The sequence below is a fragment of the Halichoeres trimaculatus genome, unplaced genomic scaffold (assembly GCF_033239565.1).
Source record: "Halichoeres trimaculatus isolate MK-OKI-2021-1 unplaced genomic scaffold, fHalTri1.1 fHalTri1_scaffold_4, whole genome shotgun sequence".
Taxonomy (NCBI): domain Eukaryota; kingdom Metazoa; phylum Chordata; class Actinopteri; order Labriformes; family Labridae; genus Halichoeres; species Halichoeres trimaculatus.
In genome coordinates, this window is record NW_027437182.1 from 8,083,534 (window position 1) to 8,155,622 (window position 72,089).

Sequence of the window (72,089 nt, forward strand, 5' to 3'; positions counted from 1 at the left end):
TAAGTATTGAAATCCGCCTTTAACAGTTACCTGAATTTAAACTTCGGAGCGTCTGTTCACCAGACTAGCCGCAATGTACTATAATACAGACCAGGACATCTTTTCACTGTTTTATTGGAATTTACAAGGCTGAATACAGCATTTTGGAAAAAGAAGGCACATAAAATTAGAGAAAAAAGCTCCAGGCAACATTTTGAGTTAATGTTTGTATTTTATTTGCCCACAGGGCCGAATGAATTTTAAATAATGACTAGTGAGTGTGCACATGAGACAAATCCCCCCAAAAGCTGTCACACAGTGGGCCTCGTTCACAAGCATCTTGAGATTTTTGAAAACAATGTTTTGAAGAAGTTTTCTGCATTTCTGTGTGCATTTCTGAGAGGAGTCCAAGGTAGATTGATGGACTCTGAACCGCTCATTCCCGTGCACTTGAGTTGGAATGCATTGTCCTCTTAAGTTTGAAGCCAGAGCTCGTTGTTCCTGGTCCCTGGAGAACAGGGACATTGGGAATGCACAAACTGAAAACTTGACCAATTGTGCTGTAACTTAAAAATACTACTACTTCTCCTACAATGAAGGCAGCCTTGTGCTGCTGGCAGTAAATAGGGCTCTAATGAACAGCCTGTAGTATTTAATTAGGGTATACTTTGTAGCATCTCAAGAAAAATGAACTACATTCAGTGATATTATCTTCAGGGGAGGCTGCCATAAAAGATGTTAATTTGAAAAACACACACATGAGGGGAATGGATCACTGTGCATGTTCCTTTTACATCTATTTTATATATTGGTTATAGATATGGGTCTGTGTATACATGTATGAGGTAATATGTATATGTGCAAGTGCAGTGTATGTATGAAGCCAGGTGCATATATAATGAAGCTACATTTACAAAATAATGTATTGTCATTTGCTCACAGATTAAAAAAAAGTCTTTTTGTTGTTTCTTTTTCTTTTTTCAAATGGGGATTGTTGATAAAAATATCACAGTACAATGTTTACACTTGTTTCAATGTCCTGTCGTCTTCAGTACCAGCAAGGCGTTTGTCCGATCAAAATCTCATGCATCTCTTGGATGCATGAATTTTTTTTGTTTTGTTTTGTTTTGTTTAGCAATTTTATCTATTTACTTATAATTTACTTATTATTTTTTCCTTCATGTCTTTATATATATATATATATATATATATATATATATATATATATATATATATATATATATATATATATATATATATATATATATATATATATGTGTGTGTGTGTGTGTGTGTGTGTGTGTGTGTGTGTGTGTGTGTGTGTGTGTGTGTGTGTGTGTGTGTGTGTGTGTGTGTGTGTGTATAGGTTTGTGTAGATAAATTTGCAAAACTAGGAACGCGCATGGGAAACATAAAGCCTCTAAAAATGTTGTTTCTAGTTTTTACAGTTTATTCTTTTTTTAACATTGCATGAGTCTATCATAAATTTAAGTGTAATAAAGATATATAATAAATGAATAAGTAAATAAATAAATACATGCAAATTTGTCTAATTTAAGATCAAACATTTTAGCTTGATATTCAACGTTTTGTGCTTGTAGGCCTCCATTTTTGGTCAGTACTACTGTTTTGCTTCCAGTTTTGATTTTTTTTGCGAACTCTCACCAAAATTGTGTAACTTATAGTCAGAGTTTAGCATTTTCTGGTTTAAACTAGCAGCAAATAATTAGAATAACAAAAGCATACATTAAAATTTGTGTTTGGTGTGAGCTGGTAGGATAAGATAAAATAAACCTGTGGGCGGGTTGCAAGAGCACAATTTCTCTGGAGACCTGTTGATATAAGAGGTCCTATGTCTGTAAAATAATAATAATAATACATTTTTGTTTGTTTCTTTTTTTAAGGAAAAAGGGGGGAAAAAAATCATTTTTTCTTCATTATCTCTTTGAAAAATTTAACCCTTAATATACAAATAGTATGTGATCATGAATTAGAAGTCCTGTTTTCTATGAAAGGTGCCAGTTCTTAAGATTAAAATTGTTCACTTGTAAACACATCATGGTATTATTTTTCTCTGAGGACTAAGAGCGCTGAGTTTCCTGATGAGTTAACTAATGTGGTTGCCTGGCTCATTGTATCTTAATGTATGATTCATAATGACCTGGAGTGACTTAAAACCTCGATCTTCTCTGACAGCTAAGAAGGCAGTAGCGGCGTATCCCAGGGTAAGACAACGACCCCAGTAACTCCAGCACAGATTGGCAGCACACACTTTCCAAGGTCGACAGAGCACTAGAGCAAGAGAAAAGGTTATTTCACTGCATTTAGCCACTGACGACATCACGTCTCACTCAAGCCCTTGGCTTCTTTCAACGAGCTGTCCTGCTGACTTCTTTTGAAACGTTTTCCAAGCACACAGTCTGACATTTGTTATTTTCTCTGCCAGTTTAATACTATTGCCTTTTTCATACCACATGTGTCTTGTGTAGATTAGGAGCAGCACAGGCTAACAAAACCTAAAAGCCACTCAAGACCAAAATGTAGGAGCAAATTCCCCATCACTTCAAACCATTGCGCTGTCACTTTGACAGGCCATAATACTTATTAAGCTGACAATGCCATGATGACTTGAGCCTTAAAGAGAAAAACGTTTCATGCCGGCCAGAGCTGAGGCTGTGGTCAGAGCAGTCATGGAGATAGCAAGAGTGAGCCTTTCCTGACCTTGTGAGGGGGGTGTTTATGAGAAGGAGAGGGGATAGTTTTTGTCAGCATAAAGTTATTGTGCTTGCTGCTGTAACAGGATGATATCCTGACTCTGCACTGTCTGGAATATACACCCTCCCCTGTTAAATTTCATCTCTTTATCCCTCAGAGTGGGAGCGCAGCCGCCCTGAACCCCACTCCCTGTGGGTGAAAGCAAGGAGGATTAGGAGCTCCCCATGCTCCCCAGCTGTATGCTTGGAAGTTGTTTTGTTAAATTGATACAGAGAGACAATTTGTCTGGAAGTATGACCTTATCCTTTTTAGCTCCTATCTTTCAAAGTACTGATGGAAAGATGGGTTCCACGACGTGCTTTGTGATGATGCCATTGGGTGACATTGAGTGAAAAAAAAAAGATTGCATTCTCTCTCTTCCATCACTCAAAAGCATTTGAAGCTTTTAAATTGTGTGGCAGTTCACCAAATTGGACTGACAACCACATGAAAATTGGTGTTTTCATGTTTTAAATGGATTAACAAGTGTTGGAGTAGCTCTCTCCTGACTAGCTTGGCCAAGGATTCACAGGTTTGACAGAGACCCCTTCAAAAAGTGTTAACCTTTTCTTTTCGAAAGGAAAAAAAAATCTCATTCATTACAACTTGAAGACTTATGTGTTTTGTGAATATGGTGTGAAAGTGCAAGTGCTGTGGACTGCATGCAGTCAGCTACCAGCAGTCATTTTGCTATTATAAAGCTGCAGTAGAAAGATGTGTACTGTTTGGTTGTTTAAATAAATGAGATAAATCATAACTAGGAAAGTTATTTTGTTAAATGTGGAGTAGATCTAAACATTCATTTCCAGTAATAAGCTATCCCCAAAGCTTTTAACCATGATCTCAGAAGACAATCATTTAGGTGTGTTTCAGGGATCCCTCCTCTTCCCATAGTTTTTTCTGCCTTTACTTCTTTTTAGTCAATTAAAGTTGGAAACAGTATAATGTTCATTTGCTTCCTTTGCAACAGACACAAGTCCACATCCAGGCTGGGTTATTGTATTTATTTTATCAAGCTGCAATAATAACTCTTTAACTGGTCCAGAGCATTGACTGTATATAGAGTGGACAGCATGGCTCCGACATTTATCATTGCAGCCAGATAATATCTTCAAATCACCACAACAATCGAACATGAGAAACATTTCTACGAGGTGTATTAATTTTTCAAAGTTTGACCACAGCCCATCTGGAGTGGCTGGGGAGATTGATTTTTTTTACCTATACTGCAGCCAGCCACCAGGGGGAGCAGTTTTTGTGTAGACCTCACTTTGGGCCGAGCAAGACGAAATACTTTTTTTTTTTTTACTGTGGCCTATTGTCCAGAGTGCTAAAGCTCGAGCACTGACTAAAAGAAAGTGCATCACTTCTGTGTGGGCTTCTTTGCACTGGATCCTTAACATTATCAAGAGAAATATAATTTAAAATCTATCTTCTAACCCCCCTCTTTTATCATTCTGGAAAATTATGCCTTCAGAAGCATAATGTGAAGACCTGCTCATTATATACAGTTTCTAAAAGTTGTATGGGAGGTGGAGCCTTCAGTTGCCTTCAGGCTTGTCTTTGGAATCATTTACCGGTCAGGGTCCAGGAGGCATACACCCTTTTTGCTTCTGAGAATCAGCTTACAAGGCTTTTGTTTATGTATTTAGTTATTTATTTATCTATTTTAATCAAAGCTTAGCGCTAAAGCTGGGTTAGGCTTGAACCAGCTCATAGTTATGCTGCTATAAGCTTCAGCTGACAATAGAATACACACAGAGTGCATTTTCTTCATCCACTTTTATCTGCTGCCATTGACTTGCCCAGCTCCAGCTGCTACAACTACAAGTATCAGACCCACCCCTATCATCTCTCTTATGAAGCTACATTTTATTTTAAATTTTACCCAATAGTGTATAGATAAAGTAAGATTTAAAAGACTTCTGCTGCAGTCATAACATATGTGAGGCTTATCGTGTTCAAAGCCAACACTAGACCCCATCACTGCTCTCAACATTGCAGAGACTGCTCTACAGACCCTCAGGTTTGTGGACTTAACAACCTCTCAGGATCTGGATTGGCCCCCAATTTAGACACCATCAGACAAAAGGCGCAGCAGCGAATGCACATCCATCAGTATTTGGTTTGGATCAGCCTCTGTAACAGGACGGGAAACAGACTACAAAAGGAAGCCCGTATGGCGGAGAGAATAATTGGAGCCAACCTGACTGACATTCAGGACAAACATCCAGAGTCTGGAGTCAGGAAACTGCATATCTGACTTCAAGAATCCTCCTTCTGCTGTACCCAACAGAGTGCTGAGAAGGAAGAGCCAGGCACGAGGCTGTCGCTCTAATGAACTATTCACATCAGTCAAATGGTGTCAGGAGCTCCACGCATGCAATAACCTCCTGGTATAAAAACACAGACTCTTAACTGTTATCTACATTATTTATCATTGGTGTTTAGATACTGCATGTGTCTAGCATGTGAATATTATTAATCTGTGCAGAGTGACTGTAAACACCTTCATATCCACCTTCTCTCTGCATATTAAGCAGCCTGCAACATGAGATACATCATGCTTGTTTCAACACCTGATGAGTTATTCACAAGGTTGTCTTGTTGACTACAGATTCTGTGCAGCTGTGCATGGTAGTTAAATATTTCATATTGTCTTTCAGGCTTGTTGTCCTTCTTATATATATATATATATATATATATATATATATATATATATATATATATATATATATATATATATATATATATATATATATATATATATATATATAAATTGTTCACATAGAGTAATGTGAAGCTGATGTTCATCTACATAATAAATAAATAAATAAATAAATAAATAAATAATAAGTAATTAAAAAAGTGCTATATGGCCTATCTCAGATTTTTCACAAAAAAATCATTAAAGTTTTTTTTTTAAAATTTGTACCTGCCTATTAAAGAAAACAATAGGTACAGAGAGAAAATTCAAAAACACTTTTGTTTTAATTTTATCAAAAACTCAATAACAGTCACTTCTATTTCACTCCTGAAATTGAAGTTTTAGTTGTTTTTCTGTTTAAACAACTTCACTTGGTAGTTTTAAAGGAGACAGAATTGTTTTCTTTAAATTGAAAGTTGCACCATTTTATATATTTTGATTTTATAAATACAGCTCCAAAAGCTTGTAAAGTACTTTTTTTCAGTACACCACAACACTGTATGTTCTACATATGTATGTTCTTTTATGCCTTTAATTGGGGCAGTGGATAGGGCAGGAAACAGGGCAAGAAGGGGAGTGACAAGGAGGAAAGACGCCACTTGTGCAAGGGGGAACCTCATGAAGCGCAACCTTAACCACTAGGCCATCTGGGCTCCTAATCCTGTAAATTTAATACAAACAAATTAGCAAAAATAAATGCTATTTATTTGAGTATGGGCCCACAAAATGAATGTCATGCATAAGTCAGTGCCCTGGTTGGGTCACCCCAGTCTAAAAAGTCTGAACCCGCCCCTGCTGTACAAAAGGTGTGCAAAAGCGATGGGAAAAAAATGAATTTTTCTTTTTTCAAATAATCCTTGAAGAAAAACTTGAATGAATCAATATAATCGATTCATTGCTCAGACCTAATTCTGAGTCTAACAAACATGTAGTCAGGCTTTTTAACCAATCAAACTTTTTATTTTATTGGCACATTTCATACAAATCAAGTGCAGTCCAAAGCCTTTTTCTGTTATATGACCTACACAATGCGCTAAAGTTTGGACACCACTTGATTTTGGTTTGAGCAGCAGCACTTTCTTTCAGTGTAAGAGTGGATATCAGGTTGTTACCTAAATTAGCCAGTGGTCTTATCTGTCTAATTTAATGTTAGTATGTTGTCTGCTACCTTCATCACACATTACAATTTGCCTTGTGATCTATCCGCAGGTGTCTTATGTGACCGTTAATTGAAGTAAATTTATCCTCCTCTCCTGTGTGGTGGGCTGTAAAGTGTCAGCACTGCTTCATTTTCTCTGACCCCCTCTGGACAGGATTAAAGGTCGTGTTCGTCCAGGTCGCATTCACCTACACCGCTCAGGTCCATTGCTTTCGTGGAGTGGACCTCTCATGTCAGCTGCCACAGCCCAAAGCCCTGCATGGAGCCTAAACACACAGAAAATCCATCCTCCTCTTTTCCTACTGCACTTCACTGTGGGCTACAAAATGAGATGCACACTTCTCGACACACCTGCCATTACTGACAACCGGTGTGGAATGAAACGAGCATATTTATCTTATGAGCTGAGTTTATCTCATGCATGTGCTATACTCAATTTTGATGTGTCTCTTTTCCTCTGGAGTGACAAATGAGATGAAAAATTCCCATGTCAAAAACAGGCTTTTTGAAAGCTCTCACAGCGCTATCCTCCACAGCGATGTCAGCGCTGAACAGCACAGTGTGGAGCGAGGAGGTTTGAGTCGTCAAAGAATGGTGACATTTTGTGTTGCACGTCATTATGATAATGAGCATTCATCCTCTACCGGCAGAACCTCTTGGGCAGTCTTCCCTTTAATGTACTTCTCTGAAGGTAACACTCTCTGACAGTCTTATGTATTGCATAGCATAGCTGGGTTATTTCTGGAACTCACTTAAAAAATTTGCTGCTGAGGAAATCTGTGAAAAGCTATATCAAAGCAGCTTTCCTCTATGTATCGCCGGGTGTTATGGAAAATAAACTCCATGCTGAAAGCAATCATTCCAACTGATGTCACCCTGCTTACGAGTGTTTGTTGGCCCTGCATATGCATGATTGCTTTTTGATTGACTGAGTAATGATAAATCTGAAAAATTAAAAGCACAAAAATGACGCTTCTTAAAATGAGCAGAACAGCCAGCTTAAATCTAGCATGAAATAAAGTATTCATTCTCTGATTGCATATCTGCTCATACATAGCATGATTGGGACACTAGTGCACCTTAACAACCCTTTAATGATCCAAAACCACTGCAATCTTTTGGCACTGATGCATGACAGTATTATCATTTAAAAAGCCTGTTGAGCCCCCGCGCGCTCGCTTTAGCACAAGAACAAATGATATCTTCTCTCATCTCTGGAGGTGTATTCAGTGAATTCACACTTAGAGATTTTTAACAAAGCTGCTCGCCATAGCAGAGCCCAGTGCAATTATGAATTCTTTCTGGGGAAATGATTAAATGACTTTCATTTACCACGGTTTTTAAAACTAAAGTGTATGCGTAAAGCTGCCCTCCACGGAGACCAGCTCAGTAAAAGCTTTCCTCTGCTGCTCTGGTTTTGCAAGCTGATCCCAAAACACATCTGCACCTGCAGACAAAAACATGGACACACACGCACACACACAAGCTCCATGCAGTCTGTGCTCTTAGTACCTGTCACTCACTTCCCTACTCCTGGGCTCCAGTTTGCCAAAGTTGCCATAGTAACACTTCCAAGAGACACAACTCATTATTATGCGTGTCTTGCCCTTGATTGATGGAGCCAGGGCCAATTTTAATTTCTAAAGCTTCAAACATCTTTACACAGACTTTAAAGAATAAAAACACTTTTTTTGATGAATAAGAGTGAGTCACATTTTTATACCTTTGGTTCAAAACATATCACTTTACCCTTTCGGTTTCTTCTTCACTGTTTCTAAAAACTTCCCTCTGATCTGGACCTGACTCAAGTCTAAGGCTGTACAGGAGAAAACAAAGAAACAAACAAACAAGAACATTTCTTATTTCTTTCTGCTTTTACATTTCTTCAAGTTAAGAGCATCAGTGTTGTTAAAGTGCAGCTGGGGCTGAAAAATGAGAGTCCTGAGAGAGGGTGTCAGAGGCTGCACCTGCCCACAGAGCCTGAATAATGCACCCAGACCTCAAGGACACCTGCTGTAGCTGGTACATCTGCAGCATCACATGCACACAGACACAAACACAGAGTAAGAAAAAAAAAAACTTCAAACCATGCATGCAAACACACACAGATCCACTGAGCCAAAATAAATGCTCTTAATTTGAGTGGGGAGGCAAAACTAGAAATCATCAGTCACACAGAGAGAGACACGGAGCTGTATTTTTCCCCAGCTTGTCTACCGTTTCTATGGATGCAGATGAGTGGAATCAGTGCTGGTATGAAACCCACACGGCTTGAAACACGCCTGCAATTCTCTCGAGAGCAAACAGTGTTATTTGATCGGTAAACACCCTCGATTCATGCTACAAGGTTGCACGCATCTAGTAATGCACATTGTCTTTACTGTGATGGTGTTGCATGGAAGTGGAATGGTTAAAAAATGTTGTTGTTTTGTTTTACCCATTTTTACTTCTGAGGGTGAAAACAGAAAAACAATCAAGTCATCTCAGCTGCCAAAAAAACAAACACCCCCAAAGCGATCGCAGCCTCAATTATTGATAACTCTCTCTGTCAAGCAGCCATCAGATGATGGTGGGGCTTAAAGCAGAGGTTGGCAGAGTGGAGGGAGCGAGGATTTTTCATGCTTACTGTGCTGACAATTTGAAAGCAATTACCTGAGCAGGAGGCTCACTGTGAAAAGGCTGCTTCCTGCGATCTGTTTCTTGGGAGGATACTTATGATTTTTCAAGGTTAGGAACAGAAGCGGGTTGGGAAAAGAAAGGTGGAGAAATAGAGAGGAGCGGACAGAGCAGATAGAAACATACCGTGTTGCCACTTTTGCATATTTCTTTACCTCAGTGTGCTGGCGTCTTGTACTGGAGCAGTGCAGAGCCCAGCTCATCAATACTGGATGAGTTATATCTCTGTACAGCAGGGAGCTGTCAGTAGGTGCTCAAACATGCCTCTGCTGCTAACACTCACCTCACTGTATCACCTGCATTTCAGTGGTCTGCCATTAACTCAATACCCTTCAGCAAAATCGAATGTGACGTGTCATGTGTTAGAGTGCAGGAAGTGAGAGTTCCGACCTCACCCAGTTACTCAGACAGGCATCTTAAGTATAAACAGCTCGATCATAAATAGTCTTCCTGTTGATTTAGATGCTGATGAAAGATAGAAAACACACCAATGTGCATCATTTAAGTTTAAAAGGAGCTTTAGACACATAAAAGGTATGTAACAAAAAAAAAAAAAAAGTTTGATATCCTTCTGCTTCTATTTGCGTCATAAATATAAGGCTTAACAATTCTAAAAGTCTGTTTCTGGCCTTAATCTCTTGGCTTCTAGCTAATTTAGACTGCTGCCTTCAACCAAAGCTGGTTGAAGCCATTTATAGTAAGTCAATTAATACTCATTTATCTGTTTTCATTTACTTTAAAGGTAGGGTGTGCTTAAATTTTCATTACTTGTTAGTACGCACAACATTCAAACTGGATCCCTCCTCCTTGGATCAGTGCCAGCAGCAGCACACACTCACTGCTTCAGACCACAGCTATGTGAACATGCTCACTAGTCCAGCAACCACCTTAAGCATCAAAGTGAGGTCGCCACAAAAACTGCTCCCCCTGGTGGCTAGCTGCAGTATAGGACAAAAAATCCATCTCCCAGCCATTCCAGATGGGCTGTGGTCAAACTTTAAAAATCCACCTTGTAGAAATGTTACTCACATCTGATTGTTATGGTGATTTGAAGATATTATTGGGCTGCCTTGTATTAAGGTCCTCCTTTTTTCTGAAAAGTTTCATTTTCATTCGTCATAAGAGGTTAAAAATGAGACATTGAGTCAGGTTTAACGCTGATTGTCAGCTGCTGTTCTTGTGCATTTTTTTTTCAGTGATTGTAAAATATGTCAGGAGGGAGAGCCAGAAGAGATTAGACTCTTGAGAGAAAAACCAAAACCAAAACAAAAACAACAACAAAAAAAAACATTATTTTTTTCTCCTGGCTCCACTCAGATTCTCTCATAGTCTCTACTGCGCAGGCTCTGGCTGCACAATGGTTACCAATGGCGGTGCCTGTGAGGGGGGTATTTTGGCTTCAAAACCGTACAATGGTAAATGGCAATGCCATGCTGTCCACTCGATACACAGTCTGTGCTTAGCACCAAGGGGAAACATCCAGTTTAGAAAAATGAAGCCTATGTGGTAGTGCTAAAAGTTGCTGCTCATTGAGAATGAGCTTGAGGCTGGCTGCTGGAAGACTGCAGGTCAAGTACACACCCAGCCAAAAAAACACACTTTTACAGCATTAAAAAGCACATTTACAGCCTGATTCATAAAACGGCTTGGGTCTGGAATGCTGATTTCGCCATCAGCACACACTGAACAGTGAGTGAATTTTGAGTGGCGGTTTAGAAGCTATTGTGGTCATTTGATTATCCAATCGGAAACACAGCTTAGGTCACATGAATGATTGGCGCCTTCGCAGCCATTCAAGAGGAAGCTCACTGCCAGCACCATAACCAATGTGGCTGCATCTGCGGATTGGCCTCATTTCACGGCATCAGGAACAGAGGGTTGCCGTCATGGAGACTATGTCCATGTTTTATACCAGCTATGGTTCTATGATTATTTGACACATACCCGCTTATAAGAAAGCCAATTTGCGTCACTTTTGGTCCTTAGATGCTCTCCACGAGCTCAAAATCAAGTGAGAGTCAAGCCAAGCTTCAGCCTGTGTTCACTTTGGTTATGTTTTTCATGATATATGTTACGTCCACTATTGAAGCCACTCAGGGTAGCTTCTTCTAGTCTTTAATCAACATGCAACCATCTGCGCACTATGGGCCTTGAAATTGGCTGAGATAACCATGCCTACTGTCCACCCAGAAACGTCTCAATACAACCTAAACCTTAACATCCAGGCAGAGGAGAGGGTTGAGGCAGACACTGACACACATAAAGGCCCAGACGTGATGATTGAGCAGGATTATTCCTGTAAAAATTGACTTTTCATTTTAAGGAAAATCCTTAAGACTCTACTTTTAACTGGTTACCCTCATTTTCAGGTCTTTCAGTTAAACTAACAAAGCCAACAAGGTGCTTGCTGAAACCACATGCACTCAGCCCACTGACGTGACTAGTATTTTTCTTGTCAGTTTCTCTTGATTTGGAGAAGATAATGCTGTTTCTGGGAACGTCTCTTAGACAAAACACAAACAATGAATAAATAAATCTGTGTGCAGACTCCTTTGGCCTTCTCTCAGGCAATTTGTTCCATTTCTGCTTCTGCTGTATTTAATTTCATCCCATGCTGAGTGTACAAGGCCACAAGATGAATAAATGAATAAAGCCAATCCACCAAGGGGGGCAGAGGTCCCATCATGCACTGCTGTCATATGAAGATGCCATACTGGTTGGTTGACCTGACGGCTTTCACACCAACACCTTGTTCTCCTGCGGGTCAGCCGCCCTGGGAAGGCAAGTGTCTCTCCTTCGGCGGGGGCCACACAGCGTGAGCAGGTGTGGGACATAGGAATCATGTGTGTTGTACATATATGTATTGGCCTGTAAGTGTGTGTACATGCCTCTAGCCACGGGAGGAGATTTTGAACACAACCCAGGAAATTTGTGCAACACCTGGAGCCAGGCTTCCTCGACCTCATTTGTGGAGCTTCGTATCTGATTGGCTGATCAGAAAGGTGTGTTTTTACCCAGACAGCTGGTGCATTTTACAAAGACAGCTGCAGCTTCCTTCATCTTCTTTTCTTATAATTTTTCTACATTAGATCAAATTGATTTCTATTGCTGTACTGAAAAGAGAAATGAGAGAGTGTGTGTGTTTGAATCAAAGAAAAACGTGGACAAGGCTTGACAGAAAGGGGACACGTGTAGGTTTGCAGAGGAATGATGGAGATATCTTTGGAAGAAAAAGAGACAGAAGAGTCCCTTTGCTGTTATCTCTCTCAGAGCATGGGACAAGCTGATGTTTGAGTGAACACGGGCCAAAACCAACATGGCAACACACAATTAAAGCTCTAATAAATTAGGACACAGTTAACAGCGGCAGCATGACAACACGGCCCAGAGTGGGGGCTGCGAGCGACATATCGAGGATACCGTCGCTACATGTTGGAAACTGACTAATGGGAAGCGATTTGGGGTTGGCCCAAGATATAATTACCGTCCCCACCTCTCCTGTTCAATGAGGCCTGAGGCCTCCTGGGAGAGGCCTATTTCAGTCAGGTAATGGAGAGCCCATGCCCACGGGTGGATGATCAAATTGTCTGCAGCAATCTGCTTTTTTGCTCTCCTGATTGTCCCCAAAGACACAAAGAGCTGACCCAAGGATTTTTTTACCCCCTTTCCATAAGAGCCAGGCCAGCTTTAGAGGCAAAGCTCTCCCCTACCATCACAGTTGTTAGATGGCGGCGGCAGTGTGTGTGTCTCTGTGATTTATGTGTTGTCAAGCTAACAGGAGCTTAATGAAGTTGTTCTTGCAAACACATGTTTGGACTCTTAGGGGCCAACTCTACTGCTGGGAGAAGGGAGAATGCATCCATTACCATGGGGAACCAGAGCAGACAGAGGGAGAGGAAGCACACATACATATGATAATGTGTGGTCGGGCTTTGTTGAGAACATCTGCTCGAGGGTTCAACTGAAAGATGAGAAGTCACTTTATTCTTCCGCTGAAAAAACTCACTTAACCTTCACCTGTGTCAAAATGATCCAGCGTAGACGCCACTTAAACTGCACAGAGAGCACAGGTGCATTCATTTACAATAACAAGCTTTGCACCAAGCAGACAAGCAGTTACATAGCAACCAACAATTTCAGTGCTTAACAGAAGAACAAAGCAGAGACTGATTAAATACAAAACCTGTAAAAACCCAAACACAGGAGCTTGAGTATGGAAACTCTCTTTTTATTTCTCCTCTTTCCATTTAAACTATGTTTGACCATCAGCTGTGTGAATACTTCTTACCCTCCTCTCCTGGTTGTCAGTGCTTTATTCCAGACGTTTTAGATCTTCATCCTCCAAGAGGCTCAGCCTCACCTTTTGTCCCTTCTTCAGTGGGAATCGTTCCCTTGAGTTTCGTCTCTGTGTGTATGCTCAGTCTATCTTCTTCCCAGGGCTCGTTGAGAGCGGGTTGTGTGGCTCTGGTTCTTTGTGTGTGTGTGTGTGTGTGTGTGTGTGTGTGTGTCAGCCAGCACCTGGGAATTAATGCCTCAACGCCTTACTGCATCCTACTCTGTGTTTGTCCTCCTGAGGTTCCTCACTTCTACCCCCTTAAACACAGTGGAAACTATGCTACTCCTCTAAACAGAAGATTGGTCCCCTTAACAAAAGTGCGGTCTAGTTGGGGATAAAACAGGGCCTGGATATTAATGAATAATGATGCTGGATTTCAAGAAAAATATTGAGTCTCCACAAATCTGTTTTATAATGCAGGAACATTCCGCACACATTTAAGCATTAACTTTTGCAGTGGCCTCATATGATGCTGCTTTAAGTTATTCACAACTGTCATTATTTTGCAATTTTTGACTTAAAATTGACTGAAAAATGGAGCAACTTAGCAAGTTGTAATGTTCAGTCAGTCTTCAAAGCGTGTGTCTGTGTGACTTACTCTCTTCTTAGTTTGAGGGAACACCACCATCTTTCTGCGGCTAGTGAATAGACTTAGCTAATACTTGAAAAAGCTTAGGCTAATGTTTACTTACGCAAGCTATGATGCAAGCTGATGCTATCAAACACTAAATCTGTTTTTCCTGTCCTAAACTGATGCACGTTACAAAGATGGAACGTGGAATTCAATCTCATGTTATGTTAATCATGTTTGCACACTCACGCAGAAACTTTTGTCTATCATTATTTTTTTTTGAACAGGTTTGAGTTTTTTCACCCGGCTCATTTCCTGGGTGATTTGACAATCCAGCCCACATTGTGGGCAATGTTTAGATGATAAATGAATTGTATACATGTGTGTGTCAGTGAGTCTGTGTGTCTGTGCACCTCAAAGCATACTGACAGCCGCTGTTTAGGATCAATTGCTTGATCCCTTCTTGATGATTCTATTTGTCGTCATAGTGCAAATTCTCACAATTAATACAACAATAAATGCATCAAACTTTGTGTTCAAGGTGTCTGTCGGTGACAGTTTTTTTTTTTTTACTTTTCAGGTTACAGATCCAAAAAAACACACGCACAAAAAAACAAAAAACAACAAAAAAAAAAAAACGACACAGTGTGCAAAGATCTTTACACTAAGATAACCACAGGACAGTTGGTTTATTAGATTCAGAATCAGTAAGTTTGCTAGTTTTTTTTTTTTTTTTTTTCCCACATTTCAAGAACTTTGTCTTTGTCTGTTGGGGCAATTGTACAAAACAAACAAATGAGAGCTTCATAAAATATTGATGAAATATATTGATAAATATATATTAGAAAAAAATAGTGTTTGCATGCATAAGTAAAAAATGACTTGAATATATATATATATATATTTGATATATATATAACTTGTTTTTTAAGGTTGATGTGTTTTTGATTTTTCTTCATTTTACAGTTATTCTGTTATACTTTTTGCCATGATATATATTTTATGATGTAGTTACTCAAAGACCCAACTAGGGACTAATACTTGCAATAAACTCTCTATGCAGCACATCAGACTCATGCCTTGTTATGAAATTATGTTAAACTGCATCGCTCTGATCAAATAAATAAATTCACATTTTTTTGTGGGCTAATTTCTGATTGTCAGCAATAACAAAACAAAACTCTTTTTTTTTTCAGGACAATTCTCAAAGAAATAATTTTCTTTTTGTATACAGTAAGTTATATTTTGTAGTACAAACACCCTGCTTTTCCATGTGCTCTGGAATGCCAGAGCCTAAGGTCAAGGAGCAAATCTCCCCTCTCTCTTATGTTATGCACATACATGAAAAGCCAAGACAGGGAGAGCAGCAGTAGCAAATATCCTTGGATATGGAAGACATACATATGGTAAAATCAGTCAATATAACAGGAGGAGCTGGGTTACATAGCACTTCACAGAGGAATCAGAAAGAGTAGGCAGGCTAGAGCTGTTAAAATAGAACCCATATTACTCTATCTGCCAATTAGCTGTGTAGATGTACCCAGCTGAGCTGTCGGCCGATGGGGCTGGCGTTAAGAGCAGCTGTACTGTGGGTCGAACTTTACTTCATGATTTCCCTGAACAGACATTACGCTCAGTACTGACGCTCCAGAGTGTTGTTTGCTTCATGGTGTACCTTTAATTTCAAAGGGCTGAAAAAAAGAGATGTGACGTCAGTGTTTGATGTCAGATCGATCTAACTGAAGCTACTGACCTCTTCCTCAACACACAGAGCGCTCACTCCACCTAATTTATCAGATATCTTTCCTCAATTTCCCTTTCATCAGAATAACAAATCAGTTTCACCCTGATGCTGGAAATAATGCTAATACTGCTGCCAGTCTTCGCAATCAAACTTTACAAACTCTACAAAGGCAAAGCAGTGCAAAGGCAAGTTTCTGACTGCTTCAAAAATGAGACTGTAACTTCATAGTTAACAGAATCTTTGATGCCGTTGGCAGAGGGGACAGAAAAGCAACTGCATGCATAATTTTGACAAAGTAGTCCAAGAGTTCAGAAGTTGAAGAAAGACACACAAGAGCAGTCTGACAGTGACGGCAAGTGACTGATGTTTCAGTATCAGAAGATCTTGAAAAGTTTTTATTTGCATCTTTAACAAATGGCACAAACTGTTCATGAGCTGCAGTGAGTTTCTCATATACCTTACCCATAGCTTATGTAACTTCCTCAAGTACATGAGGTTACCAATGTTTTTGTTTTGGAGCTGTAAGAGAAGTTAAACACAGACAACACTGACATGATTAGTGATTAGTGACTCTAATTTAAACACTTTTTTTCCAGTAACAAGTGGTCTAATGTGTTACTTTTTTCAAAACCAGTAATCAGATTTAAGTTATTTAACCAGATCACTGTGCGTTACATCTCTTTCATATATAGTAGTTAAAAAATATCTGCTTTTTTCTAGCATCTTAGGTAGTGACAGGAGTCGCGTATTCGTCAAGTCACGTTTTCAGCATGTCTCCCACTCACTTGCAGCCAGCAACACAAACATAAATAACAATGGAAGGAGAGAAAGATGCGTTTTGTTTTGTTATTTAATTGGGAATACAGTCAGTGTTTTGAGTTTGTGTCAGTGAAAGATGACAGTATTATTGATTCATTGTACACCCTGCTACCAATTTGCTTAAGATTCTTTACTGAAATATTTAGGAATCAATTGAACACAGAGATCAGCACTGCGGCCATAAATGCTTGACAAGTTGTTAGACTTTTACCTGGGGGAAAGGTGAGTCCCGTCTTTCACTGTAACTCCCTCTCTTCCATGAGCTGAGCCCTCTGTTAAGCACATAAGGAAAGCTCATAGACTGTATAAAACATGGACGTAGTCTCCCCGACGTCACCCGTCTGTTTCTGAAACGGAAAATGAAGCACATCGGCATTTGTGGCCATATTGGTAGTGGCAAGGGCTTGGTTTACAGCTATAGGGTGCCTGTCGATCATGTGACCTGAGCTGTGCCTCTGGTTGGGCGAATTTTGGATCATAATATACTCTGAGCCGCAGAGTTAGAAAAAATTCACCCACCCCTGTACAGTGTGTGCCAATAGTGAAATTTGCGACTCAGACAAGGACACGTTTTTTCAACCAGGCTGTGAATAGGTTAAATTCTGCTTTGATAATGACTTTTTTGGCTTGGTGTGTGTGTGTGACTTTTGGTACATCTAGAACCAGCTTCAAGTAGACACTCGAGAAACAACAGATTTTAGCACTTCAGCATTGTCTCACATTCTTAGAACAGATGTTTCCACTTGGAAGCTACATAGGCACCCAGTGACAAGCAGGGACTATTTAGATTCGGGTGCCTCGAGCAGGGTACTAAGGATTATTTGAGCAGACTCTAAAAACATTTATTTTTGCTATCTGTATTGCAACTACAGGATCAACAGACTGCAGCTTTAACATAAAATGAAAGTGATACAAACCAAACTAGACTAAAATAAAGCGTTTTTTTTTTTTTTTTTTTATACATTTCACATTTAACTTAACAGTGCTGTAGTGCACCAAAAATAGAACTGTAAAACCTTTCTTTAGTTGTATTTTATAATACAATATATATATATATATATATATATATATATATAAAATGTTTTTAATTGTAAAGTACACATTACACAACTACCAACAATCTCTGCATATTCCTTCAAAACAAAATATGTAGACTCATATTCATTTTAATCACAATTGCACATTATTGCCAAATCATGCAGCTGCAGGTGTTGTCTGCAGCTGCTGAATGTAACAAACAAATTACCTTGTAATCTAACTTAGTTTCTTTTAAAATTGAGAAATCATTAAATTAACTCAGTTATTTTTTAGAGGAGTAAAAAGTTTACTTTTTCAAAGTAACTGCGGTAACACTCCACATGTGCTCCAGTCTTCTTGGTGAAAGTCTCTCTTAGTTTGACGGCTATACTTTAAAGTTACCCTGAACCATGTTGCAGATTCTGAAGCAAAAAAGCCAAAGACAAAGCTGCTGGTTTTAGTGAAAAGGGATGGCATGGAGTGGAAGAGGGTCATTACAAACTCTTGAAAAAAAAAAAAAAAAAAAAAAATCAAACCAAACCGTAGACACCACACACTCACCCTGTTTTAATTAGAAAGTATACATATTTAAATAGGCACTCCAGCATTGAAGGATTGCAATCCCAGCATTTGTTGATTAGTCTCTTCTTACTGGGAAACATCGTCTTTCAAGCTCCATGCTCACTTCAGGGCTTTTTTTATGATGTCTCCAAGCCCAAGGCGAGATAACCTCTTTGTGGCATCATCAAAGGCAATGTTTGGACCTCAGAAAGCCTGAAACCATCCACACCAGCAGTATAACACAAGCTGTAACTTGTAAACTGAATAACATGCATGAAATGTACAACTCTTAAAGTAAAAAGAATTGACAAAATCCAACGTGGATTTATTTTTCATGCAAAGAGTGCTATTTTTTTTTCCTGAAGATATTTGTGTATCTGTGAAGCACGAATCAACAAACCAAACTTTGAGCTGGATGTTTGCTCATGCTCCTGACTGTTTTCATGCTTTTGCATCAGAAAATCAAGGTTTATGGGAAACTCAATCCTTATTTCAAGCAACACAGCCTGCTACTTGTAGTCGTTTTATCCCTCAGGCTTTACGAAGATCAAGAATTATTGACGATACAGTATATCTGTTACACGCTGACTGGGAGAAGAGAATGAAAACAAGGATGACTCTGTTGCCCTCCTTCTGTTCCGCGTGTTTGGAAGTGTTTTACGAGGGAAAACAGAAGAATAGAGCCGTGTAGATAAATCCATGCCACACAACTATCACATTGTTTGCTATAATTAAACTCTGCCTTCCCTTGTGGATGGTGAAAGAGACTTCAGTGAGTGAAAACATGTCACAAGCTCCCTGTGGGTTGTTTGTATTGTCAGTGATAGTTTATCAATACACAGGATCTTAATCTTTCTTCCTCTGGCACTGAGGTCTCTCGGTCTTTCTGCATCGACCTTTACCAACTGGCATTACAACATGACTGAATGACTTCTGGTGCGCGGAGAGAGTGTCTTTGAAGTCCCCATGGAAATTAACACAGCACCAATGTTTTCCCTCCAATATCCGCTTAAATGGCTTTTTAATGAAACCGTAAAAGAAGCCCTTAAATTTAGCAATTACCCGTAAAAAAAACTTAAATGCTCAGACAATGACTCATTCCAGACATTGTGGTGTAGTAAGCGGCCTTTCAGAGACATGAGGTCACCACTGATTTAAGGCAACACAGTCTGCGTTGTAATGTATTCTTAAACGAGCGTGCGGATGATTCATAGGCTTCTATTTTGATGGGAGAACTCTATTAACGGTTGATGAATTTTGGGGGAATCTCGCACCCACACCCGTGCAGCCAGTCGTGCCCTGGAAGCATTATTACGGCAGCCATACTGGAAAGGAGCAGCCGTTTGGAAGCATTTTATCAAAATCATAAACTCCCTCCCTTGAGGCGAGCTCCCACTTCTTCACAGGGCCTTGACATCAGAGGTTAGCGAGAGGTGAGTGTCTCTCTATCTGCAGCGAATAGAAGAATGGGACTCCCACATGTCCCCGCTGGCCCTGAAGGCTATCAGGTCCAAGAATCTATACCTTGAAAATGCTCCCTGTCCAGTGTCCCCTTTCATTCATCATCGCCCTTATAATGCCCGGAAGAAATATGCTGCCGTAAGTATCATCTTTCACGGGTGTCACAGGTTGAGTCGCCTATTTGTTCTGAGGCAAAAGAGTTGCTGTAATTCTTTTTGGGTAGACGCTGCAGGCACGAGAGTCCAGTTTTGTCTGTGTAAATAAACGACAACGGAGCAGTTTGGGGAAAGGAAAAAAACAAAAGTAAAGTTTATGATTTATCGACTTAGTTAAGCTTTTGTTTGGAAAGATGATTAAAAAGGACTGTTTAAGCGATCGCATTCCAGCATCTGATAAATGCGAGAGGAAACTGCATTAAAAGCGCATAATGTAATATTTTGACTAAGCACATTAATGTAATGGGATTTTCACATTTCAGAGCGGCATATTTTCTTCATTCATTTAATGTGTTTACTTCAGACAAATTTGCAGTTGCATTGTTTTTGGCTTTTTATGTAACCAACAAGTTTTTTTTTTTTTTCTTCTCAGCAAAATCAAACCATTAAAGCAAAGCCTGTTAGAAGTTTCATAATCCCCAAAATAAGATGTTAAATGCATAAAGCAATCAGGCCTTGAAAATACTTTTTCACTTTAGAAAAAATGTAATTCTTTGAGTTAGACTGTGAGAGGAAAAACTATGAATGGGAAATATAACAATGCTGATTTATTCAGTCGTAAAGAAATTACCAGACCCCTTCCTCTTTCTGCTCTTACAGCCATTAAGAGGTTGTATTGCTTTCGTGGTGTGACATTGATGGTCTGGATTAATGCTTCCTCCTTCACAGTTTCTTCTGTCTCGTCACAGGATGACATACGCCTTCAGTTAAGTTTGTTTTTAAAGAATGCAAGTAGATTTTAGAAACAACACAACATATCACCTGTTTTACCAGCCGTACTGACAAACCTAACGCCGCTTTGTATGAGATCCTGACAGCCGGTATTTCTAAAGACTTGGTTGGGGGGAGCTGGCAACCCTGCTAGGACTAGGAATCTGCTCCAACCGCTTTCACCACACACAACAAAGAAACACCAACAAATCCCAAATGAGGAAACAGCTCTTTGCCTGCAGGGCACAGGGCCTGACAGTACGCTTTGGCAGACAGGATGAGAAGTTAACCCACTTGGACCCGTGACCACACTTGCAACATGGGACAAGGTCTGCAAATTTGCATCTTGATTCAGTCATCACATGAAACCATCCCATGAGAACACAAAAAAAAATGTCCAAAACCAAAGATAAGCTTTTCCTAAAGAGACATTAAAATAAAACACAAAGTATATAATGTATGGTAATGTCTCACTGTACTGCATTTGGACTGTGCATACATTGCACAGCTCAGTAAATTCTAGCAGGATTTCAATTTTGGGTGTGCCTTAAATTACAAAAGTAAGAAAATAACTATTGCTATAAAGATATAGATTCAGGACTGTTACTTTGTATGTTTTAAAGCAGATTTGGTTGCTTTTTGATCCTCTAATATTTGATAAAAATTTTAGTGCATCTGACATAAAAGGTGGTATCAGTCATGGAGGAGGGCTCTGAGGCACTAGAAGACTGCGCCACCTCAACTTTCAGTGTATTATAGGCTGTAAGAGCAGCAACATTAACCACCATATATTAAAATATGAAAATCTACAGTCTTTCCCAAAATCGTTCTCTAGTCCTTCCAGTATAACATGAGGCTAAATAATTTTTTAACTTTTTTTTTTTTTTTCACCAACAAGCCTAAAAAATTGCCAAACTTGGCACATTTTATAAAAACAGGGCATCCAACACTAACAAACTGAGCATTAAGTGGAAAAAAAATATGTGTATATATATATTTATTAGTGCTGGGCAAGTTAACGCGTTAATTTCACGTTACCCTGTCAATCTATTGACGCCGTGTAATATTTTATCGCACGTTAGTGCATGTTGCTCACATGCTTTTATTTTGTAAATGTCTGTCGCTGACCGGAAGTGAAATTGGCGGAAAAACACGATGAGTAACCAAAACAAGCATGGAGAAGAGGGGTATTTTGGCTTTATTTTTTCATCCATTGCCAGTGTCATCATAAAGTCAGCTCGTCTACCGTCTTCAGACTACGACTTCAAGTTTGACGGTTGTCCTTACCCGTTTGAGCCTGAGTACACGGACGAGGAGCTCCATGGAAGAAGGATGCAGAGGAAGAGAGACGAAGAGCTGGCTCGAGAACAACAAACAGGAGCACGTCCACGACTCAATGCGAACTGGTGGTGAGCTTGTGGACCGTGTTCGCCTATGGCAACAGAAGTGGAGTGTGTTTGTGATAATGATGGATAGCGATGGATGAAAAAATATAGCCTAAATGAGCGATTTTGCAGAGATTATGTCCCGCGCTGAAGCTCCCTTGCCGTGGCCCCCGCTAAGTGCGGCTAAAATCAGCTGGATCTAAATAACTTCTGAAGGACTCTGAGCTGCACGATGTTTGTCTGAGTGAGTATATGAGCATGCACACACCTATAAATAAGGTCCAGGTGTCAAAAAAACGGAGTTGCCTTTTAAAGGCACTCGCTGCTTAGTGTATCAGTCCGCGCGCACGGCGTGCCAGATATAAACAAACGCAGGTAGTCTGCTAGGACGAAGAGACATGATGAGAACTAGAGCCTTATTTAGCGGTGTTTTTGTGTGAAAGCAACGCGCTGAAAATTCTCTAAATAAAGCGTGAATGCAGACCGATATCAGAGTTTTTCGGTGGGAGTTTGTTTATTTGTGTTTTTGGTCAAGTAAAATCTGGCCCTTGGTGTTTGGAGCGAGGGACAGATAAGGTCTGTTTTCATCAGTCTGTAGCAATTTCACAAGTATGTTTGACCACACTGAGCAACTTTTTATTTTATTTTTTTATTTTTTTACAGAAATCACTAAAAGAAATGGTTCATAAGTGAATCATTCACGTGTTACTTTAATGGTTGATAAATACGTCTGTGGTCATTTTACAAAATGGAATATGGCTCTCTTTGAAAAAAGTTTGGACACACCTGTCTTCTGGAACTTTGGACAAGGCTTTGAAAAAAAGAAAAGGAAGTCAAGAGCAGCTCTGTTCCTATTCCAGTCACCTTGGTGATTTCACACGGGCTGCTATGACAAGTCTCCGTCCCACTTAAGAGTCCACTTGCATCTTAAACACCTCGGAGCAGTGGCCAGCTGCTCTCAGGTTCAAGTTCAGATATCAGAGTTTAAAGCCTTGACAGATTTTTATATTAGCTTAGTAACCTTCACAGATGTTCTAATCTTTGATCTCAAACATGTACTCACCTTATGAGTTAAAAACTGCAGCTTTAACACTCTACAGGATGTCCATGACTTTTGCAGTTAACTCCCTTCAGTGACCTCATTGCAGGTGTAAACAAAATGGAACCTGACATGGTGCAAAAACAGCAAGATAAACAAAAGCAGAAGGCTATGAGAAAATGTTTGGGGAGACTGAGTCAAGAGGGGTCAACTTTTCAGCAAAAGACGAAGGTGAGATTTGAAGTGTCGGGTCTGATATCCGTCAACAGCTGTGTGCTAGTTGTGATAGCCTGCAGAGATGGAATGTTTGCTGCGTCTTGTGGTTTGCACCTCTTCCTAAATTTCTTAAACCCAAAACTCAGACATGTTTGAAATTGCCTCGGTGGTCCAAGTTTTGGAGGTTAATCTTGATCTCTGAATGCCTGAAGTTACTAGATAACACAGGCTGACATCCGTACCCACTGTCATGCTGGTGAATCAGAGATAGATGCTTGCCGAGTGCATGTCGTCTGTGCTTTGCTTTGAAGACAGAACATGAAAACGCCTTTGAGATTAAATAAAGGTCTCCTGATGCTGAAGTGAACTCTTTGAAATGACTCATCGGGGTGAGATATGTGACACATCAACAATCAAGGAAAACCATGAAAGACCTCCTGTATACTTCTGTGTTAAAGTTTCCCTTCGGGTTTTTGTTATTCCATTGTTTTCTGTTAAAAAGTTTACACAGAGGGAGAGCTTTGTGGCAGGAATGTCAGAGAAATAAAACAATGTTGATTTATTCAGGTGTGAATGAATGACAAACCCATCTGCTTCCGCTTATTACTGCTTCAACCGTGAAACAACTTTACAGCAGCGCCTCCGTGGCTTCTGCATGTGTCACCCTTTAATTTCACTTCAGATTGAAGCCAAAAAAAGAGAATATTTTCAAATATTTTCTAATAAGAAAAGAAGGAGGAATTTGTTTTTACCTGCTCAAACAGCAAACTCATCCCTGATTTGTTTCCGACAGCTGGTGTTTGGGCAGGAAGCTGACAGTCATGCTAAGACAAGTAATGTGCTTCCTAAGCCAGCTTCTCCAACATACACCACAAAGAAAACAATAAGAGCACACAGCTTGTCGTCAGTAAGGCAAATTGTTTAACAGTTAATTTTGGCACAGGTGATCTAACCTTTGCCTTCCTGTTTCAATGATAAATGTATGAAAATATGAAAAACATCACAGATGCTGAGTGATTCCCTTTCATGACAAAACTAAAGCAGTATTCAAAAAAAGATGCTGATCCCAACAGAGCAGCAAATTATTCTCATTGTAAATTCAACCAAAACAAAACAATTTTCATCCTCCATCTGCAAATTTTGAACAGTCTGTTAAGTCTATTAAAAACTTATTTATTGGGTGTAATCCAAATCCACAGTAAACACAGAACTCGATAGTGAAGCATGTTGTTTAAGGGTCCTAAAGGGAGCAGCCCACCACCCTGTGACATCGAGGGGGCGGCAGGTGTAAACCAAATGGACACTGACATGCTGCAAAAACAGTGAGGACAAACTAAAGCAGAAGGCTATGAGAAAGAGGTTTTGGCAGCAGAGTTAAGAGGGGTCAATTTTTCAGAAAAAATCCAGAGGTGAAATATTTACCGTCCATTTACATATCCTTCAACAATGGCATTCTAGCTAATGCTAGCCTAAAGAGTTAGCAGTTGCTTTTCTATAAACAGTACACAACTGCTTAATTTCCCAGTACTGGGGGAGGTTGGTCTTTTTTTTCTTGTCTTTTCTTTTTTTTTTCCCACATCTGAAGTTGTCAAAACCTATTAAAGCACCAGATAAGTCAAAAGTGAGTCAACTCTCATTTGTTCAAGAAACAGACTGCTAATAGAAATGTATCGACTCATTTTTAAAGGGTCCCAAATAAAAATCACGTGACAGTGAATAACGGGGAGCTATTATAGCAGTAAAATTATTTGCGTGTGTGAAAATGTATCCACAAATGTGTGACCTGACCCACAAATGTGTAAGTCGGCGTCAACGGATCCGCATATCTAAAAACAGATTTGTAAATGTGTAAAATATTTACAAATGTGTGCACAAATAATAAAAAATAAGTGCACATATCCACAGATGAGTATGCAAATCCACAAATGTGTGCACAGATTCACGCATGTGAGCGCAAATCCATCTGCTCTTTGGGATTATTGTGGCACCTTGCAGTCCTGCCAGTGTATTGCAGTTAAGAGGAGGGACCGTTTATATCCTGGTGAAAGTAAAAGTTGGAGATTTTAATTTTGGTTTAACATTGCTTTTCTCTGTGGGGGGAAAAATGATAATAATATCTTCCTGCGCAAAATAATCCAAAAGAGCCAAAGAGGGTGAGGAATAGCAGCTGAGGCATGGTGCTTCAATGATAGCTCTTTACCTAGCAGCCTGCACCTGGGAGCCTAATCTCAGGGCAAAATAACTCGCCTCTTACATATGGATTTTCTTTACACATTTGCAGATCGCTCGCAGGGCAGGACTGTAGCAAAAATCATGTGTACGCAGACAGACAATTGGGAGGCTTGCCTCAGTTGTAGCTGACGATTTGTGTTTATTTCCAGTGTTGTAGAAAGAACACTTCTACTTTTCAGCCATTGAAGTTAGAGGAAGATAATTATGTTTTGCAAATCAGTCTACACACTAGTGGATTTTTGCACATTCTTGTGGATTTTGCACACACATTTCCAAATCTGCTTTTACATTTGTGGATCAGTTTACACATTTGCAGATTGACTCACATTTGTCGATCAGTTCATGTATGTGTGGATACATTTACACTCACACACAAATAATTTTGCTGCAAAAAATAGCTTCATACACAAAATTACAAAATATATCGTGAAGATGCAGAGAAAATGGGAAAATGAGAAAATATGAAGAGAAAAAAAAACAAAACAAAATCATTGGTGCTTCATTTGATACATTCACTGTTGTGACTGTTGATGCTGTTAAACTGGCTCTACGTATGCATTGTCAAGCTGTATTTTCTATTTGTCAAATGAATTTATATTATATCATTTATATCAATATATTTATCCTTGTTGCTGTGATTATGATATTATTTTTGATAATATCCCTAATTTGAAGGAACTTAGAGTTGTAAGGCAAAACTGTGATGGCAGCACAAAAGTCCAGGTATCTCATTCAGATGACATCAATTATCCTCTTAATTTACATTTTCAAGCTCAAATTTCTTATTAAATGCACAATTTTGCATGCTAGTGTTGTCAATTTCAAGCAATAACCACATTAATACCTTTAGAAAATGTTTCATGCCATGTGACAAAGGGGTTAACACCAAGCTGTGACTTGCTGAACTTTTAGAATACCATTTAAAATGAAATCTGTCTCTTATTTCCTCCCAGTTTTTACATATTCATTAACTTGCGTGATAGAAAACAGCAGTCAGACAGTTTATTCGAGCTCCCCACCACGAGCCCCATGACTGGAGAGAAATGACACTTTTAAGCATTTGGTAAACAGATATTCATGTTCTGCTCTGAACAAAGATGATTTGGATGAGGACGGTGTCAGTCCAGATTTCAGTACAACACAAACCATATGAAAATATCTATACATGTTGATAAGGCCATGGCATAGCTGCATTAATGTCTCATGTTGCCCTCAGTCTCTAGAAGTTACTCCTTATAAACTCTGTCCACAACACGTCATACATCTCCAGGTCCACCATCTGCGTTTCGCTGGCTGTCTGAGCAGTTATGAATCCTTGAACTGGCTAATCCTCCAGAAGACTGAAGCTGTGAAATGTTCAAGTGATACATACATCACAATAAGAAGCTGTGCTGTTACTTTCATCACCTCCAGATGCCGCGTCTCAAGTAATGAAAGCTGCGTTGGTTGAAATTGACAGATGCGATAATTAGCACAGCATCTTCAAACTGCAGTCCTCGGATGATGCATCAAAGTGTCACCCAGTTGACTGGCCAAAGGTTCCCTAAGAATAGGACTTGATATCACCTCAGATGTGTCAGGTAATAAATTATCAGCAGCCCTCCTTCTGAAAAATCTGTTGACATGACAACAGTTTCTGTGAGTTGCTCTTCTCCCTAATTTGTCTCTCTGTGTAGTGCATTTGTGTTCACATCTTGTTTTTAATCATTATGTGTCACGCTCAGATTAAAAAAAAAAGAAGAAGATGAAATCTCAACATTCACACTGTGAGAATCATGCAGAGAGCGGAGATCATTGAAGGCAATTTGTTCCTGTTTGGTATTTATCAGGAGAGAATGACTCAACTCCCAAATTGAGATTTTCAACTTGAATAAAAGTGGAAGCTCTTCTCTAAACTCTGAAAGCCTTTCAAATCATTTAGGTAAGGGTCCTTGGTACCCCACACTTCATCTTTGTTTATCTATTTCCATTCCAGCGTTTCTGTCCTCTTCTTTGGTAGGTTTTAATTAATTCAAATCAGAAGCATCTTCAGAGTTTGTCTCTCTTTGGAGAACAGGAAGAGAGACTAACTCCCACTTGAGATTATTAAAGTTTTTTTTTTTTTTTTTTTTTTTTTTTTTTCTCTCAGAGGTCTGGCTTACAAGTCTAGACAGGGATCAGACTTTGATATGTTGTGTGAATTAACTGTTTTTGTGAAGTGGTGGGTTTATAAAACATAAATAGTTGTTATTTTATTGGACAAATGATTTTTTTTTTTTTTTTTCAAATTGTGTCCTTGATGAGTTTAATAGCTTGATCTTATTTAGTCATGCTTGTAAACACTCTTTCTCATTTAGGCAAGATGATTTTTATCAATATTTATTGGGGAAAATAATAATATTCATGCATATTTTCAGTGTGTAGGGATAAAGGTATTGTATTTGCTTTGGCATTTGCTTTGAAAAATAATAGCATCAAAGATCTTATAGATGCCATGAGGAGGATCTGCTTTAACTGGATTGCCTTGCCACCTTCTGGCCTGGAGTCTCTGTACACTGTCGAAAATTACTTTTCGTGAGACCTGTGACTGTTTTGGAATTAAATAGAGACTGGATCAAAATCCTTTGTTTGTTCAAGGCAACATTCGTGCTGGATACAATGCACCAAGGTAAGGTATTTATCAGTACAGTTATGTAGCACTTTTGAGCTCCTTGAAGCCCTTTTTAGTATGTATTTTAAGGTCATTTGAGTTCAGCTTAGTATCTTTAACAGGTCACAGCTTTCTACCATCAATCAGTTTTACACAGCTGGGACTCACCAAAACTTGAATTCATTTTTCTTCACACAACCAAACACATCATGACCGTTTTTTTTTTTTACCTTGGTGTAATACCATTTTGTAGCTGTATTTCACTTAGTTAAATGAGCTTTATACTCCACATCTTCAACCTTCTGCACTGTTGAGGTCAAGTTTGACCCTTAACATTTTTATTTTAGCCTGATATTGAATAACTTATATGAATACAGTTATCTGAAATACACAAAAATAAAAGAAGTGTATTTCGATGATTTATACTTTAGTACAGGCAATACAACTTTTTGTACGTGTAGGCTCATTAAATGGATTTTACACATCACCTGTCATAAAAACATGCAACCATTCATGTTAAGTGCTTTAATGCTATCCATTTTTTTCCCTCTTTCAGTTCCATTCGTGCCTCTACTTTGAAAAGAATTTTAAACCGGTTTTTGCTTTTATGCACATATTAATTATTTATTCATTTTAAGAATGACAGTAATTACTGTAATGTGGCAATCGAAGAAGAATAATGTGATTTACCTGCAGAGGCAGGGATGTGTTTTCTCACTTATCACCAGGAGTGTGTTTCTGTGTGCATTACTGAGGCTGAATGATAGACTATAACCTGCACCTGCCTGTAAACCTGTTTGCTTGCTATAAGGAGATGAAAGGCAGGGTGCTTATGAGTCTGTTGACCGCTAAAGCTTTTTATGGTCTACTGTCCAGTTCTGCAAGTCCATCTGGTAGGGATGCATGATATTGGATTTTTGCCGATATCCGATATGCTGATATATCGAAACCCCTTTTGGCTGATACCGATACCGATAATCACAAGTTTGTTTGTTTTTTTCACTGTAAAGAAAGCTGAGTCTATCCAGTACTAGAATTTATATGTTACTCTTATTGTGACGGTCTTATTTGTTTAAGAAACACACATAAAACAAGACAAAAAAACATTTAATTTTACCATAAATAAGAAATGTATTATTTTTCAAACTCAAGACATTCAGTATTGAAATACAGAAAAATAATTTCTTTAGATCACATGAACTTTAAATGTACACTGCATTTTTAAACATAACCAAGTTGCATTTGATTATTTTAGAGCTACTGTAACAACCTGGTGACAGACACAGAGCTCTGCAGTGCAAATAAATTAAGTGCTACATTATATTTAAGGAGCTTATTTTTCAGATGGAAAATAATAATAATAATCCTAACTGAATAGCACCTTATCGGCTGTGCATATCAGCAGAAATTTTCATATCAGCCGATACTGATAAATGTCTTTTTAAGCTTTTATCAGCCGATACTGGTATTGTGACGATAATATTGTGCATCCCTACCATCTGGTGATGTCCAGAGTTCTGTTGGCCTTGTGTCTCAAACCAGTGAACAGAGTAGTACATAAAAGAGAAGCTTGTGATCAGCACCTGAAAATAAACTGAGGTGTTCCAGGAGAAATCAAGCAAACAGTTTCCTGGAATGAATACTGCTGCTGCAGACTGGCCTGTAGGTGTAGTGTGGTTGTGTTTGCAAATTTGTGTTTGGCCCTCTACCCTAGGGACTATCCTGCTCTATACCTGTCATGCTCCAACCCATGGTGTCCCCTGGGTAGAAATTAGCAGTGAACCTCATTCCTTTCCCTTGTCTGTGCGGTGTGTGTATACCAAGTCACCTTCGGGTAGTCATCAACAACAATTCACTCGGCAGGTTTTACGTGGCAGCTTCATTATATTTTGCCTACAGTTCCAGAAACAAGCCAGCACATTTGTACACGTAATGCTGTGACATTACACCCCTCAGGTTGGTCGTGTGCAAAAAAGTTTTGGGTAATTTGATTTTACACACATTTATTAAAGTAGTAGGCATGTTTACATTACATGATAGGAAGTGACAACATTTACGTTTTTATAATAGGCCCAGAACTGTGCAAATGTCACCTGAGGACTACAAGTAAAAACATGAACGATTAATCACATCACCACAGCATCTAAATGAGATACAGTGGACTTGTGTTTTCAGCCCTGGAGATCTCTGACCGTGTGGAAGTTACATTAAGTTAATCTCTTATGTCACTTTTATTATGTCACTTTATCAGATTTTAATATTCAGTGATTCAATAATTTATAGCCATCTCTCGCTCCAGGTGAAATTCACTGTAAATCCAATGTGAGCCAAGCGAGGAAACACACTGTACACACTGTACAGGCTGCCATGCCATCACTGGGGCTTACACGGTTATTTCACTTCAATTCACACCTCTGGGCAATTTCAGGCCTCCAATCCACTTGCGTGTTTTGTAACCTACTGTTGAATGAGAGGCATGCAAATCCTTCCAAGAGTGGGAATAGGATCCAGGTCCTCTCTGTGAAGTGTCAGGGCCACTGTGCCTTCTCTGCAGAATTGAGTTACAAACAGTACTTCAGCTTTGGTGATGCAATTTCTGAGCATTACAGAAAAGCATTTCTGCAGCAGAGTCTAGAAATTGCATCAGGTCAAACGTAATTTGTTTGGTACATTTCAGGCAGGAACATCAGGGTGATTTTGTACTAGGAAATAAAAGTCAAGTCACATCGAGTTCATCTGCATAGAGAAAATGTCATGCAAGTTTATGTGGACTTTACTGGTTGACATCAGTTACTTTTCTGACTATGGTGTCAAGCTTTTTTTCATTTCAAAGCGGTAATTAAAAAAACACAAGATATTTAGCTGCTTTAGTGAACATGTAGGGATAGAGTTTGTGGTGGATCCTCTGTATTCAAAACCTGCTAATCAACAGTATTTAAGCTTTTATATTCCCTGGGCTCCTTTGATATAATATGTTCAATCAAATCAGTAGTGCCCAAAACACAGGTTGTCCAACACAGATTTTGAATGTAATATTCTTCCTGACCTGCAGATTTCAGGACACTCAAGGAAGAATGATAAGAGTGCAAGATAATTGGCTAAATCAAACAATAAATAATTAAATAAATAAGAATAAAATATATATTAAAAAAATAATTAAGTAATTGATATATATCAACAGCAAAAACAATCAAACAAACAAAAACGATTTGTAATTGGTTGAAAAAAAAAAAAAGGCCAAGGATTGACTAATGCTGGATTTGTCCTCCTCATCTCCTAAAGTTTGTGACAACTCCTGTAAGTTAAAATATATCTCTAGTGTTTGAGTCTTAGTTTAACTTCAACAGCATCGATACTCCTATGGCTCGAAAATGCAAAAAGCTGCAATTCCTCAAATGCCCACTTGAAGCTGTCTAGAAAGGCTGATTTCTCCCCCTTTGGTCCATAGACTTAATACAGAATGGACAGCATGACTCCTGTTTTTACTTTACCATGGTACAGTTTTGAAGCCAACATACCTCTGTCTAAAGCATTGTCCACACTAAGCCAGGTATTTTCAAAAACAAAACGAAAAATACTTTCATCCACACGCAGCGGGCAAATCCACAAATACGTGTGGCTCGTGGCATGCCAAACCCATAATGAGCAGTGTTTTTCAGATGTCAAACCCATGCCAGCCAAACAGGGTGAACCACCGTCATTCAGCTGTGACGCTTTCAAAATGAATACTCTGTTAACCGGCGCCTACACGAAACCGTGAAACTGGAGTTTTCCAAAATCTTTACTTTGGTCTGAGTTTTCCAAAAAGACTGCTTTTGGGGATGTAAAGTCGTGGTTTCTTGTGGATAACAGGCGTAAATGTATACAAATATATGCGGTTTCCTAAATACCCAGCTATGTGTGGACATAGCCTGAGGTGTCGCCATCTTGCAGCTACAGTTTGAGTAGTAGTTAATCTGCATTGAGCCCTGTGACAAAAAGAAAAGGTCCTTTGATAGTCTTTTCCCTTTCTTACCTCTTCTTGCCGCTGTATTTTACTATTCCTGGGAAAACAAACAAACAAACAAACAAAAAAACTCAAAATGGCAGTCATTCATCATTGTGAAACGTGACATCAAACCCCTGTTTTTAATGTCTAATAGCCAATGAAAAAGAAGCTTTTCAAAAAAGGAGGGTTATTAGGTAATTAGCCTAGCATGATGTTCCTCTGTTAAGTTGTCTTTAAAATCCTCTATAAGATCAGTTTAACATCTTTATTTCCAAGCAGCTGCGTCCCTTTCGTTGATGTAAGAAAACTTAATGCATTCAAGCTCTGACAGGGAAATAGGATTCTGAAATAGTGCATTTGGCTGACTCTGTAATGCCATTTTCAAAGCCGGTCTAAAGGGGACACTTAAATCTCAGGTCAATACTGCAAGACATGTTGTCAGTAATGGAGAGCATGATTTGTAGGGTGCTGTGTTTACTTCTGCCTTGTTAATATTTGCAAACGAAAATAATATTCTGTGTTGACATGAATTAATGAACAACCACTTAAAGAATGTCATTTGCTGCTGAAATATCTTTGGCACTGAACACCTTATGCTAACTTCCCATACTTAAAACTACACATCAATCACTCTGTCGGATAAATCTTTTCTGCTGTTCAAGCAGAGTATCGGAGAAATAGCTGTGGCTGTAGCCTTTTTTCATATTAAAACAACTGTTCTACTAATCTTATTTAGTGCTTCCTGGGATTTTGAAACTATTACATTTGATTCACAGACTGTAAATTATTTTTATTCTATTACCCTTTGTGCTGTCATTAGTCCAACCAAAGAGAACTGCACAGACTCAGTTTACCTGCTGTAAGCCACTCTGAGTGACTGGAAAAGCTAATTATAAGCTGACGCAGCTTCACGGCATAGATTCAGTGATGTTTTGATGTTCAGGGTTCACTATGAACTCAGTGGCATGTGCTTGTATAAACCGGGATGCCAGCCCGCTGTCTGTCAAATTACAGATCCTTGATGTGGAAATCATGCTGAAGTGTTGAGTCTGGTTTCTTTCACAAATCCAGACAGTGAAGGATGCAGCCTCTTTAGTCAAGAAAAATGAGGTACAAACACTCATTATTCTATTTAATTACGGGTTTCGGATAAAGATCAAAGTTTTAGTTTTAAATTCCCTATTTTAAAACAAATTCTTAATGTTTTCTAACTTCCTCAAATGACTTTGAATTATTCTTACTGTGCATTATTGGGCACCACTTCCCCAATGTCAGCACCTCTTTCAGCCTAAGTGAACGAGACAAGAACATATGGAAAAGAAAATTTCCCTGGCATATCCATCAGTGCCTGTGAAGCGCAACGGAAGTAATAACACCCGTATGATGTAAAAGAAATATCAAAAAGGAACAGTGAGTTCAAAAACTGTTAAGTCTTTTTTTTTATTATTATTTAGAGTTGATAGTTTCTCTTATTTTGTTGTTGGAAAAAGGGGAAATTAGGAAACAACAAAGACCTGAGTAAATCCTTTTGTTTCCTTTCATGTACCAATGTGCCTCTGAAAGCATAACACAGGCTTCTTGAATCCTTAAATGTTTTATTATGCATCAGAATTCCTACTGTGAAGGAAAATGTGTTGCTTTTAGTTCGCTTTGAGAACTTGTATTAACAATATTTTTATAGCTAAAACACAGACTTAATAATATACGGGCATTGTCTCCGTGTGATGTCATCCATCTGTTTCTTATACAGAGTGATGAAGCCCTATGTCATCTGTAGCCATATTGAAATCTCTGGCACAAAAGTTTTTTTTTTTGTTTTTTTTAATTTATTCATTTTTCTAAACCAGGCTGTAAATATAATTAAATAATACAAACTAACACCTCTCTGGCTTGGTGTGTATGTAGTTTGCATTTTTTGTCACCCAGCTTCAAACTATGGTGGAGTATTGCATTCACTTGGAAAAAAAAAAAAAATCAAAACATAACTATCTCATCAATTTTTTTTTTTTCCAATTTTTTTTTCTTTTTTTTCGAGGTACTATCTCATAAAAACTGAAAATACTTTTTTTGATTTTCCTGTTTTATGAGATACTGTCACGGAAAAACAGGGTTTCCCATGACTCTCTGCTGTTTGACTCACTGCATGTTTTTTAATCAGAGGTGCGGAGTCATTACAGGTAAGCTAGGCTTTTTAATATGTTTTAGTTAACAGTTACATGTTTCATGTTTTGTCATTAAGATGACAACTAAAGGTTTTCAGGAGTTCCTTTACTTTTCAAATTCCTGTTTTTATGAGATAGTATGCCATGACAACAAGGAAATCAAAACTGTCTTTTCTGTATTTACAAGAAAGCATCTCATCAAAACAGGAAGAAAAAAAATCAGTTTTTATGAAATAGTTATGTCGATAAAAAAGAAGGATTTTATAGATTTTATTTTATTTTTGGGTGAATGCCATATGCCATCATATCAAACAGATACTTATTGGACTGCTGTTTTTAGCACTTCCTCATAGGCTTCATATTTCTGGACCAGAGATGACCACTAAACATTAACTAATACACTAACCAGCTCTGATCTGCATCATGCCAATAATCCAAGACAAGCATCAGCGAGCCACAAATTAGTGATGACTTCTATCATCACCATAAAGTCTGCAACCACTCAACAGATCTGTGATCTGAGGAATATCTGAATGTCAACAGCTGATGTATTGATATAACACTTAATTATATTATTTGTTTAAAATTGTACAAAAACCTCATAATCCCATGTTATAGGTAACAAACACGAGTAAATATATAAATCATTGGTAAAATGCCACACTTTTAACATGTTTTTTAACATGCATAAAACCTGTCTTATTATCGAATTAAATCCATCCAGTGATGAAAAGGCACTCAGTTTAATAATCAACAGCCCATCCTGTAATATGAAATCTAAATGACAGGGTACAGCAGTGACCATTTCCTGCACCAGTCTAATGGTGCTCTGACCCTTTCACAAACCACTATCAAATGCTCAGTAATTACCGCTGCTGAAATGGTGAACAAATTATATACAAACCTGTGACCGCGTCCCTGGTGCTACCACCCCAGTCCCTGGAGTCCACAATCCATCATGGTGAGATGATCTGGCGTTTGCTTGTTACATGAAGCTGACAGCTCAGAGAGCACGCATGTAAAAGCAGAGGTCTCTTTATTGTTTGTGAAAAGGTCGCAGATTGAAAAAGCAGAAAGGTATTGGATCCTAACGTTGGGTAATGTGCCCCACTTAAAGGTTTTTCTTTCTGCTGAAGTCTGTTACATCATCTGTTATCAGCTTTTCATTACAGGCTGTGAATGACTCAAACCCCCAGACCTTTGACAACCTCAATAACCTGGGGACTAACAAAACCTGGTTGTCAGGTTCTTCCATGCAACTTTTATGATATTTTTCACTCCAAGATTTTTTGAATCACTGTTTCAACCAGTGTTTCAAATTTTAATCTAAAACCATGCCAAAGCTGCCAGCTCACATCCATTTTTCAGCAGAACCAGAGTGTACAAAATCTGGACATGGGGGAGAAAATTAGATGAAATGTTCTCCAAAGGAAAAAATAAAGAGGGAAATGAGATCTGAGCTTCATTCTGATATGGTTTTAAATACTTCTCCTGTGAGATTCTTTATGAAGGAGCGCCAACTCTGCTGCTTTCGTTTCATACTGTATAAGCTGCACAAAAGCAACACCACAGGCTTCAAAGGGCTAAAGGGGGCATCAAGTACTGTACTGTACTGTACTGTACTGTACTGGTGGTTTGGCCTGGTTGATATTATTCTTGGGCATGCAGTTTTTTTTTCTCCCTTTTCTGAAACCTGTTACTTTCCCTTTTTCTAAAGTGTCCTCTTTATTGTTTGTGTCTGAACTTTTATTATTTTACTGTTAAATATAAACCTCTATTAATAAAACGAAATGATGAACAGATGTAATACAGCTAAGATCTTTTCTGTTTCTTTTTGTTTGCATTTTTTCTTCTTTCCTTTAGAACTTTTCTTAGCCATAAACAAAGAGGTGAACTGTCATATATCATTAAAGTTGACTTTTTTATTTTGAGCTTAAAATAAATGCCCTGGAAGTACACCAACAAGATGTTATTACTTTTAGCTTCTGCTTATATTGCAATGAAATGTCAAAATGTCTACTGTGGAAAAGGTCATCAACACAGAAAGTCAATAAAATACTTAAAAGCAAAAGCTATATATTGGCAACTGACTTTTTGCATGCACAGAGGGAAGATTTCAAATATCAAAATCAGGAGAAGGTTTTTACTCCACATTAGCTTAAATGCTCGAGAGTGATTTTGCAAAAAACAAAATAAATAAATAAAATTTAAAACACTCCATCTTGATAATGATGCTAAAATAGCCCACTGTGTATCATTAGTGCTGATTTGCATCAAGAGTGCTCGAACTGAAGAGGAGACATACCGCACATTAGTTTCACGCTTCACTTTTCATCATGAATCCATCCAGTCAGCTCGAGAGTGAGCCTGCTCCGACACTTGAGTGCAGAGGAGAACACAGGATGAATGTCTGCACTCACTCATAAATCGCCATGCTTTTTTAATAGAGGAGCAAACACTTTCTGCACTGCTCCTTTGTCAGCGTTTTCTTTTGTTCCTAGTGCATTTATCCGTTCTCCTGAAAAGAAAGTTTGAGAGCATGGCTTGCTTTTGCTTTCTTCCGGCTTACATGCTGACAAGGTTTTTGCATGTGTATCCTCTGGAGAGAACATCCTGCTAGCTGGGAGGTGTTTTACAGGCTTTACAACCGAACAGCTCTTTCCTCCAGGGACTCTCAGACAGACACAAATCACTTTGACATGTCTTTCTTCTTCCCTGCTTCTTCATACAGGATAAAGACGTGCAGAAATAGCCAGCGCTGAACATAACATGCTGAATTGGAATAACAAGCAACATAATAACAAACATCATGCTGTCATTCAAAACAGGATTAAATGTACAGATTCTTCTGTGACACAGTTTTCTGATTCAGTTTCAATTACTCACTTTCCACATTGCTTGAATGGCTTTTCCTTCCCTTGGGTCCTCTCCAGTTCAGTTTTTGTGTCATGCAGGGAATTCCAATTCAGCGAATCTGGCGCAAAATACTTCCTGATCACATCAGTGAAGGCAGAGCAGTGTTATGGAAATCCTATTCGTGGTTTGAATAGACGAGAGACAGAAAGAGTGAGCAGGCAAATGTACTACTGAGTGTTTTCTACATTGAAAGGTTGCTGAGTCCAAAGATGTTTTATTTTTCCACTTTCTTACTGGTTGAGAGGGCTGTTGGACTGCTCAAACAGAAAATTTCTATAGCTTTTATTCAAGCTCTCTGTGGACCAAGACTCTTAATCTTCTTCTGTCTCTGTACAACCTCAGGATGGGATATACCATTCATGTCTGACCCAGCCATAGTGCTTTATTAGAGTGCATGTCAACAGTGAAAGCAAAACTGTACCATGTGTCGGTCTGTATTTGATTTATCTGATACACATTTTGTAAATCTTTTGGAAGAATTTAAAAACATGTTTTCTGACGAGAGGAAAACATGTCTCAAGTCTAAAGTCTATTATTTTCTTTTTGGGTGAAAAAATGTTCAAATGATCTGACATTGAAGGCTTGGATCACCCAAATGATAAAAAACAAGAGCAGTCAGAAAACAAAAACAACACATCCTCAAGTGCCTTCAAGGATAGAAAAAGTGATGGGGAAATTTTTTAGTCAAAGAGTGTCTGAAAACTTGGCCAAAATATTAAAAAGAGAGAGAGAGAGAGAAAGAAAGCAAATATGATAAACCAAAAAGTCTGTAAGAAAAGTTGCTCTGGAGTTGTGAGACTAAGTCTGTTTTTTGATGGGCTCTAGGAGAGGAAAAGGTTGGAAGTCATGCTCCTATTTCATTCAGCAATGTGCAGTTTCTCTGCAGATGTGTTTCTATTGCTAGTGTCAGCTGTTATCTTTACTTATGTTGTTTGAAATAAAAAAAATATATATATGATAATAATTGATACAAATTATTGCATTTATTTTGTAGCAGGGTTGGAGACTGGAGCTAGACTGGGACAACAATAAATGCAAGAAATAAATAAGGATGCCATTGCAAAAGAAAGCCAAACAGAAGAGTAATGGCTGAAATACACCAGATGTGTCAGCAGTCCAGCTCCGCTCTGTCAAAGTCAGGTAGGTTTCCATCAAAGTCAATGTGTCAACTTACATCTGGTTCTACTCCTTTTGCTGTCCTGCTGCATGGCTGCTCTAGCAGGTTGAAGCTAATATGCATCCAGTGTACTTGTGCTGGATGTTGAAGATGTGACGCGTCAATTCACTGTAGGGAAGGGTATGGAAACTACCTAAAAACGCCCAGTGACTTTGAAAATAAAACAAAGTGTTTCAAAATCAGATCATACTTGACTTTAATGCAACAACAAACCAACATAGTGAGTGAAGCCAGGCCAGTAATCAACAGGTTAGAGGTTTTACGGCCAAACATGAATGAGGAGAGATTTATCAGAGTAGTGGGATGGAGTGGTCTAGTAACAGCCAATGTGAGTTGATGAACACAGTTGACATGTAACACACATGCAGCAGTTATTCTGCAGTGGTCTGTTTAAACTTGAGAGTCTATCAATAAAATAAAGAGTGAGGTTACATTAGCTCTAATTGGTGGTATTTAAATTGGCAGATGAGCACTTGTAGGACACTTGTGGACAGCATGGCTCCACCATTTACCATTGTACGGATTTGAAGCCAAAACACCATGTCACAGGCACAGCCATTAGTAGCAGTTGTGCAGCCAGAGTCTGCACAGTAGAGACTGTGAGGGATTCTGGGAAAATCCGAGTGGAGCCCTGTGACAAAAAATAATAATAATTTTTCTTTCTTTCGTGAGTCTGATCACTTCTTGACTTTACCTCAGGATATATTTTACAGTCCCCTCTTATAACTACTGAAAATGAAACTTTAGGAAAAAAGGACTTGAATACAAGGCAGCCAAATGATACCTTCAAATCACCACAACAATCGGACGTGAGAATCATTTCTACCAGGTGTATTAATTTTTTAAAGTTTGACCACAGCCCATCTGGTATGACTGGGTAGATGGATTTTTTGACCTGTACTGCAGCGAGCCACTAGGAGGAGCAATTTTTTATGGCGACTTCGCTTCGAGCCGAGCAAGATGACGTACATTTTTTTTTTTTTTTTTTTTTTTTTTTATGCAGCATTACCAGGATTCACTAAAGTTATGGACACATCACATTTTTAGTAGAAAATGTTGTTTTAGACTTGAGCCACATTCAACTGACAAGAGAAAAGTAATATGTATTAAGACATTATTCTAGTTTTAAGCAAATTTTCAAGCACATTTTTCTTTTTTTTTTGTCAGATTTTTTTTGACTTGTTACAAGCAATTCAGACTCCATTTTTGTCTCTAAATAACTTGAGACAAGACATTTTTCTGGACTGATAAGTTGAATGTGGCTAATATGGAGTGTAATAAGACAACTTTTACTCTAAATAAGATGAAACACCTTCTTCACTAAACTACACTACAAACTGAGTTTACAACATTTGATTGTTACTGTGCTTTAAACAATAGTGCAGCGTTACTACAAGTAAATACATTACCTCATTGCTTTGAATCTTGGGGAAGATGTCTTGAACAAAAGAAAAACACACATCGAGATGAAAAACTCTAAAAACCCAGTGAAGTGCATTTTCTGTGCTTGATAAATCTGACTCCTCTGTCCCAAGAGCTCCGTTGATGTCAAAAAGCTGTTAAAAAAACATGTCAGTGAGTCACTCTGCGCTCTGTGATATGTTCCTTCATTACCAGGAACAAAGCCATCGCTGTTTATTTTGAGGCAGGCCCAAATACACCACCCTGCTGCCCCAAATGTTCACTAAAACACCAAATGTGGATTAATCCACTGCTGAAATGAGTCGCTGACAAATCAACTATCTTCTTCTGATAACTCCAGCGTCTCAATGCTGAAATACTGGGCTGTTTCCTGGAGAGGAAGTATAGGTTATTGATTTGATCTCAAAGACCGGAGCCTTTGAGTCTGTACTGTGAAAAGCACAAACACATTGTTAAAGGTTATTGAATTTAGCAACCCAGGAAAAGGCTGGTTAAGAATAGCTCATCTTGGTGCTGCAGCGAAAAGTATGTGAAGCTATGAGAAGGTCAGCTATGCTAATTAGCTACCTTGAAGATTTATAAAGTCAACTAGTACAGTGCATTCTTTTAGATAAGCAGGAGAGCATGTCTTAATGAGTACCATCCTTTTACTAATTAGCGAGGAAAACTTAAGGTTCAAGTGGTTAAAAGGTTTGGGCCTCTGAGAAATGTTTTAGAAACTGCACAAAAATCCCATTCCCCTCAGCTGGCTCGCTGTTTTCCTTTTTCTTTATTTCCCTGGAACCCAGCAGATAAGCGATCTGTGAAAGCATCCTGACTAATTTACTGTGAGTGGGGTGCACGGTCAGAGGTGGACATTACACGGACACACGCACCACTGCTCTATTATTCCGCTTGATCTTTCACCACTTCCAGCCTGAGTTGCTAATTATGCAGGAGCTCACCCATTCTATCAGGTTGTCTGCGTTGAATACCTGATGTGAATAAAGGAAGAGTTTCCAATCAGTGACCCTGAGAAGTCCAAATACATCTCTGAGTAACAACTTTCAACAATGAAGATATCACTTTTATTTTAATGTAGCTGTTGACATTCTCTGCCTCTGCAGCTAATGGACTGGAATTACCATCTCTGAAATTTACATACTGTATGAGCTTCATTTTGAGTGACTTGTTTCTTGTCAGAGGCAAAAATGTTTTTGCTCTCAGATCAGTTTCATCTCTCGTGGATGACCCTGATGAAATGTGATGCTTCATCAACTGGAAAAGCAAAATGAATTACTTTTCCTCAATTTGGCCCTTCCAAAGTTTTTTTTTTCCTCATCAAAAGATGCACAACAACGCAGCAAATAAGCAGGACGCGCTGTCAGAACTTTCATTTTCCTGTCATATCTGATCCCCTGCAGGGTGCTCAGGACGAGACGCAGCATTAAATTAATTCTTTGGTCATTCAGACGAGGACGGTGCTGAATAAATGCTGCTCAGTGAGTTGACTAAGATGTCTCCTCAGGCCTCCCTTGCTTTGACTTAATAGTTGTAATACAGCAGAATAAAGTGTTTTTACAAAGTCACATTTAAGCTCAACCTTACAAGTCAAAGCCAGTTAACAAAACTGATGAAATGTTGAAGAAAAGGCATAAATGCTGCCTAAAAATAGTTCAGAATGCAGGAAAGGAAATATTCAGGGCTAAAAATGTTTGCAGGTCAAAACAGTCTTTAAAAACATAATGCAGTCATAAAAATCCTGATAAAAACGAAATCCTGATCCAGATTCAGATATCCTGTGTTAATCCCAGACAGGAAAATTACATTCCATCACTGCTAACGTAAATGCATCCTGACAGTTTTTCCTTTTTATCGTTCCCTAAAAGAGGACATTTCCTTGTTCAGAAGCAGGGTTTACTGCTGTTTGCGCAGCACATAACACTGCAGCAAACTGACTTTTCATTATTTGGTATTGAGACATACTTGATAATGAACACCATACCATTCTCTTTTGTTGCTAGGTGCCGCCCAAGTGGCTGCCTGTTGTGGCAGCGCTCTCTTCTTTGTCTGTTTCTTGTAATTTTTTCATTTCTTTTTCATCATCTTTGCATTTGGGGTGGGTCATCACCTTGCATGCTTCATTTGGCTGTCATGGAAACCAAACAGGTAGTGCATTCAGTGATATTTTTACCACTTTTGCTCCTGTGTTTATCTGGAGATCCTACATGTCACCCTGGCTGCAATGTTTACATATGAGATCAGCTGTTAGCAGCCTGTATTATGTCAGTGCTAACTGGTGCATGGCCCAATGTTCCCACAAGGTGAGAAAAAGGCGGTGAGGATGACATGCTGGTTCTCAGGTGTGAGCTAAGAAGTGATGACATCGACCTGACCTTTCATCCATCGTTATTGGGAACGCAAGATCTATCTCCAATAAGGTGGACAATCTAGCCATGCTAACCCAGTAATAGAGGGAATACCAGAAGGTAGAGTAGCATTGTGCTACTCACAGACATGGCTAACAGAGGTAACATCAGACACCAACGCCATGTTGGAAGAGCTTCACCTGCAGTGAGCAGACAGGATCCAGGAGACAGAGACTGAACAGACTGCTGAAGAAGCGCAGGCCTGGACCCCTCATTATCTATTTTCTTATGGACCTTTTTGCACTATACATATTCTTACTTTTGTTTTCTTGTAATGCTGCTGTGACTCCTGAATTTCCCCTTGGGGATAAATCTATTCTATTCTATTCTATTCTATTCTATTCTATTCTATTCTATTCTATTCTATTCTATTCTATTCTATTTCATTCTATCCTATTCCTGCTCCCACTTGAAACAGAAACAATGTGCAACTTGCTCCTTCTCAGCTTATCAAATATGGCAGCTTGGGTTCTGGCTCCGAAGATTGTAACATGACCTGAAGTTGCCCCATCGGGCCGCTAACCTGCTGTTTTTGATGTCTAAGGAGTAAGAACAAGCTGTCATGAGAGGTAAAATAAGGAGAAACATTAAAACTGCTGCTATGAAACACAAACAAAAAAGGCTTTGAACGTATAAAAAAACATCTCCATTTAACATCATTTCAATCTTTGTAACCATGACCTAATGTCATCTCAGCTGAAGCAGCCAGAGCCCTTGTCTTGTTCATCGTACGCTGGGTAATTTGAGGAGCAGAATGCAAGTTGATAAGTTAATTTAGGAGAATGTTTTTGCTTTGAAATAACAGCTCTCCAGTGTTTTGTGGCTATCAAACTCAGGACAGACAAGTTCAATAACCATGAAGTGATGTTTTGCTTGCTTCGCCCCCATTTATCAAAACACCTCCTCATCTGTCTTCTAAACAATGCTCCTCTCTCTTCGCTCTCAGTCTCAAATTAGAAATTGACTTATTGCTGGCCAACATTTTCAGAGAGCAATTAAGATTTCTTTTTCTTTGAGCTTACTTTCTCTTACTCCTTGCTCAGCATTAAACACACAAGTACAAGTGCACTAATAGTAGAAGTGGTCTCCTCTGCCCAAGTTAAACATTACAGATCTATTACCAGGACTCATTTATAAAAGAAATAATCAGATGGGGATTTGTATGGATTCTGTAAATAATGCAGAACAAGAACTGCAAATTAGAAAATAAATGAGAATAATACATCTCCACTGAAAGTTGTAACAGAGGTAGACTAAGGAAAGATGGCGTGTTTTAGAACAGTTCAGGCTGTACAATAATTAGACCCCACAGGAACCATTCTAAGGTTAGTCAGAGAGCTACTTTATCTTCTTATGTAACATAAATTATGATGAAAATGGTAAATAGTGTTTGGTACCTGCTTTAAGGAGGGATTAAAAAAGAAGTTCACTTTGTAATACCATCTTTTACCTCTTCTGCTGGAGAGCTCTTTGTTCTCTTCCTCGCTACATCTCTTGAAACCAGAATCAGAATAATTCACACTTTCTTTCTTCTCCGATTTTTGGGCTTCTCACAGAACACTTGTTATATTCAATGTGATAAAATCTCAAATGATGAAAAATCCCTACTGGTTTTTATGTAAAATATATTGTTTATGTGTTAAAATAATGGAATAACACTTATGATGATGATGATGATGATGATGATGATGATGATGATGATGATGATGATGAAGAGAGAAAGTCTAATGCACTGAAATGATCTGTAAAACTTAAACTTGTTTTGCCCAGAGACTTTCTCTATATCCTGCTTTGCCCTCTTTAAGGCCATAAAAGTATATCATTTACCACTAGTTGTTATGTTTAATATGTTCCACAGTGTGTCTACAGTGTTCTTATCACCTGGCTGTTTAATAATAATAATAATAATAATAATAATAATAATAATAATAATAATAATAATAATAATAATAAAAGTAATAATAAATTTTATTTTAGTGTGCTTTTCAAAAATGTAAAGATGCTGTTCAAAGTAAACACAGATAAAAAAGAAAATTAAAAATTGATACAAATATATCAAAATAAACCAAATAATGAAATAACAGTAAATATACATGTATAGAAAGAAAGATGAGACATAAACAGGTAAAAGGTGCAAGACAAAAGCAAGGCCTGGACTGGGGTTTGTTAAATTAAGTTAAAAGCAGTGCAGAATAGGTGTGCTTTGAGTTTTGTCTTGAAGGTGGAAGGGTCAGCAGTATCACAGAGGTGTTGTGGGAGTGAGTTCCAAAGGGAGAGGGCAGCGACCGTCCTAGGAACGGTCAGGAGGTTTACAGGTGCAGGAAGGGGTGTAGGGGTGAAGGAAGGAGGATTTTGAATTTAATAGATACAGGACACGGAGCCAGTGGGGATCTTGAAGAATGGGGGTGATGTGCTGGTGGTAACGAATATGAGTGAGGGGTATGATACTCAATTTTGATTGGTCGAAATCCTGTAACAGCAATTGTGCTTAGTAAGCATCTAGCAATTTTCTACACCTCAACCTGTTGACACCTGTTGGCAAAAAAAAAAAAAAAAAAAAAAAGATTCTGTTGGAAGGCCAAGTTGAGCAGCATCCTGTCCTGCAATCCAGACACCAGCAGCAGAGCTGACGGCTTTAAGGTTACTAAAACCATAAGCTGCAGGGATTAAAGCAATGGTTTCAGAAGTTGCTTCATTTAAAACTTAAGGCTCTAAAGAGAATATCCATTCAGCATTAATAGAAGTGAAATCTTTTTCTGTAATTTTTTGTGTTTTTCCTGGATGAAAACATTTCCTATAAGCCCCATCACCTACTCTCATAAAGACATGACACTTGTTAAGGAGGACATTTGTAGTGGAGAGCAGGTCTTCTTTTTAACACTATTTTTCTTTGTTAAAGCCAAACTTCTTCCAGGATGCAAAGCAGTGATTTTCTTTATTTGAAGAATTGTTTGGATGTGGCAACGAGCAAACCTTGCAAATTGGCTTTATAGTGTAGTTTTGTGTCCAGAAGGTGAGGAGACTATCTGCTTAGTGTTACTCACAGCCTGTTGCCCTAAAAGGTCCATAACCTGAAACTTGCAATGTTTAAGTCATATTCAGTTGATTTCATCTTCTCAAAGTAGTAGTAAAAGAAACTTTCCAAAAAAGTGAACAGTTTGTCAGTGCTTCATCACCGAAAACAGCTACTGCTTCTGCAGGAACTGTGAGACTAAACAAAACAGAAAATGTGTTAATTAATTCAAATCAAAATGAAGAGGTGAAAAGAAATGAGGCTGTGGACAGCTCTGAGGGGCACTGATGAATCAGTTTTCTGTGAATTCAATGCAACAGGCAACAACTTCTACATCTTGTATTGTAAAGTATCTTTATCAAATACTGCAAACTGCGGAAAATTGCTGTAGAGTATTGAACTTGGTCACCTTTAGCTGATTCAAAGATCTGGTTTTGTCTTTTGATCCCTCTAACAGACATTTTCCAACCCAGACAACCTGCCCTCTGATTTCATATAAGTTACAGCAGACACTCACTGAATACACAACAAAAACAAAAGTACAAGTCGTTAGATTCATTAAAAAAATGGAGAATCAAATGTGAGCCTGAGCGGAACTGCTGTGAGTTACATTTAACAGAAAAAAAAATGCTGTAATAGTATGTTTATATTCCTGAGGCGAAGGTACCAGAGCACTGCGCTGAACTATAGCTCTGCATGAATGTGTCCGGGAATAGTGTGAATGTTTTATTCATATAGCAAAGCACATTTCCTTAACGTAATGCTGAGGAAAAAGTACATGGCGTAGACAAAATAATGTCGTACCCTCCAGCTTGACGATGATGCCAGTAATGTTAATTCACTGGCAGAAGGTCTTGACTGAGGCGAGATGATGTATTTATTTTTCTAAGTGAAATAAATCAGTGTTTCCCTCAGAAACTGGCCTTTATCCAGAAGTGTGACTTTGGAAATACACACAGGATTTCTATCCACCAGTAAGCTTTGGTGGTTATTATGATCGCTGTATCTAAAGGTGTGGTCAGTAAGTGTGAAGCAAACTTTAAATGTCTGAATGCACACAGAGTTGGTGGGAAGTAACCGATGGATGGAAATACATTGGGATTTGCTTAAAGTCTATCAAACTAAAGTGCAGATGTGTGCATTGGAATCAAAACTACTTTATCATGAGTGAGATTTTTGCACCTATTCCAAAGCTTTGGTAGCACTCAAAGTCAAGGAGGGAGTCTGGAAGAAAATCTCAAAATAAGGGGAAAAAAAGACAGATATTTCAGACAACCACTGAATTTAGTCAAAGAAAACACAAACACCAGCAAAGTGCAGTTTGACAGGTTGAAACTAGAAACTCTGCACTCCAGCTATTTCACTGTAACACAGGACTGAATACAGAAGCATAGAAATGGTTACATTACATGCAAATTGTTCAGGGAGAGGTTGAAAAGTTGTAGAGACAAATCAACCTCCTGCCTATAAAACCAGCCCTGCACCAGGAGTTGAAGTGTACCCCCCCTCCCAATCATAGACACAGCTTGGCAGTATCAAAAGGCATCCAAACATCCAAAGACCTTGTCACCTCTACAAAGAAACACTGAAAATCTTTGGTGTTCTAGGATTAAAAGGCAGTTTTCCCTCAGCTCTTTTGGTGCTGTTGTGTGTCTTTTGTGTGAGTAACCTCCTCACCGTGTGATGAACTTGAACAGCTCTTTAATCTCTGTGTCTGGCTGGCAGGTTGTAGAAGTTGACGCTGTTGTGCAGCTCCTGTGGTAGCTCGGTGGCTTTGTTGGGTAGAAAACAACACACCCTGTTTGTGAGTGCATATATGACCTAAGTCATGTGATTTCATACGGAATAATGTGGAATTAGATTGGTTTAACTTTGGCTGTTAGTGCATTCAACTTTAGATAGATATTTTGTAAAGCATTGTTCATGAGTACCAATACTCAGAGGACACAAAGCGTTTCATTTTCTTGTGAACTTTCGAGTTAAAAAGCTCCTTATCCTCTTAGAAAACAGATGCTTTATACAGTTTTTTCACCAATAACAAAATATACTTTGGTACTGTTTGCTACTGTTTTTAAAGGATAAAGACTGATTGTTCCAATTTTCTTCCCAGTCCCATTCTAAGTAAAAATCAGGCTGGTATCTGCAATACCGAATTGATACCAATACTTTTCTGAATACATGTAATGTGTCTGGTAAATAATATAAAAAAAGATAAAATGAAAATATTGCATTTCAAATCACATCACTATATTTAAATTGATAGTACAATATTTCAATAAATTAAAATAAATGCCACAATTATTGCACAAGTTTGTCAATGCCTACATTGTGAATTATTTATACCATGACTGTTTTATTGCAACTGTGAAATTTCATGAAGGTGTTTGTAATCCACTTTAAATGATCAATTCTTTAGGGAACCTTACCTAGATAATTCTTGTCCTTTTATTTTTATTATTATTATTTTTTTTTTGCCTATGTGAGATTATCTTTTTGATCCACATATTATTACTCCAAAAATTCATGCAGCTATTTATTAAAGCATGCATTTAATTTTTTATATTATTATTATTTTATATCCATATCTATTAATTCAAACCACTGCAACAGCAACAGTGCACTACATATGTCACAAACAGCAACTTGGCTGTTGTGCACTCTGCCAATCTGTCCTATACAAACTGCAGACCATAGGCTGAGAATGAATGAAGGTGAGTGACGGACGCTTACGCATTATGCACTTACCCAGGCAGGAGAAAAAGTAGTTCCAACCAAACGGTGTATCATTCAGATACAGTGGCGATTGCCCTTTTTGATTGACAATGAAATGAGCCAGTCAGCGATCTTGAGCATCTTCTGAGTTCTACATTCATTTGTTCTGGACTGATCCGGAGGCTTTATTAATCCCCAGCGAGTTTACCTTTCTTAAAAACGATGAGCGTTGTGTTTAAAGATTCTATCTCTTTTCACCAATAAGCAGCTACAGCTACAGCTGTGGAGCTTCTCCCCCTGTCACTCACACTTACAGCCTGTCATAGTCTCACATAGCAGTTCCAGCTGCGAGCAAGCTGGCATGGAGGGTAGAATTTACGTTTAAGTCAGTAAACAAATTTATGATGTAGGCCGGAAAAAATTTAGCTTCCCCTCCTAGACTGATCAGCAGCCGCCACTGTTCAGCTACATTCTCGACAGTTTGGTTTCTTTTTACTGTGTTCCTGTAAATGATTTGCATGACCTCAAATGACTAAAGTATGAAAAGTATTGATATTTTGGTTTGAGAATTGATTTTAGAGCACAGAAAGCTTGCATTGGAAATATCGATATTTCAGTACCAATCTGCACATCACTAATGAAGACACCTTTCCCATGAGCACCAGACCACAGATACTGAGAAAAGGCATTTAGAAGTAACAGATTTTGATGCTGATAATCACCTTTTTAAAATCTATGATAATGAACAGGAAAAAATATAACAGTGAGACTATTTGAAGATCACTTTTAAAGTCCTCACAAAGCCTTTAAACCAGATTTCCTTAAAACAAGCACCTGTTTTGTTTGATTGTGCTCTCACTGCATAGTGAAATGTATCCAAACGAGCAAAAAAAAATTCTGCTCTTTCAAACCAGAATGAATCTCTGCAGCCTAATGAGACATTTGTGCACCTCTACATCTTGCCTGCTGATTTGCAATCTTCAAACGCAGAGCAGGGGTTCAAAAACTGTAGGCACGGTATTGTAAACAAAATATATTTCCTCAGAGAACAAAAACATGGACCATTTCCACGTTGACTGCATCTGCCAAGTTAGTCTGCATCTGCTAAGTAACCCCAATTAATTAAGGCTAAATGTTTTTTGTATACTCAGCTTTTAGACTTTGCTTTTAAACTCTTTGTGTAACTTCAGGTCAAAATTTTGACTTGGTTTAAGTGTTGAATTGTGGGAGTTATTTTTTTTTAATCAATTTATTTTTCTGGTGATGAAACAATTAATATAGCAGCATTATTTTCCCTTCACTTCATACTGTAAATTAGTATAAGCGGACTCTCCTTAAACCTTTCATACTGTACTTGATAGATATGACTGGTATTAAGGTCAAAAGAGGTCAATGTCAAGAGCTTATTTTATACCTGAACTCCCCTCCCTCTCCATCTCAATCTGCCTCCCCCTTTATCACAGTCTATCCTCTCCGTAACGCTGTGAGCTGTAACATGGACTGTCAATGAAAAATATAAAATTGTTGGAGGCCATTACTTCCAAGTCATTAGTTAAAGGTGGGTGGACTGTGCAGTCTCGTGAAATCATCTGTGCTGCTTTTCATATCATTCTCCTTGCCGGAGAATGGGTCACTGCAGTGTGGATGTGACTGATTGCCTCACAAGACAACCATGCCTTAATATAAATTAGAATGAATAGGAGAGGGAGATACTGTAGAGGCAGGGAGAAGTGGGCAGGCGGTGAAATAGGTCACATAGAGGGAACAGCATTAGACTAAATGTTCACTAAGTACCAGTAAGAAAAATGCTTTTAAGTGCCTATTAGTCTTAAGTAAAAAAAAAAAGGTTTTGTTCCAAAGAAAAGATCATTCATAACAAAATTATCATATGTTCTAATATAGTCCCAACTAATGCATGCACTCAGCAGGATTGATGCAGGGTTCAGGGTTGATCCATCTTTAAGTATATTCAGTATTTTTTCAGTGTCTGAAAGTCAAAGAGAATTGATAAATAACCCATTTATTATAATGCTGGTGGTAACTTTTGTAATGCAAGTGATATACTAAAAGAAAGTTTTCATGGTCACAAGCAAACTGCATGGTAGTTTTCTCAGAAGGTAAAATCTTAGTAAGTGTGATAAAGTGCTACAAGCTATTTGGCTGCAGGTGCTGCCATTAAGTGCAAGACTATTTTTATTTATTCATTTCTTTATATATTTTCTTATTTATTTGTAGGGATGTTGGATACCACATTTTATGCAGACTGATACCAGTTCGAGCACTTCCTCTTGAGTACTCACTGGTACTGAGTACCAATGCTACAAGTACTTTTGATACATACCATTTTAATTAACGGTGACAGATCATTTTGATCAAAAACAGCACTCACTCTGCCATTAAGTCCAAAATAACACAAACTATTCTTTCTGAGTTTAGAATTTTTTTTGATAAATACAAATAATAAATATCAAAACGTATTCTCATATATTAAAAAGTGCAAAATAAAACCAACAACTGTCAGAGTTTAAGTATTTCTTAAAGTAAACTAAAGTGCAAAATAAGTTTAACTGCTAACTCTCCCTGGTTCATTCACATTGTCCGAACAAGCCCTGGAGCACATTTGTCATGGTGTTAAACCGCAACAGTTAGCAGCAACTAGTGGCGAGGAGGACTTGCTCAACGTAAGATATTCTTTTTGCCTAGAGTATCTACTGCTGGTATCTCCAGCCTTCACGATTACCAGTGCCTTGAAAAAGGCTGGTATCCGCCTGATACCGATACCTGGTATCGGTACTTGCCTGTTTATTTGAATCTTTTTTTTTTTTCCCATGTAGAATAATGTGTCCATAACTAACTACAATTAATCGCTGCAACAATATAGTTCAACAACATTCAATGGTCAGTGCTAAATTTTGACTTAGAGCTGGGTCTGAGGGTGCAGACACACTGACCATGCTCAAGTACATTTACCCCCTGCAAGTGCTGCTCCCCTGCTGGAGAGTACGGCCAATGGTCACATTTCTACATCATGAACCACACTTTAGCAGGTATCACACATGCACATAGCTCGTCTACATGAAGCGCAATCTCATCAGGGGCAAGACAATGAGACACAGAGAGCACTGTTACAACTTCAGGGACTTTTTGACTTATGGTAAGTCGTTTTGGTCTGATACAGCCCTCTATCACCCCTGCTTTGTTTAAAATAATTTTTGAGAGGTGTGCTTGGTGATCACACGTCATGGATCACAAGCACTGTCCACGTGCTTCTGCTCGTGCATAAAGTAAATCATGCTGAAGCCCACCTCTCTGAAGTGTGCCAAAGCAGAGAGGTGAATTGTACTCATGCATGACACGGGTGTGGTCACACTGGCCACCTGAAATGTGCTTTAGGGCTTAAGTGTGCTTAAGCATGGTATCCTTCACCAGTGTGACCATGTCCTGGAACCATCTGACTCATTCTACCCCTGGGGACAAAGAGGAGAAGAGGACAAATGATGCTAGACTCCCTGACACTAACGCCAACTAACCAAAGTTGGCAAAATAGGTATCACCTGGATTTATGCTCTGGCATATCGCAAAAAAAGAAAGGATGCTTATCTGGTTGGATATAAAGTTTTGATCTCACCCTCTGGCAGCTGCCATATCATCCACCGTCTCCCGTGGTATACTGGTTTTACTCCCATCCTGTAGTGGTAAGAAGCACAGTGGACGTAGTTGTGAGTTGTAGCCTATGAATGATGTAAAAGCAGGAAAGCTACAGAAAACAAAGACCAAAACAACAAGATAACAGCAAAGTTATTAGATTAAGCTCTCTGTGACGACAACTTCAAGGAACAATAATGAGCATAAAACTACAGAGACAGTAACAATGAAATACTTTGTTCTCTTCTTTGTTTGCTTTCATGATGTTTTGGTTGGTTTAATATCTTTGAGGCTCCAGGTAAGTACACAAGTCTGATAACCACCAAATGAGAGCCACTTGAACTCCATTAACCCTGCTCAGTTTTTGTCCTTGTTGTGTGTCTGCAGGTAGAGAGATATGCTGCTGATGATCCACAGGAGAACACTTGTAATCTTGAGTGTTTAATGTCAGCGGATCCCAAAAGGGAAGATAATGGAAGTGTTCTGTGTTGATTGCCTGCTCCTTGTCAGCTGGATACGCTCGTGCTAAAGGACCTTGAGGTCACATGACTGGGAGTTTGTATGAACTCATGAGTCCTCAGGGTCAATTAAACCATGACACTCTGTTGACACAGCAATACACCAAGGAGAGGCAGACTGTGAGGCACATTTAATACACAGGGTTATGAAACCCACTTCAGATAAGACATTAACACTGTGGTAATGAAACAAATGATGACAGAAGGAAATTAAAAATAAAACATTTAACACAGGGTAAGAAATAAATGAGTTATCTTAGGTGTCAAGGGGCAAAATGAAGTAACTTTGGCTTTGATGTGGGATAGCTTTTGAAAAAGAGCTTAAATATTTCATCACTCCTTTAGAGACCAGTTTCTCTGGCTGATTTACATGTAATCCTGGGAGCAACCAGTAGGTTGTTATAGCCAGATATTTGTTCATTTAGGATTTATGATTAAACAAAACTACTTTCAAATTCTCTCTAGGAGTGAGTAACTAAGGACTTGTTATGAATAGAGAATAAAAAGCTAGTTAAGGTCTTTTAAGACCAGATGGTTTGAAAATGTAACCAGTGTGACAGGAAACAAAAGGGTCAGCCCATAAGGCAATATCCGCTAATGTCTTAAAGTTGTGACTGAAATAAACAAAATGTATCCATCCACCCATCCAACCATCCATCCATCCATCCATCCATCCATCCATCCATCCATCCATCCATCCATCCATCCATCCATCCATCCATCTATCCATCCATTCATCCATCCATCCATTCATGCATTTGTTCATCCAAACATGCATCCACCCATCTATTTAATCCATTCATTTATGCATTTTTCTGAGCATCCATCCACTCATCAACTATTCACCTGTCCATCCTCCATCCATCCATCCATCCATCCATCCATCCATCCATCCATCCATCCATCCATCCATCCGTCCATTCATGCATTTACCCATCCACCCATCCATCCATTAGTGCATTTACACACGCATCCATCCATGCATCTTTTCATCCATTCATGCATACATCTTTGAATCCATTAATTTACGCATTAATCCAAGCATCTATCCACTCATCAGTCTACTTATCCATCCATCCATTCATCCATCCATTCATCCATCCATCCATCCATCCATCCATCCATCCATCCATCCATCCATCCATCCATCCATCCATCCATCCATCCATCCATCCATCCATCCATCCATCCATCCATCCATCTACATAATAACAGTTAGAAAAAATGTTTAACTGAGTTTGTTAGTACATGGTATTGTGTGAGCCCCCTGAGGCTTGCTCTGATTATTGAAAAGAAACAGAGTGATGAAAAAATAAGTGATACTTTTGCATTCCACACCATGAGGCTGTTACCCAGCAAAAAAAAAGGTTTGATAAGAAACTTGCATGAATACAGCGATGAACAGTTAATAAAAACAAAAACAACAAAACAAAACAAAACATGGGTTTCTGAATGTGTGATGACGCCCAGAATAAAAACGAGTGGCATTCCATCCTCTCACTTCCAGTGGTCACATATCCTGCAACCCAGAGCAGATATTAGAACAACACTGAAGATCACAGCAGACATTTTTTTTAAGTGAAAGTTAAAATGACTAGATGTATTACATAGAAATGATCATCAATGGCAGACACAGGTAATGTTTGTGAGTTTCAAACCTGCTGAAAGTCCAAAACGATTAGGAGAATCAGCTCACTGATGTGCACCTCACAGTATTTCCTGTGCTGGAACTGAGTGTCTTGACTTATCAGAGAAAAGCAAATAACCAATGATAATGAAAACTATTATGATAATTTGTTTTTTGAAAGACATCTTGAAACACCTTATTTGGCTTCTCACAAAATTAAAAGGCTGTCATCTGTGTCAAAGTGCACCATTTAATGTAATACTAAATCTCTATAATATTCCATGAGCCACACAAAGCAGCCTGAGTGATGTGCTCAGAGCAGACAAGGGTTCAGACAACTTATAATATGTTGTTATGTTTTGTACAAAGTTGCACTACTCTGTGCAATTTAGGACAAATCATAAATATTCAGCGTCATCTTGTCTGAACAAATGCTAAACAAAAACACATCCAGTCACCACAGCATGATGTAAATCCTCCCTCTTCAAAGTGTTCATTTATAGACTCATAAATTCAGCATTTAGTCAGACGATATCAGGCAGACAGTGCATCACGCTGTGCATTGTGGGGGGGGGTTCAAGAGAGAACAGCGACAGCTTGTCACATTTTTTTTCCTTCTTCCTAATTGTGGGTTGCTCACTGGTATGTGGAAAAGGCATGTCCTCACTGGCTTTTTTTTTTCTTTTTCTTCTTTTTTTTTTTTTTTTTTAAGAGAGGTGACGTACTGCTGCTGGTGAAGCTCAATTATTCAAGTGAGGTTAAAAAAAAGAGATTGAAAATCTCATAATTAGAAAAGAAAGAAGACGTTTTGAGACAACACCTCACTCAAACCAGCTTTTCCATTCTTCAAAGTCACTGTAAGTCATGCGCAGAGCGGAGATAAACTCACATAATCATGTGTTTGGGTATGTCAGCAAGACACCATGAAAAGGTTTTAATTTTTATTAACAAGGAACAAAAAGGGGCTTTAAAGAGATAGAGGGGTATGGAGATGGGAGATCTCAGATCTTCCTGGTCCCCCTCAGGCTAAACAGAAAAAAAAAATGTCTACACAGGCAAACCCAGTGTATGATCATCACTTTTAAGGAAACTGTCATCGTTCTGATGATTAGTCAAGCAGATTTGGAGGCGCTGTGAATCTGCTCCAGAGAGAGCACAGCACTGCGGTGACGGATCACTGCCTTCCCCTTTCCACCCAGCAGTGTCTCAAATTGTTTACTATGAAAAGTGCTAAAGGTTGATTTGATGTGGGTATGAATTTGAGGCTATGTGAACCTTGTTTGTGCATGTGATGCAGCAACAGAGGCAGGAGCAGGATTGGGCCTGAGGCTAGATTATCTCTTTGTCATCTTCAAATCTCTGATCTCTGAACCAACTGTGCACTCCTCCTAAAGGCTTTGGCAGCAACTGAGACAAGGGTGAATGCATAAATTCAGAAAATGTAGCTTTTAATGTAAGCGTAATGAAACCTCTGGAGAACCCTATGCGAGTCTAAATGAAATAAGTTGATTCCAAAGGTGCACTCGTGAAGGGACTCTTTATTTTTTTGTAAGAGTGTGAAGGTGAAGAGGGAAAATATTCTTCAAACACTGTTGCTGAATGTGTCAGTATTTGAGAGTCAGCACGGCAGTCTTCGCTCGGAGAGGAAAATAATTGGCTGCTCTGTGCACAGGCATACATGTCAGTCTTCCTCGGTGCAGCTACGGATGTGATAACACTTGTGAATTGTGCATCTTTCATTGCTGGCTCTTTTAGGATGAAGGTGGACCTTCAGTAAATAAATATCCTTTAATGAAAGTCTGCAAACAAAGAACTTCTCCACTTCTTCATGAGACAACTTTTCTTTTTAATCAATGCCTGTCCTTGTTTGTGTGCGTGTCTTCTAATGGGTGCTCAGTGCTGCTATTTGCACTGCTGCCATTAACATTTCTTTTATGTTAATTAACCACTATTTACAGCCTCTGAAAGGACTTCAGAGGACAATGCCAGAAGAGAGGCTGAGATGGAAAAGGACAGGATGCACGGATGCATGAGTTTGATCCCTCTACATGAATAACCCTTGGCAGATACTTTTTCCTCACAGAATCCTTTAAACTTGTTTCAAACCTTTATAGTGATTCTCACACTGTAAAAAGGTTGCTGTAAATTTTACAGCTAATGACTGGCAGGAAGGTGCCAAAAATTCACTGTAACATTATCACATTATTTAAAGTGTCACTACTGATTCTTCATTTACATTATCTGCTTTTACAATTCTGCATGTTTAGAATAATATAAGCCTTTTCGTTTAAGTTACAGTGGATTTTATCGTAAAATACTGATAAGATTAAAAAAGAAAAAAATAAATATTTACAGTGTACTTGGATTAAAAAACAGGCTCGGGTAATGACTGTGTCTGATTAGTGAAAACTCCATAGTTCCAGTTATTAATTCTCAATAGCAAAAGTGAAGCCAGAAAAGAGTCATGCAAATTTCACCTCTGCTTCTTGACACTGAGGCAGAGGTATTAGCTTCTGAAAGATCAGATGAAAATTGGGACAAAAATTGTATTTGTTTTGCCTCACCCTGGCCTTGAGAGTGGGAAAATAACCAAAGAGCAACCTGAGAAGCTGCTGGGCTCCAACCAGCTCTGATTAAGGAAGGAGGAGCAACATCCACCTGGCATAGGCTGGCTGTCTGTGCTCCACATTGCATGGACCGGCTTTCTGTGCTCCACCTGGCATGGACCAGCTGTCTGTGCTCCACATGGCATTGACTGACTGTGGACCCAATGATTTTTTTTTTTTTTACATTGAGTTAAATGTTTCATAATTATGTTAATACATGAAGTGTGTTAATGGACTGTGCTATGGCCATTTTTTTCAGTTGACTTTTACTCCTGGGGCAGTATTTTAATTGTTAATGGGCTGTTTCATGTGGGGCACACACACACACACACACACACACACACACACACACACACACACACACACACACACACACACACACACACACAATGATCTCAATGTCAGCAGGGTCTTATATATGCCTCTCCTCTGTTGAAACCGTCAAAACAAAAAAAGAAATACTGTGCTGTAGAATAAGAATATTTTTCCCATTTTTTCCAATTCATAAACTGTAATCAAATATACAGTACTTTACTTTAAAATAAACTACAGTATATGTACAGTAAAAAATACAGGGAATTACTGGCCAACTCTGCCGCCAGTATTTTATTGCTGTTATTTTACAGTGATCTTTTTTTTTTCCCAGTGTATGTCATGAGACTGATCAAAAGCCACACAACAAGATTTTCTTGCACCAAACTTGGGCTAAAACACAAAAGTTCATTTATTAAATGAAAAAAATGGCAGCCATAGTTCTGGTTTTGAGAAAGAAGAAGAAGAAGAAGAAGAAGAAGAAGAAGAAGAAGGAGGAGGATGAGGAGGAGGAGGAGGACTTGATTAAAAAATAAATAAAATCTAGAAAGTCTGGTAACAATCATGATAAATACTGGATCAAACAGTCCACATCTGTAAATATTTTGCCACTTTTACTGAAAATCAACAGACTAAACTTGAGTTATATTTCATTGGATCATCCAACCTTTCTAAATTCTAAAAAGTAAGGCCTTTTGGATGAGAATAATGTGTCTTATATTTTCTGCACAATAGATAAATATGTGCATATCAAACATTAATTCTCCAAAATGAACCACTGAGGCAATCTGAAATATGAATACAACCAAGCTCCCCCTCTTTCCAAGAAAAGAGGATAGGCATATAATGATATCCACCTAGACATTAATAATAGAAATTACAAAAACCTTGGGTACTGGAGCATAAATGAAGATATGGCCCCATAAGCCCCACAGGGAGCAGAATTTATTATTTCTTCACCCAAGTTCCCATCGCTCCTCAGTGACACTTTTCTCACCTAAAAGTGCCCAGCAGCTTTCCACAGCTTGTCAGATTGTCATATGTGGAAAAAGAAAAAAAACACTGCAGCACTGGGACAGGGAGACACTAATAAGGTGACAAAATACGGAGGCAAGCATTTTCCAGGGTGGAAAACGCTGCCACCAGGATTTCAAATGGGAAGGGAAATTAATGTGCCGCAGTACTCCAATCCTGAATCTTATCTGTCCCCTCAGAATTTTTCAATAGTTATTGCCACCAAAATTGTTGGATTTCTGCAGGTTTTTGAGACGGGGGAAAAAAGTTGGTGTGATATGCTCGCTATTTGCAGCTAATGCATAATGATTGAGAAAAATGCTGGCTCCGTAATATCCGCCCTTTCTCAACCAATGGCTTTTGCATTAATCTATTTGAGGAGAGGGATGGAGAATTATGTCTCCCAGCTGCACAGAAAACCAAGTCGTGACTGTTTATGCATTCTTTTTATCAGCAGATTCTCCTCACACTCGTCCTGAATGATACATACACTCCATGATTGACTAAAAAATAAAAGAACAAATATATAAACATAAGTAAAATGTCTCAATTATCCCAGTCAATGTCAAAACTGAAGTTATAAATGGAAATTTTTAATTGCCGCATTTTGATAGCTGATGTCAATTAAGAAGCCTCCAGAGACTCATCTGTTTAGAGATGTGCTCATCCGTATGAAACGAACTCATGAGAGCCAGCTGATAGAAGTTGCAGATCCCTTTTTTGTCTCTTGTCATGAACTGCTTCCATTGTGCTAATGAACCTGTTTTCACTCAGAGCTACTCACAAGAGAATTATTTATAAAACTGCACTCTCTCATCAGCGCTTCATGCTCTGTCAGTTTGATTTTCAGCCGTCATCGGCTCAGTGCTGAAAACAAAATAACTCCAAATTAACTCACTCCAAGAAACCTGAAACAAACAGACCGAAGACTGGACGGAGGAAGTTTTTGGTTTTGAATTGAGGCCCACGTGCCTTCAAACTGCATTGTTTGTTGTGACTCGCACTAGTGGCTGAAATTATGTCAGATGATCAGTGGTCAGTTTTCTGCAGTGTAACATGTTGTGTTAACAACAGTGAACTTTGCTTCTGTCCAAGGAAAATATTCTTCCTTAAAAGGGCTGTGGGGAGTTTCTAAGTGATCTTAGCTCTTAGCTTCTTGAGCAGGACCAAATTGATTTACGGCACATCTAGGTCTTTATGACAGCACCATGCCGGCTGATGAAGTTTAGTAGTGAGAAGAGAGATCTGTATTTTTCACTAGTGCTGCATAACTTTACCGATAAATACCCTACCTCGGCGCGTTGTATCCATAGACTGTAAAAAATAAAAAAATAAAAAAATAAAATAGATGTCATCTTACTCATCTTGAATTTAGGTTGCCATGAAAACTGCTCCCCCTGGTGACTGTCTGCAGTATAGGTCAAAAAATCCAACTCTCCAGTCATTCCAGATGGTCTGTGGTCAAACTTTAAAAAATTAATACACCTTGTAGAAATGTTTCTCACGTTCGATTGCTGTGGTGAGTTGATTATACTATTTGGCTGCCTTGTATTCAAGTCCTCTTTTTTCTTAAAAGTTTGGTTTTCAGTAGTTATGAGAGGTTAAAAACAAGATTTTATGTCATGTGTAACGAGGATTGCTAGCTGCTGTTCTTGTGTATTTTTTTTTTTCGAGGACTGTAAAATATGTGGGTAGGGAGAGCCAAGAAGACATTAAACTCTTGAAAGGAAAAAAAAAATCATTATTTTTGTCATCTGGCTCCACTCAGATTCTCCCAGAATCCCTCACGGTCTCTACTGCGCGGACTCTGGCTGCACAACTGCTACAATGGCTGCACTTGTGACGGGGGTATTTTGGCTTCAAAACCGTACAATGGTAAATGGCGAAACCACGCTGTCCACTACATATACAATCTACCGTTGTATCCAGTAAAAAGTTGTCTTGAACAGAGATTTTTCTTTTAGATCCACTCTCCATTTGTTGTTTAAACAAATGCACACCTTGCTAAAAGTAATTTTTGACAGTGTGCATGAGACTCCAGGCCAGAAGGTGGCGAGGGAGTGCATTTAAAACAGATCCTGCTCATGGCATCGTTTTCTTTTTTTAATGGCAGTGTTGGAATCTGGATGTTGATTTTAACAGTGATTCTTTTTCATGATGTTGTTAAGACTTAGAATTTGACCTGCAAACAACATTTTTGGCCCCAAACATTTCTTATTCTGCATTCTTAACTATTTTCCTGCACCAATTCTGGTCTTTTCTGCACCTTTGATATGGCTTCGTATCCCTTGACGTGTGTTTTGTTCATGATAAATACATCAATTTAAAGATGTCAGCTGCAAGAGTTGGTGTTTCTGCATTATGTACAGAGCTGTAGCCTATGGGTAGTCCAAATTTAGTTTAGTGAGACATTACTGGATATACATTGGTTGTGTTTGTGCACTTGACAGAAAATATAAATGTACACATTATTTAGAACATTATTAATTTTAGTGGCACAGTAAAACAGTGTAAGATGAAAGCTGGGGGCTGTTTGAAGATGGACCTAAGGCCATGACTGACCCCTCTGCCTGGTTTTGGGCATGCCTGATTTTGGATCCAGCTTGTTGTTACTGGCAAGTGTCGTTCAAAGTAGTCCATCAGGGAATATAGAAATATAGCAAAGTGTCCCTTTTCTGCTGTTTGATTATGGTCTTGTTCCAAAAAAACATAAAAATGACAGCCAAAAAAATTACCGTCCTCTTGTGTACAGTGAAAGCAACAAAAGTACTAAACATAGCAAAGCTTAAGGGAAAACTTCTCAAAGGACTGTCTGAAACACCTGCAGAATCCACTGCGCCATCTATTAGCTGTTAGCCAGTCTCAGATGGCCTATTCTCAATTGGACAAGATCATTAGTTTGCTTGAGCCCCTATCACTACATAGACTTAACTGTTATCTCACAAGGGACTCCCACCTGCAGTCCTGTGCCTCTGTTCTCCCCTCCTGCGCTTCTTCCACTTTTCCTCTCTCTGTGATGCCCCATCATCCTTTACTTCACAGCTGCAGTCTTTCTCTTTGTCTCCATCCTGTATCCTGTCCATTTTTTCTTTTCAATGACACAATACTGCAGTAAACAGGACTATCAGCAAGTTCTGCTGAGCCTTTTTCCCATTTGGTGAGCTGTGTTTGAGCCTCAGGGAAAAAGAGAAAAGTCCAAGGCGTCAAAAAATGTTTCGATCATAAAGGGCTTTAGAGAGCAAGCTACATTAAGTTGTCATGTATGTGTTATGGTCACCAACACTTCCTTCTATTCTACAGCTACAGAGATGTACTTATTTGCAGTTATTCAACTTCCAAGCTTTTGGAGGACATGGCACATCTGAAGGTAGCAGTGAACTTTGTGCTTTTGGTTTGAAGGACAGAGATCTATGCCTTGCAACATTTAAAAGACCATTTTGGAAGCTCTTCATTTTTCTGTCTCTTTTTGGTATTGGGTAATGATGAAGTAGTTGAAACTGTTTTGTTCTTACCTGCTTACATTTTAGACAAGCAAATTAAGCAAAAAGTGGCCTGGAGAATATTGGATGATAAACTATGTTTCTGACGCTGATAACAACAACAAAGAGTCCATTTGAACATATTAGGATCTTTCTTCTCATTCTGCCATCTCCCTTTTCTCACTGATAATATCAATCTAATTAGTGTATTAAAAACAGTCATATATACTAAAGGTGCTAAGAGGGGGATCTGTTTTAATTGGACTGCCTCCAACTTCTGGCCCAGAGTCTCACGCACACTGTCATAAATGACTTTTAGCAAGGCATGTGTTTGTTTTGGAATTCAATGGAGATCGGCTCACAAACATATTTTTTCTTAGTTCAAGACAAGTTTTTAATAGATTCAATGCACAGAGGTAAGTTATTTATTAGTACAGTTACATAGCGCTACGCTTTGAAATGTGACATCAAGCAAACATTGTAGTTGCCGGCTATATGTAGTACTATCGGCAGTATGGTGCTCCGACATATTTGTAGGCTAATGTGACAACAAGCAAACAATGTTAGTTTGTATGTAGCTTAGTAGCCATTTCTATTCAGCGCAGCCGACAGTCTGGTGCTCTAAGACATGTCTATAATGTGTAACATTAGTCAATCCTGGTTAAGTCCTGCCAGTCATCTAGCAAGCAGAGCTAACCTAACCTCACGCTTCATTTTGTTGACGGACTCTCAAGTTTGAACAGACCACTGCAGAATGGCTGCTGCATGTGGGTTGGAATGAACATTAACACAAACAGTTTAGCTCGTGTTTTAGCCTGTAGCTTATGCTCTATCAGTCTCCTGTTTAGCTTTCTCTTTACCCTTCTGTCCATTTTCTGTCAGACGGTTAGGCTCCAGTGTCCACAATCACTACAAAATTAATCACATAAATCGTTCTCAGTAGAGACAGAGGTTTCTCTTCTCACTACTAAACTTTGTCATAGATGTGCCGTAATTCAATCCAGTCCTACTCATCTTGATTGGGAAGCTAAGAACATGCATTTTGCAATAACCTGTAACCTGTAATTTTGACGCTGATAATCTCATTTAAAAGTGTGGATTACAATCAGGCATACATCTAGAAGACATTTTCAAGATCACTTAGAAACTTCTCACAGCCCCTTTAAAGTGAGACTACCTCAAGATCATTTGTAAAGTCCTCACAGGGCCTTTAATTCATAAACCATGTATAACAATTTGGCATATCCTTTTCAGGGCACTTTGTTTACATTTAATTCCACAGAAGGGCACCCAGAAGGCACTTTGATTAGATTTTCAACACTAGAAGGGCAGCTACAAGGATGTTTTTCACGCTGCTTCTAATCCAGAGAGGGCATTTCATAGTGTTTTTTTTTTTTTTTTTTTTTTTTTTTTTTTTCCCTACAAAGGCATCCAAGAGGGCGTGCAGCATTTATCAGACATGGGGGAACCAGAGGGGCAATCTCCTCCCTTTGTCCCCCTTTGAGTACACCACTGTCTGAAGGCTCAGTGGAGCCTGACTGTAAGTCAGTTTGTGTTGGTTGCGTGTTGAATCTCTGCTTGTTTTAAGGTTAGGAATCCCTAAATGTTCATTGTGATGTTAGGGAATGAGGAGTGCATCCACCACTTCAGACACAAGTAAGGGAGAGGTGTAAAGCCATACGGTTTTATTATTTATTCATGCATTAAAAAGATGCATTTATTCATGATCTTTTGAAGTTATGACTGACTGTCAGACTGGATAAAAGAGGTTTTCTTGCACCTGTCTTTATGCTCTGTCTCATCCAGGCCCTGCAAAAATGGAAGTAGCGATATCAGACCTAACATGATCAGAAGTATCCAGCTGCTATACAAGCAATAATTAGAGAGACCGTTTTGCAAATTCAGGTATTAGAGTTCGTATTGGAAAAGAAAAAGTAGAGTCAGGACATCTCGTTATTTTCTGCTTACTTTCCACTCCTCCACTCACTCCCCCTCCTCCTCTCACCTTGCATTCACTCTGTCCATTTGTTCTCCTCTCTATCATCTCTGCCTGCTCCCTCTGCCCCCCCTCTTCTCTGCTTCTTTGCAAACCCATCCACTATTTTCTGCCGTCCTCTCTGCCTTGCTAAACAGAGCCCCACATTATCCCCCTCCTGCTTCTATCAGGGGTAGCTAGCCTGTCAGCCCCAAGCCTTAGTTAATCACTCAGGCAGCCAGGCAGTCGGGCAGCTTGCTGCTAGCTCCCTGGACACTATTAGCAAGACAAGCAGGGAGCAGGAAGGGGGGAGGGTGGGCTCATTAGGAATACAGGTATTTAAGGAAATGGTCCATTTCAAATCAAAAGATAATTTGTCTTCTGCTCAAGTAAAGGCTTTTGAGAAGACAGGGCGTATTTACAATGGGTCGGCTGAAAATGTGAAGTGGTTTACTTGTGCTGCTGGCTATGTCAGGACCAAGCTGTTGACATTATCAATTTGAAGCTTGATACATACAGATGGCATATTTTATCCCCCAAAAGAGAAGCTGAGCTTGCTACCCCAAAGGCACTTTTTTGTGCTGACTCCATGTCGCTGCCCTGCTGAAGGGGCAGGACTCACTACAGTTGAAATATGACCTCTATTTGTACAATGACATTACCTCAAACAACAAAAAAAGTTCGCTGTCAGGTCTCTCAGGTGATCAGTGCTTTTCAGCAAATCCCACAGCGCACATTTTGTGTTTGCACTGCCAAACCAATACTTGTGCAGATTAAAAATTCATACCTAACAGGTAACAGAGCTCAGAGAGGAAAATAGTTCTTATCCAGTGGTAATGTCTACATCAGGCGTGTCCAAATCCAGGCCTAGTGGCAAATCATGGCCCAAGGTACATTTTCATAAAGCCCCCAGCTTTCGATTTACAGTGTATTATTTATGGCACTGAAATTGATCATTTGTCTACACTATGTTTACACAAACAAAACTTAAGTATATCCAGTAATGTCTCACCAAAACTACATTTGGACTGTGCATAGGTGAATGTATGAAGCTAAAGCTAAACATTCTGCAGAAACTCAACAGCTCCTACAGCTGATGTCTTAAAATGAATTTACTTTACATGATGTGAAAATGTGTATCATGGACATTCAGAGTTAGAATAAAAAAACACACTAGAAGACAAAATAATAGATCAGCTCTGTCCAATTAGTGGCCTTTGGGCCACATGGGGCCTGAAAGCGACCCTCGAGTGGCCCGATAGCAGTTGCCAAGTGATTGGGATTTGGGTTGCATACGAAAAACATCTATTATTATCACTTACAAGTTCTTACAAAATTTCACACAGTATTACTAATATTGACTGCAACACCTATTGTAACCTAGCAACTAACCCAATCTGTTGTGTCAATGAGCAGGTGCGTTTGAAAAGTTAACATTATCAGCCCTGCACAGGTGACAAAAGGATGTATCTTTCGACCCTACATAAAAAATCAGCAAGGATAATCGTCAGTTTAATCCCGTGTGGATTGAACAAGTATTTATTCATTTATTTTACCACTAAGTCCAAAAACCAAACCAAAGAGTTTGCTCTGCTATGAGTGCGTTGCAGTGCCAAAAGATTATAATTTCCAAAGACACCACACTGAAAAACATGCTGTGTTTTGATCAAACTTTGTCAAGGGATCTCTTGAGGAGGCGGCTAAAATTCGGAGTGGCGTCTTACAACCGGAGAGGCTCAGGAGAGGACCACAGCAGTTTAAATCTGCTGCTAAAAATGTGCAGCCAAGCTCATATCCTTAGTCTGAAAATCTGTCCCAATCTAATTTTTGATTGAACAGCCCTGGACTAGAGTAATATTATGAATATTATAGTTATGGAGCAGAAAAAATATGGTGTAAAATGCAGGATCAGAATATATATTTGGGGTTGAAATTTTGTTTGCAGGTCATGAAAATCATTCTGCTAAAACCTAGCTCCTGATCCTGCCATTTAAAAAAAAAAATAGACATTTTTTTCCTCATATCACCCCCGAATGGAGGGCATTTTTCTTTGGACAGAAAGGGTTTGGACATGCACTTTTGTGAATGAGTGTGAGCTCTGACTATTAAGTGAATCTTTGTTGTTGTTTTTTAAGTGTGTCTTCCTTCTGAGTGCTTGGAGTGTGGAGTTTTAAAGAGCCTACCTTTTTTTTATTTTTTATTTTTATTTTTAACACATGACCCCATGACTTGTTATGTTCATGGTATACATTTATTACATGAATGCATCTTTAAGGGGGGCATGAAAAAAATCTTGTGAGTTAAAAGTGTGAAACAAATCACACATGAACAGATAGAACCAACGCTGTGCTGTACTGCAGTAGGTCAGCCTCAGTTTTATGCTCTAAGGGCCAAAAACATTGATGCCTGAATAATTTGTCCAGCACAGCGGCCCAGTCAGCAACTGTCACTGGAGTACATGTGGTGTCCTCCTGGAACATATCGTCCTGCTCTTTTTATATTTCCATGCAGTGATCCTCTCTCACACTGTCAGTCAAGAGACCTAATGATGACGTCTTTAAAACTGCTGACTCAAAAGGGACTTGGTTGGCAGAGATCGTCAATGTGCCACAAACACTTTGTTGTACACAGAGTTAAACAACTTTCTCTGGGATTGCTTCAGATCTGAACACCTTTACGTCACTCTCTACATCGTTACAGCTTGTTAATATGCTGTTTTGATGCACAGGTGTTCCTGTTTGTGCGAACTCGAAAAAATCTGCACGTTATCAATTAACATTCTGAGGGGGACTTGCTGTACAAGGAAAAATAAAAAATTCAACAGTGCGGTGAGTGCACAGGGGGTGGACCTGTCACCATGCTGACATTCCTGCTATTAGAGGAACATTCTCAGGTGCAGTGGCTGGCAGTCTCCAGTGTTTACCGGAGAGCATCATTAGCCCTGCGTCTCACAGCCTTAAAATGCCATATATCCACAGTAATGAACCGAGAGAGCGTGCACTATTCCCAAACTTCCCCGCTACAGTGCCCACATTAATCCAAATGCTCAAACTCTGCAACTGGAGTCCCTCCACTCATTAACAGTGGCAGATATCAAGATAGGAATAATGAGGAAGTGCCCGCAAGTCAGGACATATATTAAAGAAACAGAAAGAGCAAGAGAGGGGGAGAGAATAGCTCCTGTCATAAATGGGAAAATACCCATGAGGAATGGCCCCAGCACAGATGATAAACAGCATGCATTCATATTGTTTGGAGACGCTGACAGCCTCCTCGTTTGCTGCCGGAGACAAAACCATAAGAATACAAAACTCATGTGTAGTTCAACAGAAGAAGAAAAAGACAGAGAAGGCTTTTGTACGGAGCAAGTGCTTGGGACGAGTGTTCATGGCATTCAGTTGCACATACTCCAGAGTTTCATACTGCTGTTTTCAGAGATGGCAAGTAACAAAGTACAAATACCCTGTTACTGTACTTAAGTAGATTTTTCAGGTACTTTGTACTTTTAGAAGTATTTATTTCTCTGCCTTTTTTTTTAACTTTTACTCACTTACATTTTAAACATGAATATAGGTACTTTCTACTCCTTACATTTCCCAAAAACGCTTGTTACTTTTTATATATATATAGCCCAAGCCTATATACATATATTTTCATTGCTTTGGGCTGCAACACCGATGCGTGTCAACTGTTTTGGGTTTTGAAAGACACAAGAGACATGACTGTCTGTGTAAGCGTGTGCATGCCTGCAGGTGTGTCTGTTACACCACTACTATTCGAACAGCTGCGCAAAATTGTCAACAGTGAGGGTCCCACACAGTTACAGGAGCAGCACCCATTGGCTAGTGAAGCTGAGCTACTTTCATCTATAGTCCCTGGGTGTCACTCACAATAACCAAGGTTCCTGCAGATCCTTAAAAAGTCTTAGAAGGCATTGAATTCATGAAAAACAAGGCCTTAGACAGTCTAAAATGGTTAAAATTATTTTTTAAAAGCCTTTAAAATAATATCACATGTTAATATGATTGTTAATAGTCTGAAATATAGAAATAAATGATAACGTTTTTATTTATTTATTTGTTCATTTTTTGAGTAATTCACTGAGTGACTCTTATGGTAACATCAGACAGACATGATAGCGGAACCAACAAACATCGATGTGGTTACTTCTGGGACTCTTTTTATTGCCCCTAAACCTATGCAATTAAAGTGGCGTTTTTTTTTTCCATTTGTGTTTATTGCAAAGTTGATCTTAAATTTAATTTCAAATGGCATTAAAAGTCTTAAAAAGCCTTGAAATTAACTTCCCTCAAGCTGTGGGAACCCTGATAACACAACACCTGTACAGTGAGACACAATTGTTACCTGGTGTGCTGTTAAAAAAAGTGCAATTAAAAAGGTTGATTGAGAGTTGGGCATATAAGCATAATTTTTGAAACTATAGTTTCAAAGCTAATTCTGGTCCAAAATTCAGTGTTCAGAAGTTTGATGTGTTAACCTTAAGTGTAAAATACAAATGTTTAAAGGACTATATAGTGAAATACATTAGGATATTAGGCAGATAGTGTTTGTTCAAACAATAGCATTGGTAAAGTAGTAGTTGACAAATTATCTTGTGTTTAATATTTTGAGCAATAGAAATACTTTTTTACTTTGAAAATTACTTCTGAGTAGGTCTCAGAGCATGTACTTTATACTTTAACTTGAGTAGATATTTGGATCAGTGCTTTTTACTTTTACTAAGACTTTTTTTTTTTTTTTTTAAACAAAAGTATTTTTTTTTTCTGCTCATGTAAGGAATCTGGGTACTTTTGGCATCTCTGGCTGTTTTCAGAAACTAAACTTTACACTTAATGTTATACAATATTTTCTGTCCTTTAATTCACTGCTCTGTAATGACAACGCATTGATCACTAAATCATGGTTTATTTATTAGATAACAAGTCAGCTAATTGTCAGACCAATTGTGACTCATCTTCAGACACTGTTGTTTTCTAGTAAACCCTTCTTGCATGAAAAAGACAAGCTTTGTAAAGGACTGATTCAACTGGATAATCATCTCTCACTGACTTTCTCTTTTTTCGTAAACCCCCTATCTCCTTCCTGTCAGGAAATATATCTCTCACAATGAGAAGACTAAACTGAGCTTAGACCTTGATTTTAACCTTTGAACTCTTAAAACTAAGCACAAGTCGATATTTTTGCCAAACAGTGTAAGCAACCTTAAGATGTCCCATTGGAAAGAGTGCGAGGGGGATCCTGGCACGAAAAGTGCCTTCCAGTGCGATTATGATATTGTTGTGGAGTTGACCTTTGAACTTCTGGCATTTATTATCTCAAAGGAGTTTGTGTGAAAGTTTCCAGGGGCTAAAGTTTGCTTGTCTGTCGAAGACAAACTTGGGATATGCCAAGGTCAGACTAGAAAAAGCTTCTTGACTTGTTGCAGTGGTCACTGATGCAGATTAGGTGATCACAGAGCCATAGACACATACGGTGACTTGACTGACAGAACTGACAACTGCCAAACCATCATAACCGACAAGAGCGAAGAGAGACTGGGACAACACCCTGAAATGCTGAGAGCAGTTACTCACTGAGTTGCTGAAGTGAGTCAGCAATTTCTCGCCACCATTTCTCTTCCTCTCTGTCTGTTATGGTAGTCCCTCAACGGCACATCATAAAGACAGGGATGAGAGCTACAAAAGCTTGCAGTTACATCCCGCAATACAAAATTTATCATTCCTCTCTGACTTCACCATTTTGTTTGTCTTTGCTTGTGACTTGTGGGATGGTACAAATCAAACCTGCTGGATGTGAGACACGCCAGATGTGGCCTTTATTGTCATACACTATAAGGCACAGAGGGTAAATTGGTCATTTTCCAGGGTCAGAGAGGCAACAAAACCCTAATTCTACCCAAAGGAAAAAAAGAATTGTGCATAAATCAAAAATTATAATCTCCCCTAAAAAGACTCATTTTTTCTTCATCAAAACTGCTGTATTTACAAGAGTTGCACGGATATACAAATCATTTCAACCACAGATCCATGTGGAGGCATTTAACAACTGTACATCATGGAAAATAATTTCAGAACTCCAAAGTGTCATCTGCTGCAGACAGATTCTTATTATGAATCCATCCATCAACAAAATGAAACCTTGCCAAAGCCTTACTGAGCAGGTATTGACTGAATATTGTTTTCCATTTCAGAGCATCACAATATATTGCAGCTCATTACACTCCTCCTCTGTCAAGACTATATTTCATGCTGCTCATGTTTTGATAAATATGGAGGAAAATGACCTGCATCTATCTCTGACTCAAAGATTTATCATGAGTCTACTTTTTTGTGTCAGATTCAAAACAGGCTATGTCACCTTTCCGAGAACTTTAAAATCCGAGTCTGACTAAGCAAAACTGTGTATAAATTAGAGTTTACTGCTAAATCAATACAGCAAAGTTTGATGCTTTTCTTTTCAGCTGAGCCTTTTTGAGGACACAGAAGGTTGGCTGTTTGCCTTCAGGGAGGAGTTGGTTTTAAAAAACAAACAAAAACATGTTTGATAACCCCTGATTTTCATGCACATGTGACGCTATTGCTAGATAGATATTTTACGGTAGGTTTGACGTAGGATCGGTGAAAGTCAAAGTTGATATGTTTTTGAAAGAATTATATCTACAAATTAACGCAGGAAGTGGGGTGCTGCCGGTGACATCTCTTGTTAGGGGCTTCATTAGCAATACACCAGAAAGCAAGGCCATCTTTGGTGCACTAAATCAAGGTAAAATTTATCTATTCACAATTACTCTCAGTGTGCATATACTTCTTGCCAATTAATTCCAGTCACGTTTTATATGTGTTAGATCCAGCGTGTATGTGGGCACAACTTGGACGTAAGTGTGTGAGGTCATAAGTAAAATCTCAAAACTAAAGTAATGGTGAAAATATTGAACTATTGCAAGACTGCGTTTCTTTGAGCCACTCATTAAAAGGAAACAGTACATTTGTTGTGGAAAGAAGCCAACACTTTGCAGATTACAGGTTAAACCAGGGGTACACAATTTTTTTTTCAGTGAAGGGCCTAAAACAGGTCGTGGGCCAAAACTAAACATTTGTGTTGCAGTGCATGATATAAAATGCCAATAGCATAAGTGTGCAAAATAAATACTCATGCAAGTAATTTTGAAGATGAAAACACTTTTCTTTACTGTATTTTACAGCATGAAGTTACTGAATGCCCATATGGCACAAATACTTGGTCTATATCTTCAAAGACAGTTTTATATATATATATATATATATATATATATATATATATATATATATATATATATATATATATATATAAAACCTAAACAACATGGGACACAACATGCTCCTATAAAACCAAAAATAATGCATTTTCCAGAAGAGAAATCCGGCATGTACCCAGAGAGCAATTTAAACACACACCTGTCACTTGATGCTAATGACTGCATTATCCGTGAACATTTACCATACTGTGACATACCAGGATGTAAACGTGTGTCAATAAGTCAGAAACCCTCCCAAACAAAAAAGCATACAGACTGCTGAGTCTGAGACCCGGTTCATAATATAAGAACCAGAAAATTAGGTCCTGAGTTAATTATTTAACCACAGACATCGCTGGTGTACCAGTGTAAAGTGTGACCCTGTTAACTGATGACTCTTGAACGTTAATCACTGATGCCGTCAGCTGAGAGTCACCAGTTAGCATGGTCGCTATTAACGCCAAAACACTGGTTGCTCTGTGACGGTCAACACTTGATAGAAGTTGCTTCTGTTGTATAGTATAGTCAGTTGGTCAGTTTCTAAAAACTAACCACTGAACAACCGTACATCTTTATGCTGATAACAGGTTGAATTTAGTGTCTCCAAAAAGACGCTAACTCGTCCGGGTGAATGGAGCTAAATGCTGCACATCTTTATCATGACGTAGACTGATAATCCCTCTATAAATGACTACTATATCTACATTAATTTACTTTAATTCAAAATTTATATTCAATAAAAATTTAAACATGGGCAGCAGGCCGAAAAAAATGCTCTGAGCCATCTTTGGTCCACCGGCCCCAAACTGGACAGCACTGGGTTAAACAATCTTTGCCTCCTCTAATTGAGTTGGATTACAATAGTAACCAAATAGTAGCTGCAGCAGCAACAGTGTTAGTTGCTAACAGCTGTCTGTGTTGTTTTTATTTCAGATATGCAAAGTTTTTGGCCATGGTGATATCAGCGTGCTTTGTTTGCATGACTTCTGTTTTTCTGCTGGCTGTTTGATATGTTTATCTCTTCGTCGCCGCCTGCAAGTGCAGGACATGTGTTCATCTGCTGAAGTTTTTCAATATATCTCCACTACCTGTCATGTCAGACGTAGTAAGTGTTGGAGTACAGACAAACCTGCCTGTTTCTGCATCTTCAGCACCAAGGACAGCGCTTACAATGAGGATGATTTACTGCTGTTAAAGTGATTTTGTTTTAGCCTGCTCTTGTCACATGGTGAATTACTGTCGGCCTCCTTATAGGGAAACACATGTCATAAAATTTGAATTTGTCAGAATTTCTTGATGTTTTATTTGTGTGTAGCTTATGGTAGCCAGTCAGCAGCTTACTGTGTGGCGATGCGCTATACAACAGAAAAAAAAAATACAATGACGTCACTCGTTCGTTCATTCAGTTGACAGGCCCCCCTATTTAAACATCTTCCCGCACGCCTGTATCTACACAAGTAAAATAAAGATGATATGATTAAATGCTTCACGCTTCATGAAGAAAAGACCACTTCTCCCCTGTTTTGTCAGTCAGAGGTGGATGTCATTTAAAAGGCCCTTCAGCCTGCAGACTTTGTTAAAAACTGTCACATCACATACACACAACGTGA